General features: G+C 36.3%; 4 protein-coding genes and 1 pseudogene across 4 annotated transcripts; 4 read left to right on the top strand and 1 right to left on the bottom strand.

The window, feature by feature from the left end:
* Nucleotides 1-5,231: 5,231 nt before the first annotated feature.
* LOC101680799 (olfactory receptor 4C46-like) lies at nucleotides 5,232-6,056 on the top strand. Its single transcript, XM_004782171.2, has one exon. The coding sequence runs from the start codon at nucleotides 5,232-5,234 to the stop codon at nucleotides 6,054-6,056; it is 825 nt and encodes a 274-aa protein (XP_004782228.2).
* A 16,994-nt stretch (nucleotides 6,057-23,050) lies between these two features.
* On the bottom strand, nucleotides 23,051-23,979 carry LOC123388477 (annotated as a pseudogene).
* A 12,343-nt stretch (nucleotides 23,980-36,322) lies between these two features.
* LOC101683092 (olfactory receptor 4P4-like) lies at nucleotides 36,323-37,261 on the top strand. Its single transcript, XM_004782178.1, has one exon. It carries the CDS (start codon nucleotides 36,323-36,325, stop codon nucleotides 37,259-37,261), a length of 939 nt encoding a protein of 312 aa, XP_004782235.1.
* Nucleotides 37,262-48,999: 11,738 nt separating this feature from the next.
* LOC101683388 (olfactory receptor 4P4-like) lies at nucleotides 49,000-49,935 on the top strand. The gene has a single exon (XM_004782179.2). The coding sequence runs from the start codon at nucleotides 49,000-49,002 to the stop codon at nucleotides 49,933-49,935; it is 936 nt and encodes a 311-aa protein (XP_004782236.2).
* An 11,373-nt stretch (nucleotides 49,936-61,308) lies between these two features.
* Nucleotides 61,309-62,247, top strand: LOC101683965 (olfactory receptor 4P4-like). The gene has a single exon (XM_004782180.1). It carries the CDS (start codon nucleotides 61,309-61,311, stop codon nucleotides 62,245-62,247), a length of 939 nt encoding a protein of 312 aa, XP_004782237.1.
* The last annotated feature ends 9,842 nt before the right edge of the window (nucleotides 62,248-72,089 follow it).

Below are 72,089 nucleotides of genomic sequence, written 5' to 3'. Positions count from 1 at the left end.
ACATTGACAGCTACTGTTGGGACACAATGAATTTGCAGAGCTTTGGTCAGAGATCTAGGGAATCTCAAGGACACCTCAATTTTTCCCTTGATCCATTTATGATACTGCATGATATAACTAGGAGAGAAATAGACTTTTTAAAAACAATACTTTTAAGAGGTGATACTATTTTCTTCCTTTACCGTAATGTTTTAGAAGTTTGTCACATTGTATTATTAATAGTTTGTTCCCTCTTAGACAGAATAGTATCCCATTGTATGGGTCTACCACATTTTTGTATACTTATTCACTAGCTGATGAACATTTGAATTGTGTCCATGTAAGGACCACAGTGAATTGTGCTCTGTGAACACTCATGTAATAGACATAGGGTGGACATAAATTATCATTTCTCTTGGGTTGATACCTAGAAGTGGAATTACTGTGTTATAAGTGTATGCTAGCATTTTAGGAAACTGAGAAAGGGTTTTCAAAAATAATGGTGCTATGTTACATTTCCACCATCAATGTATGATCCTATTTCTCTGCAACCTCAACAACAACTGACATTTCAGTCATTTTTAAAAAAATGTATTTATTATTTATTTATTATTTATTTATTTATAGGGAATGTTTTCAGCATTTTTAAAGTTAAGGCTTTTTTTTTCCCCAAGTTTTTTAATTAAATTCCAGTTAGTTAACATGCAGTATAATATTAGTTTCAGGTGGAGAATTTAATGATCTAATACTGATATTCGGTACCTCCTGCTCTGGCTAATCTCAAGTACAGTAACAATGAGGTGTAACGAATGTTCTATTGATATAATAATGTATTTTGTGTTTGAATACAACCTAAGGATTTACCTCTAAACATTGGCATGTTTTTTTTAATAAATAGTGTTTGTATTAACTTTATTTTTAACTATTCTCTAATTTCTATTTTGATTTCCTTTCACTTTTTATTAAAATGTTTCTAAAGTTGCATATATTTGCAATTGAAAGTTACCCTTTTATTATTGTTTCACACCTTATCTGCATTGTCATTAGATACATTGCTCTGAATGACTCAGATATTTTGACACTTGTTGAGAATATACATGTGGTATAAAATAGGATGAATTATTTTAAATAACTCATACTCCACAGCCAATGAATGTTCTGTTTTTTATGTATCTGGCCACTTCCAACACTACTGCATATTGGGTGCCTGGTGGCTCAGTTGGTTAAGGGTCTGCCTTCAGCTCAGGGCATGATCTCTTGGTCCTGGGATCAAGCCCAAGGTCCCAATCCCTGATCAAAGTGGAGTTGACTACTCTCTCTCTCCCTCTGCTCCTCCCCCACTCTCCAGTGTGCACTCTCAAATAAATAAAATCTTAAATAAATAAAACTCAGCATTGTAACTATCTTCCTTCTCATAAAATTCCACTATCCAGTCCCTTCTCTGTCACAATTGCTATGTTCTTAAAAGATCTATTTTACATGCTATAAAACAGCAAAAGGTCTTACACTAAAGTTGCAAGGTTTTAAAATATTATCTGTTTTCACTAGATGAACTTTTTCAGAAGACACTTCGTTTAGTTACAAGATGACTTCCTTTAGGTATTGTGCTACAGTGGATTTTTGTGATTAGTAAAATTTATTTTTTAAAACAGTTTTACTTTCATACACAATAGAGTGGAAACTACAGAGACCCCATATGCCCTCTCTTCCTTCACCGGGACAACCTCTCCCTCCAGAGTGCTACATGTGTAACATTCAAATGAAGCCACAGCAAAACACCGTGATCACCCAAAATTCAGTTTACATCAGGTTTCACCCTTAGTGTTGTACATTCTGAGGATTTTGACATGTATGACTTCACTCTCCAAAATTCGGGGACATGGAGAAGAGTTTCCCTACCCTAAAAATCTTCTGTGCCCGACCTATTCATCCTCCCTAATCCTTACCGTCCAGGGACTGATCTTTTTGCAGTTTCCATAGTTTTGTATTCTCCAGAATGTCATGTATAGATGGCCCTGCTCTCAAAATCCTTTGACTTGTACTTTTCCAACATCACGATACTGTAAAAGTGATACACATACCATACAAACTGTACTTTCAATTTTGAATTTGGGTCTTCCCCCAGGCTAGTGATAGGGAGTACAATCCTCTCCTGTGACACTGGGCAGGGCCAGCGAGGTGCAGCTCCCAGTCAGCCAAGCAATCACGAGGGTCCACGATCAATACACTTACAAACATGTGTACCCATGTAGCCTTTCGGATTTCCATGTGCCCTGGAGTATTTGATAAGTTGCTTGAGATAATCAATGTTTTCTTACAAAATAGGCCTCATAATTGATGACATTGCCCAACTGTAGGCTAAAAATGTAAGTGTTCTGAGCACACTTATGGTAGGCTAGGCTATATAGCTATACATCCATATAGCTCTAAGTCCATTTTAAATAAATCTATATAGTTGTGATATATAGATTAAAGTTTTCTCTGCTTTTTTTTTTGTTTTGTTTTGTGCAGTAAAGATGCTCAATATTTTTACCCTCATTTTTTGCAAAAAGTACTTTTTTCACCACTGAATTGACTGTAGACTTTTGCTGAGATTAGTGGACCATATATGTGTGGGTCTACTACTGGGCTCTGTAGTCTGCTTTGTTAGTCTTCTAAGGTATCTTTATGAGAATACCACATCATTTTGAACACAGCAGTTTGGTAACATCACTGGATGTCAGATCATGTAAGCTCTCCAAATTCTTTCTCTTTTAATGTTGTGGGAACTAATTTAGGGCCCTCGTATTTCCATATGACTTTTAAAGCTGTTTGGAAAAGTTTTGAATATGTTTCTATAATTATGCTTGAGAAGGTGTGAATCTGGAAATGCCTTTGGGGACAATTCACTTCTTAATAATGTTGAGACATCTGTCACAAACAGTATTTCTTCTCTATATTAAGGTGTTTATATTCTCTTAAGAAGCGTTTTGCTTTCAGAGTACATTTTCCTTTTATATTTTTACATTTATTCTTTTTATTAAGTATTTTTATTTACATAAGGTACTATTGGCCCCAGGAGTACCAGTCGGTGAATCGTCAGGCATACATTTTCACATCACTTACCATAGCACATACGCTCCCCAATGTCCATAACCCAACCACCCTCTCCATAAGCTACATTTATTGTTAATTATTTTAAAGTTTTAAGACATTACAAATGGATTTTTAAATTCAATTTTTGTTTGTTAGTTACTAGTAAAAACTATGAAATTGAACTGTGTATATATTGATGTTATGTCTTGAAATTATGCTAAACTCACATTACAAAGTAGGAGAACTAAAATTGTCTGTACTCACAGTCAAATGATTACCTACACAAAAATTCTTTTTTTTTATATAATTTTTTATTTTTTATAAACATATATTTTTATCCCCAGGGGTACAGGTCTGTGAATCACCAGGTTTACATACTTCACAGCACTCAACAAAGCACACACCCTCCCCAATGTCCATAATCCCACCCCCTTCTCCCCAAACCCCTCCCCCCAGCAACCCTCAGTTTGTTTTGTGAGATTAAGAGTCACTTATGGTTTGTCTCCCTCCCAATCCCATTTTCTTTCATTTATTCTTCTTATACCCACTTAAGCCCCCATGTTGCATCACCACTTCCTCATATCAGGGAGATCATATGATAGTTGTCTTTCTCTGCTTGACTTATTTCGCTAAGCATGATATGCTCTAGTTCCATCCATGTTGTCGCAAATGGCAAGATTTCATTTCTTTTGATGGCTGCATAGTATTCCATTGTGTATATATACCACATCTTCTTGATCCATTCATCTGTTGATGGACATCTAGGTTCTTTCCATAGTTTGGCTATTGTGGACATTGCTGCTATAAACATTCGGGTACACATGCCCCTTTGGATCACTACGTTTGTATCTTTAGGGTAAATACCTAATAGTGCAATTGCTGGGTCATAGGGCAGTTCTATTTTCAACATTTTGAGGAACCTCCATGCTGTTTTCCAGAGAGGTTGCACCAGCTTGCATTCCCACCAACAGCCTACACAAAAATTCTAATGTAATAGTGTTATATACACTTGCCTCCAAAGTAGTAATAAAACAATTTGTAATTTTATACTTATGTAAAAAAGAGATACTCGTTCAGTGTTGTAAATTGTAACAATATAGAGCATAGGTAAGAATCAAGGAAACTCATTAACTATTTTAACCCGAAGGAATCTTGGTTCTGCCCTTAATTAGCCTCTTGATCTTGCCAGGATGTTTAACTGCTCTTTGTATTGCATAATGTATCAAATAAGTATAAAAACAATAGCAGGAATTATCTTACAGGTTTGTGGTGGGGATTAAATCAGCAAATGTCTGTAAACACATTCAGAGCCACTAAATATTCCATTTAATAAATATAGTTATCATTATTATTATTACCATTAGCCTAAGTCTCTGACATTGTTTTCGCATCTCACAATGCATGGAATAATGCCAGCCACAAAGGATATTATCAATATTTAATGGGATCCTGTGCACAGAGCACTTGCTACTATGCCATGAATATAGCAATCAGTTATTAAAACATACATATCCATATATATAATAACATTATTGTATTTTTACAAATGCATTATGATTATTTATGGTCACTTTTACAGACCCACCACCGATGCTCTGTACGTCTTCTGTTAAGTATTATAAAGAGCAGCCTAACTGGGGTTTCTTTCTCTGGCTTTTGTGCCCTGCCTAAACCCACCCCACTTCATCCAAGACACAAGTAGACCCTTATTCCTGCTTCCTCATATTCTTCTTCACTTTTCCATTGATAGTCTCAATTTGTGCCATCATTCCCCTGTTCCTAAAAAAAAAGGGAAAATTCCTTAAGCTTGCATTCATAGATTCATCAGAAACTACACTCTTTTTTCATACTCACCTGCCATTATGTGTAGGATTCGCAATTCATGTTAGGGTTAGTCACCTCAGATGATGATTGTACACAGATGACCTGTTGCCTTTCTGTTTACAAAGTTCCCCTTGGCCACACTCAACAGAAACTTCATTGAGGAGATAAGTTTAGTAATCAGCAAAACTTATTTTCTGTCTCAAAAAACGTCATGAGGTTCCACAACTCACTAAAATCTAGTTTGTTTGTTTGGGTTTTTTTATTTACTAGATTAAGAAGCTTAATAAATTCAATGTCACATTAAACAAGTTTTTTTTTTTTTCAAGTAATACTATTAATCATGAGATGACATAATGGAGAATAAGAACAATGTGACAAAGTTTGTTCTACTGGGGCTCACAGAGAATCCAAAGATGCACAAAGTCATATTTGTTGTCTTTTTGGTCACTTACACCATCTCTCTGGTGGGAAATGTGCTCATTGTGGTCACTATCACTGCCAGTCCACTATTAGGGTCCCCCATGTATTTTTTCCTTACCAAACTCTCCTTCACTGATGCCTGTTATTCTTCTGTTAATACCCCTAAACTGATCACAGATTCACTCCATGTGAAGATGACTACATTCGATACATGTGTAACCCAAGTCTTTGGGGATTATTTCATCAGAGGTGCTGATGTCATCCTACTTACTGTGATGGCCTATGATCACTATGTGACAATTTCTAAGGCATTGCACTATAAAACCATCATGAATTGGCAGGTTTGTGGTCTTCTAATGGGAGTGGTGTGGGTGAGATGCTTTCTTCATGCAGCCATACAGATCCTCTTTATCATCCCTTTACCCTTCTGTGGCCCTAACATCATAGATCACTTTATGTGTGATCTGAACCCTTTGCTCAATCTTGCCTGCACTGATACCCACACTCTTGGGCTCTTTGTTGCTGCCAACAGTGGTTTCATCTGTCCGTTAAACTGTCTCCTCTTGATGGTCTCCTACCTGGTCATTCTGTGTTCCCTAGAGAACCACAACTTGGAGGCAAGGCACAGAGCCCTCTCCACCTGTGTCTCCCATATCACAGTGGTTGTCCTATTCTTTGTGCTCTGTGTATTTGTGTACATGAGACCTGCAGCTACTTTATCTATCGATAAAGCAGTTGCAGTGTTCTACACTATATAACACCAATCTTAAACCCCTTAATCTATACTCTGAGAAATGACCAGATGAAAAATGCTATTAGGAAATTGTGTAGTAGAAAAGTTATTTCAAGTGAAAAATAGATATGCCTGATGCTCAACATCGATGCAATGGAAACAAAGGCCAAAAGAACATTTTGGATGGACTTAACAAGGAATACTTACTGTATAAAGAAAATAGTAAGCTGCTGGGAATGATAGATTCTGCACTGAGTGGAACAGGAAAGTGTGGAAGAAAGAAAAATCTTAGTCACAGACTCTGCTACATTCTCTCTCCCTCACTCACTCTCTCTTTCTCTTACTCTCTCTCTCTCTCTTACACACACACACACACGTTCACTATCTATAGTTATACATCAGCCTTATACATCAAGATTGATGTAACATGTTGCCTATAAAATTATGGTATTAAAGGACAATAGGATTATAAAAACAAAGAGACATTTAACCTCTGAGGGGTAACAAAGGCTCTCCAAAGTTTTCAAATCTCCTTGTAGCCTGAGTGTCATTTTGTAATGCTCATGTCACCCATCTTAGGCTGCTAAACGTTCAGAAAAAAATGATGACTCAAATAAATGAACATCCTATTATTTAAGAGGAATTTCTATTCATAAAATAAAGTCACACTCCATAGAATACTTGGCTACCTGTTCAAAATATTTTCTACAAGGCACCATAATGTCTGGGGCATAAAGATATTGATTGAGTGAATAATGTTATAAAGGAAGAGAGTTATAGTCAGGAAAATGTAGAGAAAGGCAATAGTACTAGAGACCAGGGACTTATTTCTTACCTTTCACTAGTCTAGGCTCTGCCAATTCTAGCTAAATCTCTTTGAGAAAGTACAATTTTTTTAATTAATTTATTTTTTTCAGCATAACAGTATTCATAGTTTTTGCATCACACCCAGTGCTCCATGCAATCCATGCCCTCTCTAATAATCACCACCTGGTTCCCCCAACCTCCCACCCCTTCAAAACCCTCAGATCGTTTTCAGAGTCCATAGTCTCTCATGGTTCACCTCCCCTTCCAATTTTCCTCAACTCCCTTCTCCTCTCCATCTCCCCTTGTCCTCCATGCTATTTGTTATGCTCCACAAATAAGTGAAACCATATGATATTTGACTCTCTCTGCTTGCAATTGCACTACTGGGTATTTGCCCCAAAGATACAAATGTAATGAAAAGGAGGGCCATATGTACCCCAATGTTTATAGCAGCAATGGCCATGGTCGCCAAACTGTGGAAAGAAACAAGATGCCCTTCAATGGACGAATGGATAAAGAAGATGTGGTCCATATGCACTATGGAGTATTATGCCTCCATCAGAAAGGATGAATACCCATCTTTTGTAGCAACATGGACAAGGACTGGAAGAGATTATGCTGACTGAGAAAGTACAATTTTTTTAAATCTTACTTAAGCTGTGTAATAAGAAAAAAATTGAAACTGCGATCCTTAGTGTTGGAAAAAATAGCTTACATTGATACTCTCCCTGCTCTCAGCAAGATGTCATCATCATATAAATTTGAGCTGTTCATGTCATTTTTCTCTGTTAATGATTTACTTCTTGGTAACGTTTCATTATAAATTGTTGTTTTAAAAAATATGTGCTGCTAGTTACACACAAAACCACTTCAGGGTAAATATATGTCATTCATTTATATTTGATCATATATCTCTCATTCATTCACCAATAGAAATTTCTTGAGCCCAACAAATGTATCAGACACGTTCATGGTCGCTGGTCATCAGAGATGAGTACAGAGGAACTAGGGTCTTGCCTTCAGAGAGTTTCAGATCTACTGAGACACCCAGAGGCAACAGAAAATGATAAGATCATGTTTTAAATGGGCAGGTGGTGGCAGCACAGGGCGCAATGAAAGTCTGTTTGAGGGACACATGACAAAGACCAGGGGGTCAGAAAAATTTCATACATGAAAATATACCAGAAGGGGGCACAAAAATTGAGGGGAAATCATCAGAGTGAATAAGCATATGTTGGCTGAGAGGATTCCTAGGAGATGATGCATAACAAAAGCGAGGGGCTTAAAAGGAAACATCTAATCGTTTCAGTATGTTGTGGCTACTGGCTCATCTATTCATTCAATAATTATTATTGAGCTTCTACTGTGTGTCATGTTATAAGCCAGACACTGAGCTCCTAAAAGTCTAGTTAGTAAGACATGAAGCTAGAAAGTTAGTGACTGGGAAGATCAAGAAGTGTTTCATATCTGTGATGGCGCTGAATGCCAAGTACCATGAGGAACACTTTGGAAGGGTCTTCATACCTTTTCATGGTCTGTAGCTCATTTCTCTTTGCAATGAATAATATGCCACTGTCTGATGTTGCAGTTTATCTAGGCTCACCTACTGAAGGATGTCTTGGCTGCTTCCAATTGTACGAGCAATTGGGAATAAAGATGCTGTTAAACATGCATGTGCAGGATTTTTTATGGACATAAATGTAAAACTCCTTTGTGTAAAAATCAAGGAGTGGGATTGCTAAATTGTTTTAGTTCTGTAAAAGCTGACAAAGTGTCTTCCCAAATGACTGCACCATTTTGCTTTCCCATCAGCAATAAATGAGAATTCCTGTTATTCCACATCTTCACCAGCATCTGTTGGTGATAGGGTCCCATATTTTGGTCTTTCTAATGGTTGAGTTGTTAAAAAAAAAAATCCTTTGAGTCATCTACTTATCCAAAATGTGCAGATTAATTAATTCAAAAAGGCTCATGAATTTGAAGCCAATTGGTCCAAACCTCACAATTAAAATATGACAGGTTTGGCATCTATGCCATGTTTGACCTGTCATAGAGCTATTGAGTCCCATCCATCACTGTGAATTCTGAGATCAAAAAAGTGTGCTCTGGTCACTTATGATGAACTTTACTTACAAAAAAGTTCTTACACAACATTTGATTATTCCAAGGGCACAGGGTCACGACCCACAGGTTCTGAGGTATGAGCAATGGAGTCAGAATTGTCTGTTGGAAAGCTTTATCCTTTTTTCTTCAGTCCTGAGGACTCACATTTTGTAAGTATACCATTTACAGTTCAGAGAAACATGTGAATGCCAGTTTTGTGGGTGGGAAGAAGTGGCATAACAGACACGTGTTCCCACGTGATAAGGTAGCAAAGATGGAAAACAGAAAACCTTCTCCAAAGAGACTGGAAAGCTACTAAGGGAAGAAGAACAAGAAGGAATAAGTTTAAAAATGGGGTATAAACTCAGCTGAGGTGAGTGATAACTACATATGCTGTGAGAATTGTCACTCTTGGGTTCAGGATGGAACTGATGATCCAATTTTTATCACACTACAGGTGCTGCTGGGACATAATGAATCCACAGAGCTTTGGTCAGAGATTATGGAATCTCAAGGACACCCCAGTTTATCTCTTGATTCATTTGTGAAGCCACATACTTCACAATTTCCAAAAGAAAATATTATCTTTTTCTCTTACCGTACTGTTTTAGAGGTTTATCACATTGTATTATTGGCAGTTTATTTTTCTTTAGTAAGAATAGTGTGCCACTGTATGGTTCTACCATATATTGTATACTTATTCTAGCCAATGGGCATTGGAATTTTGTCCAGTTAATGGCCCTAGAGAATGATGAAGTGTGAACATTCATGTACAAGCCTTCTTGTGGACATAGATTATAATTTCTCTTCGATTGATACCTAAGAGTGGAATTGCTGACTTATACATTAAGTGTATTTTATTTTAATTTTTCCAAAAGATTTTATTTATTTATTTGACAGAGAGAGACAGAGCAAGACAGGAACACAAGCAGGAAGAGTGGTAGAGGGAGAAGCAGGCTTCCCACAGAGCGGAAGCCCAATGTGGGGCTTGATCCCAGGAGTCAGACCTGAGCCAAAGGCAGATGCTTAACCAACAGAACCATCCATGTGCCCCATGTTACGTGTATTTTAACATATCAAGAAATTGTGAAGTGTTTCCAAAGTGGTAGTGCTATGTTATATTTCCACCAGCAATGTGTGAGTTTCTGTTTCCCTACAACATCACCAAAAACTGGCATTGTCAGTCTTTTTAAATTTAGCATAGAGTTGTTCAAAATATGCTCTTATGAGTCATACTTTCTTTAGGGTCCATAAAATAGTATTTTAATGTATATAACTATGTATGTGTGTATGCATATATATATTATGCATATGTCATATATACAACACAGAATTATATAAATATATATATACACACACACCACACTTCAATCACTGATATGTTCATAACATAGTAGCAAGTGTTCTCTACACAGGATCCCATTGAATACTGATAACATCCTGTGTGGTTGGTATTATTCCATCCATTTTAAGATGACCTAGAGACATTTTTAGAGACTTAGGTTGATGGTAGTAATAACAATATATTTACTAAATTGAATATTTAGTGGTTCTGTATTTTTGCAGACATTTGCTGATTTAATCCCCACCATAAACCTGTAAGATAATTCCTGCTATTGATTTTATACTTAGTTTATACATGATGTAATAGAAACATAGGGAAGTTAAGGATCCTGCCAAGATCAAGATGTTAATTAAGGGCAGAACCAAGATTATTTCAGATTATAATAGTTAATGATTTTCCTTCAGATTCTTATCCATGCCCTATATTGCTATACTTAACAACACTGAGCTAGTAATCTATTTTTTATATAAACATAATAATTATAATTGCTTTAATACTACTTTGGATGCAAGTGTATATGACACTATTACATTAGCAGACTTGCACACACACACACACACACATCATTTGAATGTGAGTACAGACAATTGTAGTTCTCCTACTTTGTAATGTGAGTTTAGCATAATTTCAATATATAAGATCAACATATACATAGTTCAATTTCATAGTTTGTACTAGTAACTAACAAATAGAAATTGGATTTTAAAAATTCATTGAAGACACTGGCACCCAGACATTTGGGTCTAGTACCAAAAGTCATTTGCACAATTGAATTGCTATTCTTAGGGTCTTCTCTTCATTCCCCTGGGACTATCTGAGGGCCCTGTGAGGAGAGGTGACAAGATTGTGGAGAAGTAGGTGGCACTGTTTCAACTGGTCCCCTAAAGTGAGCTGATTATCTACCAAAGAACTCTGATCACCCATAAAATCAGCTTGAGATTAGAATTACACACTTCTCCAGTACACCAGCACACACTGGTACTCCTGGGGTTAATAGTACTTTATGTTAATAAAAATACTTAATAAAAAGAATGAATGTAGAAAGATAAAAGGAAAATGTACTCTGAAAGCAAAACGCTTCTTAAGAGAATATAAACACCTTAATATAGAGAAGAAATACTGTTTGTGATAGATGTCTCAACATTATTAAGAAGTGAATTGTCCCCAAAGGCATTTCCAGATTCACACCTTCTCAAGCATAATTATAGAAACATATTCAAAACTTTTCCAAACAGCTTTAAAACTCATATGGAAATATGAGGGCCCTAAATTAGGTCCCACAGCATTAAAAGAGAAAGAATTTGGAGAACTTACATGATCTCATTTCCAGTGATGTTACCAAACTGCTGTGTTCAAAATGATGTGGTATTTTCATCAAGATACCTGAGAAGACCAACAAAGCAGACTACAGAGCCCAGTAGTAGACCCACACATATATGGTCCACTAATCTCAGCAAAAGTCTACAGTCAATTCAGTGGTGAAAAAATATTTTTTGCAAAAAATGAGGGTGGAAATATTGAGCATCTTTACTGCACAAAACAAAACAAAATTAAAAAAGGAGAGAAAATTTTATTTTTTTTTTTTATTTTTTTTTTTTAAAGATTTTATTTATTTATTTGAGAGAGAGACAGTGAGAGAGAGCATGAGCGAGGAGAAGGTCAGAGGGAGAAGCAGACTCCCCATAAATTGGAGCTGGGAGCCTGATGCGGGACTCGATCCCGGGACTCCGGGATCATGACCTGAGCCGAAAGCAGTTGTCCAACCAACTGAGCCACCCAGGTGTCCCGAAAATTTTAATCTATATATCACAACTGTATAAATTTATTTAAAATGACTTAGAGCTACATGGACTTACAGTTACATATTTCGTGTGTGTGTGAGTGTGTGTGTGTGTGTGTGTGTGTGTATGAAATGTAAAAGTTAAAAAATGGTGTAAAACATGAGAAGATCTTCATGACCTTGGATTACAAGAAAAATTTTCTAAACACGTGGCACGAGTGTGTCCCAAAGAGGAATCCCTTGGTGGTGGGGAAGTTGGTTGAGCATTGGAATCCAGGGTTGGACTCAGGTGGTGACTTGCTGGACTCAGCACTCAGGGTGCAGTCAGCGATTTCTTTCCTTCTCCTTCTACCCTTCCACCATGCTCATTATCTCTCTCTCCTTCTAAAATAAATAAATATATCCAAAAAAAACAAAGTGTCCATAAAAAGTGATGATTTGCACTTCACCATAATTACAATTATGCAACAGAACTAGTATATAGAAAGGGATGAACGAAACAGTTGAGGATGTGAATTAACTGGTATCCTTCTCTAAGGGTTTTCCACATGTGTGTGTACAGGAGAAAGAGATATGACCATCTGTCTTCTGGCATGGATTGGTGCAGGCTAGCTCTGGAGCACAGCTTGGTCAACACTGGATATTACTCTGGTGTAGACAAGCTCTAAATCACTGGGTTATCATGTCCTTTAAGAAGATGTGCTAGAATCTCTCATTTCCTTAGGGTTATTAAACATTTAAAGCTCCAAACGAAGCAGGAAAATAGAATAAACATTTTCTTGCTCCAGTTGTTTACTGGCTATTTGAGCTAGTAATTCAACCTTTAAAACCTTCTGTGTTTTTATCTACATAGTAAAGCTAATAATATGTGTGTCAAGATATGCAGTATTATGAACATTAAGTAATACAATGAGCTTAATCTCACCAACAATCTCTCAGAGGATTTTTGTTATCCTTTGGCTGAGTAGATTGATCTGAAACAGATTAAATATTATAAAATTTGATTTCCTGACCTTTCTTGCATGCAAAAACATCACACGCATGGGTTGGCATGTGGAAGAGAGAGCCTGGAGTGGCTTCGGTGCAGGCAGATGAGGCTGAGTCTAAACCACCTGTGACTAGTCACTGAGCAGAGAAAGAATCAGATGGGAAACACATTAAAGGATTTGCTGTACTTGGCTCCTTTGTCTGATGTTTCCACATTCTTTGTGCATTTCCTCCCTCCCAAATTATGGAGAAGAGCTGTTTATATCTTTCTTTCTTTTTTCTTCTTCTTTTTTTGTCTTCCATCATCCCATTCATCAATGCTAACATCAAACCAATAAAATATCACAAATAATTGATTTCATTTATCTACCTGCCCTGCACACCAAAGATCTCGATAATTTCCTAAAAAAGGACTGAAACTAGTCCCTTTCAGGACTAGTTTGTCCTGCTTGTCCTGCTTCATCTCAGCTTTTCCTGCACTAACCTGATGCTATTATAGGCTACAATTTCCCTCCTATTCTTCAGAAAGCTGGAGCACAGGGAAATCACCCTCTATAGCCTTTTGAGGTCTTCAGGGAAAAGGGGCCAATTTTTCCCATAGAGGCAACTGCAGAAAGTTTATACTTAAGAGCACCAAGCACGATAATGTGACAATGGCTTTGCAACTTTTGGGCCAAGACCTGTCTAGAAATGTCTTTGGGGTTATAATTACATAAAGATTTCAAAGATCTATAGATTTTCACATTGTCCTATAAGTTTGTATTCTGTTCCTCTGAACCAAATTGTCTTCAGGCATATGCATAAAATAAAGGGAGGATTTTTAGGACCTATATACTCATATTAGGTTTTGCAGGAATTTAAAAACCCATTTTTTTTTGTTTGTTTGTTTGTTTGTTTTTCCCTTCTGAGTTATCATTAAGCAGCTAAATCAGCTTTCAAAATTCTCAGGCTGCTTTCCTGAGGGATGAAGATCCACTTCTTGCACCACTGAGTCTTGGTGACTATTGAAGCCACGTCCCTTATAAACTGTAGAAAGTTTAAGACATGTTGAATATATTTCCAGAGAATTCATCTAGATTTATTTCAATTCTAGGTTTCTCTCCACATATGACTCCAGAATTTGGTACTAAAGACAAACTGGCAGAGTGAGTATCTGAAGACAGAATGCTTCTTGATACAGCCCCAAATCTAACCAGACAGCCACTGAGTCCTTATGGATAGTGAATTAGTTTTGTCACCTTGGTTTGGGAAGGGTCCCACTACACATGTGCTAGGCTAATTATGTTGGTTTTAAAAAACACATTTATTTCATATAATTTCACTCTAAAGCATCTAACTTTTTTTGCTGCATATGAGAATTTGATTACTCTAAGAAAGTTTTAGCATACCTTAGTTTCAATGACACATTTGCTATAAACAAAATTCTGCCTTTTGTGGAGCAAAACAATAGAGTTAGATAAACAATCTTCAGGTAGGCAGTGAATTTTATTGTTTCCCCAACTCTTCAATATAAGCAGTCCTCCATATTCCTATTTTAAAAAGACCAGTTTGGGTGCCCGTGTGGCTCAGTTGATAAAGTGTCTGGCTTAAGCTCAGGTCATGGTACCAGGGTCCTAGGATCGAGTCCCGTATCAGACTCCCTGCTCTGCTGAGAGCCTGCTTCTCCCTCTCCCTCTGCTCCTCTCCTTCTTGTTCTCTCTCTCACTCTCTCTCTCTGTGTCAAATAAATAAATGAAATATTTTTAAAAGACCAGTTTATGCTTTAACATGTACAATAACAAAGATTTCTAATATTTCAAAACATCTGCCTTCCTAAAACAGTACTTTCATCTGAGTCAAACATGGTAAGTTTATAGCACCCTACCTTCTGTTACACTAAGGAAAGTTTGAATGTGTGAAAGAAACCTTGATTTAAATATGAAAGGTTCTTTTCCTTCATAAATAGCATAACCCAAAATGTACGCATAGTGTGTATTGAGAAATACCAAAAAGCAATCATTTGCATAACTTTCTGTAAGGAAAAAAAATAGACTAGTGATTAGTGTTAAGGAACAGTCTAAGGCCGGTTGATTAACATATTAACAGAGTTTCAGTAACAAATTGTTTGAATTGGAATTAATCATGATCATACTTGTTAAACCCATGTTATGAATGTTCTTTTTCATTTCCTTTATTTCTCCACTGATTGTGTGTGCACGCACATGACAATCTGTGGTCCTAAACTAATCACTCAGTGAGGAAAGACCATAAAACAAAAGTGACAGTTTCGAGCCATACATGTCACTAGCTATTTTGTATTACCTCATGTATTCCTCACTAAAATTATGAATTTTGTAATGATATCTTAGTTGTGAAATGAAGAAGAGGAAGTGTAAAGTGATGAAGCCATGTGCTCAAGGATCACACCAGTCAGTTGATTTGAGATGCCTCAGCGTTTCTGCCCCTTTCTGTGTTGCTGCCGTTTCAACCCCTTGCTCAGGGGTTGCCTCAAGTTCTTTATTTACCAATTGTGCCTTCAGTTTTTCTGTGGGAGGAGTCGTCAGCATCACTCTGTTGTCTGATGAAAGTAAATCTCCTCAACTGACTTTTCCCTCTTCCTTTTATCTTTCCTAACAGCCCTGATCATGGGTAACTTTCCTCAGAATATAGGCTGGTGTTTTGTGCTATTGGAGGTGAAACTCCAATGATGATCCAGAAAACACGCAGGAATCCTGATGAGGAATTTGCATTTTTGTAAAACTGAAAGCAAACCATTTCAAATGTTTTAGAATCAGCAAATCCTAGAATACATGTGTATATTAAATGTTCTGTACCTCTTTACTTACATGAATTCTCAAAAAGACAGGTAGAATGAATGCCAGTTAAAACCCATCGACTGGCATACTGTTTTTTGCTCAGGGTGAGAATCGACAGTTTTTCCATACCGTCCTTCATGACATCCCTATCAGTGCTCTCCCAGGAAAGACAGCCCCAGATTGAAACAGGATTTCTGTCTTTTTACATTTATAGTGTATTACTTTTCAGTTCTGAGAAATTACTTAAATTCTCTTGTTATGTCTCTTCTGCTTAGAATCAGAATTGAATTGGTCAAGTGATTTCCACATTTTTATTATTCGTAGTCTACTTAGATAATAGCTGCCTATAAATCAACTTGTTTTAGTAATTAGGTATATCTGAAACATTAATATTGTTTCTACCTCATAAACAAAGATTAGTATCTGTTGCAATAAGTAGAAGATTAGTCAATGATCCTCATACTCCTAAACACTACGTGATTATCATGAACAGGACAAGGTGCCATCTCCTAGTCTTAGCTGCTTGGGCTGGTGGGGTCATCCATGGCTTACCTCTGTTTTCTACTGCAATTGGTTTGCCCTTCTGTGGTCCTAATGAAATCCATCACTACTATTGTGATAGGTTTCCTTTGCTAAGGATGGATTGTACTGATCTTTACATCACAAGGGTCTTTGTGGTTGCCTTTTCAAGTATGGTTTCCTTAGTAACCTTTATTGTCTTTTTTGTTTCTTATGGGATAATATTGTTCACTTTAAGAAATCTTTTAGCTGAGGGAAGACGCAAAGCCCTCTCCACCTTTTGGTCTCATGTCACTGTGGTCATCTTATTTTTGGGGAAAGTAATCTTTGTCTACCTTTTGGCCACCAACTACTCTTCCCGAGGACAAAATATTTGCTCTATTTTACAACATCATTGCTCCTATGTTCGATCCCTTAATCTATACTCTGAGAAATTCAGAGGTGAAAAAAGCCATGAGAAAGGTGTGGTGGACATGATTAATATCAAAGGAGGTACACTGTTAATTTGAAGAAGTGTATTGGCTATTCAACTCTGAGAAAGAAAAGAGGGAGACATGAATGAATGTCAGGGACTAATCATGGAGTTTGTGGACCATCACTGTTATGAGGGGAATGAATGGATGCGATAGGACTATAGGATTAAAGTAACTGAGCAAATCCTTGTTCTTGCATACCAAAATTAACTGGAAGCTTTGTTAATTTTATGGGTTATTAAGATGGCATAGGTAGAGCGACAGGCATGAAAAACAATTGAGTGAAAGCAAATAAATCAGTGAATTATAAAGGGAAATAACTCAATGATAGTTTTCTTAATACATTGTACTTAGAGGCAAGACTGCACAATGACAGACATTCTCTGGTAGTTCAGAAGTTGTAATGTTAAAAAAACAATAATAATAATAATTTAAAATGAAAAGATTAATTTAAATTTCTGATAGAACATTGCTTGGTTCATACAGAAATCATTGTACAAATGAATAAGTATTTAGAGTAGAATCCATTTTTTTAAATATTTCATTTATTTATTTATTTATTTATTTATTATTTATTATTTTGAGAGTGAAAGAGAGCACATGTGTGAGCAGGAACAGGAGCAGGGGGTTAGAAGTGGCAGAGTATAGAGGGAGAAAGGGAAGCAGACTCCCCACTGATCAGGGATCCAGAGGCAGGGCTCCATCCTAGGAGTCTGGCATCACAACCTGAGCTCAGCAGGGAGCCTGCTTCCTTTCATCTCTCTGCTGCCTCTCTACCTATTTGTGATCTCTGTCTGCCAAATAAATAAATAAAATCTTAAAAAAAAAAGTCACAAATTATGAGTACACCTGAAGGCCTCTTCATACTTCTTTATAAAGACCACCTTTGGAAAGTAATCACTATCCTTATCTATAAAATGGATGAAGTTTTCCTAGAGTTTGAATTTGTAAAAAATAAGTAATGCAGATTTTACTCTTCAGTGTGTGTTTTCTCAGTATGTTCATGAGACTCTTTCTTTATGATTTATCTGTTTCCTGATTATTTTCATTGATCAGGGGCATCGCACTGCATGGATATGTGACAACTGACCCATTCCTTTATTGCTAGACATTCAGGGATTTCGTTTGCAAGGATATTGTCTGTACAGGGGCTTTGAATATTTTAAAACATGTCTTTTGTTGACTGTACATCATCTCTTGATATACGCTTTATACAAAACATACAGGTAACTCCTAGGGCATGAAAAAATTGTAACTGAAAGCATGAAAAAGATAGAATAGTCAAAATACAGTTGTATTTGTTTTATATTTTATATTTTATTTTTATTTTTAAAAGATTTATTTTATTTACTTATTTGAAGGAGAAAGGGAGAGACCACAAGAAGGGAAGTGGCAGGTAGAGGAAGCCTTCCTCTGCAGGCTTCCCGCAGAGCAGGGAGACCTATGACAGGCTGGATCCTAGGACCCTGGAAACATGACCTGAGCTGAACGCAGACACTTATCCAACTGAACCACCCAGACACTCAGTATGCAGTAGTGTAGGAAGCAGCCAGATACATAAAAAACAGTACATTCATCAGCTGTTGAGTATGAGTTATTTAAAATAATTTATTCTATTTTATTCCACATGTATATTCCCAACAAATGTCAAAATATCTGAGTCATTCAGAGCAATGTATCTAATGACAATGCAGATAAGGTGTGAAACAATAATAACAGGGTAACTTTCAATTGCAAATATATGCTAATTTAGAAACATTGTTAATAAAAAGTAAAAGAAAATCAAAATAGAAATTAGAGAATAATTAAAAATAAAGTTAATACAACCACTATTTATCAAAAAGATATGCCAATGTTAGGGGTAAATCCTTAGCTTGTTTTCAAACACCAAATACATTATTACATCAATAAAACATTTGTTACCATCTAATTGTTACTGCACTTCAGATTAGCCAGAGCAGGAGGTGTTGAATATCAGTGCTAGATCATTAAATTCTCCACCTGAACCTAATATTATGCTCATGTTAACTAACTGGAATTTTTTTTAATTTTTTATTTTTTATAAACATATCTTTTTATCCTCAGGGGTACAGGTCTGTGAATCACCAGGTTTACACACTTCACAGCACTCACCAAAGCACATACCCTCCCCAATGTCCATAATCCAACCCCCTTCTCTCAACCCTCCTCCCCCCAGCAACCCTCAGTTTGTTTTGTGAGATTAAGAGTCACTTATGGTTTGTCTCCTTCCCAATTCCATCTTGTTTCATTGATTCTTCTTCTACCCACTTAAGCCCCCATGTTGCATCACCACTTCCTCATATCAGGGAGATCATATGATAGTTGTCTTTCTCTGCTTGACTTATTTCGCTAAGCATGATACGCTCTAGTTCCATCCATGTTGTCGCAAATGGCAAGATTTCAATTCTTTTGATGGCTGCATAGTATTCCATTGTGTATATATACCACATCTTCTTGATCCATTCATCTGTTGATGGACATCTAGATTCTTTCCATAGTTTGGCTATTGTGGACATTGCTGCTATAAACATTTGGGTGCACGTGCCCCAACTAACTGGAATTTTAATAAAAACTTGAAAAAAAAACACCTTAATTTTAAAAATGCTGAAAATATTCCCTATATATAAATAAATAAATAAATAATACATTTTAAAAAAATGAATGAAATGTCAGTTGTTGTTGAGGTTGCAGAGAAATGGGATCATAATTGCTGGTGAAAATGTAACTTAGCAACATTATTTTTGAAAACCCCTTGTCAGTTTCCTAAAATGCTAGCATACAGTTATCTTCTAACACAGCAATCCCACTCTTAGGTATCAACCCAAGAGAAATGATAATTTATGTCTACCCTACATCTTCTACATGAGTGTTCACAGTAGGATAATTCACTATGGTCCTTAAGTGGACACAATTCAAATGTTCATCAGCTAGTGAGTAAGTATACAAAATGTAGTAGACCTATACAGTGGGATACTATTCTTTCTAAGGGGGAACAAACAACTAATAATACAATGTGATAAACCTCTAAAACAGTACAGTAAAGGAAGAAGATAGTATCATCTCTTAAAAATATTGTTTTTAAAAATCTATTTCTCTCCTGGTTATGTTATGTGGTATCATAAATGGATCAAGTGGGAAAATGAGGTGTCCTTGAGATTCCCTAGATCTCTGACCAAAACTCTGCAGATTCATTATGTACCAACAGTAGCTGTCAATGTGCATAAAACTTGGATCCTATGTTCCATTCTGTACTCAGAAATGAAAATTTTCATGTTAAATGTATTGATTTCCACTTACCTCAGCTGTTTACCCTCCATTTTTATTTTATTTATTTTTTTAAAAAATTATGTATTTACTTGTCAGTGAGAGAGACAGCAAGAGAGAGAACGCAAGCAGGGGAAGCCGGAGAGGAAGAAACAGGCTTCTGGCCAAGCAGGGAGCCCAATGCAGGGCTTGATCCCGGGATGCGGGAATCATGACTTGAGCCAAAGGCAAACCCTTAATGACTGAGTCACCCAGGTCCCCTTACCCAACATTTTAAATCTCATCCCCTCTACTTCTTCCCTTAGTAGCTGTCCAGTCTCTTCAGAGATGAATCTGTATTCCATCTTTGCTACCTTATCACATAGGAAGATGTGATTGTTATGTCACTCCTTCCCATCCAGAAAACTGGGATTCACATTTCTCTCCAAATGGTAATAGGTTTACTTGTGAATGTGAGTCCTTAGACTTGAAGAACAAAGGAAACAGTATTCTAACAGACAGTTATGATTCCATTGCTCACACCTCCGTAACTGTGGGTAATGACCCAGTGTTCTTGGAATCATCTAAATTTATGTAAGCATTTGTTGTATGTAGAATTCATCATAAGTTGACCAGAGCACAGTTTTTTGATCTTAGAATTCACAGTGATAAATGGGACTCCATATCTTTATGTCAGGTCAAACGTGCAAGCCATAAATTCTGAACCTGTCATATTTTGATTGTGTGGTTTACACCAATTGGTTTCAAGTCCATGGGCCTTCTTGAATTACTTAATCTGAACATTTTTAATAAGAAAATGACTCAAAGGAGGTTTTTTTTTTTTTAGCAATACATCCATTAGGATGGCCAAAATATGGGGCATCATCACCAACAGATGCTGGTGAGGATATGGAACAAGAACTCTTATTTATTGCTGATGGGAAAGCAAAATGGTGCTACCAGTTGGAAAGGCAATTTGCCATTTTGTTACAGAACTTAAAAAATTTAGCAATCCCACACCTTGGCATTTACCCAAAGGAGTTAAAAAGTTATATCTACAAAAAAACCCTGCACACACATGTTTAACAGCATCTTTATTCACAATTGTCCATACAACTGGAAGCAGCCAAGATGTCCTTCAGTAGGTGAGGATAAGTAAACTGCAACATCAGACAGTGGGGTATTATTCATTGCCAACAGAAATGAGCTACAGGCCATAAAAAGTTATGAAGACCCTTCCAATGTGTTCCTCATGGTACTTGGCATTCAACTCTTTCACATATATGAGACTTTTCTTGATCTTCACTGTCACTAACTTTCTGGTTTCATGTCTTACTAGACTTTTAGGAGCTCAGGGTTCAGCTTATAACCCCACACATAGAAGAAGCTCAATAATTAATTACTGAATGAATAGATGAGCCAATAGCCACAGCATATTGAAATGATTGTGTTTTCTGCATACTCTTTTTCACCTTTGGTCTTTGTTATGCAACAAAGGGAATATTCTCATCCTAACACATGTTTATTCACTCTCATGATTTCCTTTCCTCCTTTGTGCCCATTTTTGATGTTTTCATCTAGGAAATCTTCCTGACCCCCTGATCTTTGTTGTGTGTCCCTCAAACATGCTTTCATTGTCCCCCTGTGCTGCCACTCCCTTCCCATTTATAACATGGTCTTATCCTATTTTGCTCCCCACTGGGTATCTCTTATTAGATCTGAAGCTTTTTGATTGCAAGAACTTTGATCTACTTATTCACCACTGAAGGCCCAGCAACCATCAATGTGTCTGATATATTTTCTGTCTAGAAATAACTATTGATTAATGAATGGGGAATATTATACACACACACACACACACACACACACACAAACACAGATATATAAATGGAATATATTTTTCCTGAAGTTGTATAGATGGAACCACTTATTTTGTGTATAGATGGAACCACTTATTTTTTAAAACTTTTCATAATGAAATGTTACCTAGAAATAATTTAATTAACAGAGAAAGATGGCCTCACAGCTCATTCATATGATGATGAAATCTTGCTGAAAGCAGGGAAAATATCAATGTAAAATATTTGCTCCTTCATTGAGAATCTCAGCTTCAATATTTGTAAATATATAGTTTAATCAGGAGTTCAAAAAATTGTCATTTCTCAAAGAAATCTTGCTCCAAATATGAGTCTGAATCAGATAAAAGCAGGAAAAAAAGTCCCTTGTCTCCACTAATATTTCTTTGGTCTAAATTTTCTTGACATTATTCAGCTTCCTTCATGCCATTATTCACTCATTCAATATTTATTGTGCCCTAGACGTGCTGACTTGTAGAAATGATTCTTAACAAATACTCAAGTAATGTTTAAAGTGTGATTTTATTTAATAGAAATTCTCTCAGATAATAAGATGTTCATTAGAGTCATGATTCTTTGTAATGGGTTAGCAGCCTATGAAGGGTAACTTGAACAATACTATGTGACTCTGAAGTCTACAAAGGAATTTGGAAAGTTGGGGTAATCTTCATTACCCCTCATAGGTTAAAGGGCTCTCCACTTTTATAATGCTATAGTCATTTTATATCCTAATTTTATAGGAAGCATGTCATCATCAATGCTGTTATATAAAAATGAGCAGAATTCTTGATAAAATATGTTAGATTTTATAGATAGTGAATATTCATAGTGATTATGAATATATATATGCCAATACTACATGCTGTATATATACATATATATCTATATATATGCGTGTGTGTATGTATATATGTAAAAAGCTATGGTAATTTTTTTGTTCCTTGCACAGATTTCTGCTCCACTCAGTTCAGAAGTTATCATTCATACTAGTTTGTTATTTCTTTATTTGGTAGGTATTCCTTTCTGAGAACTTCCAAAATGTTCTTTTGACCTTTGTTTTCATTGAATCAGTGTTGAGCTCTAGGCATATTTATTTATTACTTGAAATAGCTTTTCTACTACACAATATCCTAATGGCATTTTTCATCTGATCATTTCTTAAGGTATAGATTAAGGGGTTTAACATTGGTGTTATCATAGTGTAGAATACTGTGACTGCTTTATCAATTGATAAAGTAGTCACAGGTCTCATGTACTCAAATATGCAGGGCACAAAGAATAGGATAACTACTGTGATGTGGGAGACACAGGTGGAGAGGGCTTTACGCTTTGCCTCCAAGCTGTGGTTCCTTAGGGAGTACAGAATGACCACATAGGAGATGACCAAGAGGAGGAAGAGGAAAACACAGATGAAACCACTGCTGGCAGCAACAAAGATCCCTAGGGTGTGGGTATCAGTGCAAGCAAGATTAAGCAAAGGGTTAAGATCACACATAAAGTGATCTATGACATTAGGGCCACAGAAGGGTAAAGGGATGATAAAGAGGATCTGTATGGCTGATGGAGAATGCCTCCCACCCACGCCACTCCCATTAACAGGCCACACACCCGCCAATTCATGATGGTCGTGTAGTGCAATGGTTTGCAGATGGCCACATAGTGGTCATAGGCCATCACAGTAAGTAGGATGATATCAGCACCTGCAAAGAAATGTCCTCCAAAGATTTGGATTATACAGGCATTGAATGTGGTGGTCTTCTTTTCACGGAGTGAATCTATGATCAGTTTAGGGGTAATAACAGAAGTATAACAGGCATCAATGAAAGAGAGATAGGCCAGGAAATAGTACATGGGAGACCCCAATAATGGGCTGGTAGTGATAGTGACCACGGTGAGCATATTTCCTACCTCAGAGATGATGTAAATCACCAAAAAGACAACAAATATGATTTTCTGCATCTTTGGATTCTCTGTGAGGCCCAGAAGAACAAACTCCGTCACGTTGTTTCTATTCTCCATTATTTCATATTATGAATAATTGCATTACCTGAAAAAAATTCCTTTTTATTAATGTAACCTTGAATGTATTAAGCTTTTTCATCTAGTAAGTAAAACATACCTAGATTCTATTGAATTGTGGATTCTCATATGGTTTTCTGAGATAGAAAACAAATTATGAATTCTTTATGATTATGTAAATTATTTACTCATTGAAATTTCTGTTGAGTATGGCCATAGGGAACTTTGTAAACACACAGGCAGGAGATCATTTGTGCACATTTCGTCATCTGAGGTAATTAGTCATGTAATAGGAATACATTAAGTAAGAAATTGAATACATTAAGTAAGAAAAGGGAGGTGGTTTATGATGTACAAGCTGTGAATGCAATGGTAGGAATTTTACCTTTATCCTTGGGAAATGGGAAACCATGAGAAGACAGTAAGAATATACAAGGAAAAGTGAAGAGGAATTTGAGGAAGAGATAATAAGGGATAAAATTTTAATAAAGATCTTCATGTGTCTTGGATGAAGTGGGGTAAGGTTCAGTAAGAGTTTGGAAGCCAGAGATAGAAACCCCAGTTAAGAGATTATTTATTATAGTTTACATAGTATTAACAGGGTGTTGATTGTCAGTACGTAAAGTATAAAAATCTACTATAAAATAATTAATAATGTTTATTTTTATATACAATAATATTATATTTGCTTATTATACATATATAGAGAGAGTTTAATAGTTGATTAATATGTTCATGTATGAAAGCAAATGTTGTATAGATAGGATCTCATTAAATACTGATAACATCCCATTTGTTTGGTGTTATTCCATCCATTTTGAGATGAGCAATCAGTGTCAGAGAATTAGGTTGATGGTAATAATAACAATAACAATATTCACTAAAAGTGAATATTTAGTGGCTGTCAGTGCTTTTTGAAGATGTTTATTGAATTAATCCCCACCACAAACCTGTAAGATAATTCCAGCTCTTGTTTTGGCAATTATTTTATATTTTAAGTAATAGAAACATAGAGGAGGTAAAGATTCTGCCAAGATCAAGATGCTAATTAAGAGCAAGAACTAAGATTAGTTCAGAATATACTTTTTCATGGTTTTCCTCCAAATTATTACCCATGCCCTATATTGTTATAATTAACAACATTGAACTAATTATATTTTTCTTATATGACCACAATAAATGTAATCGCTTTATTACTACTTTGGAGGCCAGTGTCTATAACACAATTTCATTAGGGTGCACACACACACACACACAAACACAGACACACAGAAATGCTTGAACTCCCAACTATCAAGTAAAAAAAAAAATAATAAAAATGAAAAAGTCAAATAAAAATTTAAAAATGTGGTACTATGTTTATTGAAAGCTCTTTTTGTCTTGACTTCTCCCTCAGACTTAGTTCTCCCTACTCTAATCCATCTGCAACGCAAACCATCTGATTTTTTGGGTTTTGGTTTTGAGTTTTGGGTTTTGGGGTGTTTATTTTTAGTTTTCTGTCAAGCTTTCAAACCATCTGTTAAATGTTGAAAAGGATTTCCACTGTGGTTAAGTGCTTTGGTTTGAAAATCAAAAAGACAAGATTAGAATTCGGATTTTTCCACTTGCATCTTCTTTTATCTGGAGTACCTTCCTAGCACATTACATCCTTGTTTTCTCATGTATAAAGCAGGATTAATCATATCCACATGAAATATTTTCATGAGAATTGTTTAAGGAAACCTCCTTGAACATATCACCACTGTGTTGTATGCACAGAGAACTTTCATCTATTTTGTAACTGTGTAGGCACCTAGGATATAGGAATTATTGACATTTTGAGTGATAATTATGCAATCACTTAACTGTGCAAGAAGTTCAGGAAGAATCCTCTCCATTTTACTTTTAAAGAAGGCACAAAGATTCAATTATCCATAGCCTTTGTTACAAAAAAGGATTCTCCATTCATGCTTGGATAGCACAGCTGATGCTATGTGTCCTTATTATTCATACTATGCCTCTTCTATGTGAGAAGTGTATTTCCATTGTGTTTTCACTCTCATGATTAGTCTAGATTATTAAACTAGTTGTCTCATTGCAAACGCATGCTGTTTAGTGACAAAGAGCAGGGTCCAATAATTGGCTTCAATTCCTTGAGTATCAATTTTTTTTTTCTGTCAGTTTAGGTGAATGATATTTACCAACTATCCTTTGAAGAAATGGGGTGAGGATGGAATACTTGAATACTATATTTAAAGGGACTGAAACAATGATTAATATATATGGGAGGCAAAAATATATAAGATGCATCAGCAATTTTGAACACTTACCTTACAGGCTTAGAAGATCTTAATGATGTTTGGAGGTGTTCAGAAATAATCCCATCTTCAAACTGACCTCCTCTCAGATAGGTAACTTTCAATATGAAAAATAAGACACACCCAGTAGGAGACTAGTCAAATAATTTGATATCAAATCAAGTTTTTAAGAATGTGTTTTTATCAATCAAACGCTTCCCTTCCTTCTATCCTAAAGACTCAAAAAAATTTTTACAGAACACTTGGGATTTCAATTTAGAATGGATTATTTTAGAAAAAAATATGGAGACGTCATCTACAGATGGCTCTTGTCCCATAGGCAAGAAGCAAGGTATATGGAGTAAGCACATTCAAATGGGTCATTCTGAGCGTGAGAATCTTGCTCTGTAAATGGAATCAACAAAAATCATATTCACCTTACATTGCATGCATATTTAAAGAGTTTTCCATAGGTTCAAGGACCTTGTCATGGTGTTGTTACTTTTTCTCCTAGGAATTAATTATTTCATCTGACAGAAATAATTTGTCTTATAAACCATGCTGAAGAGAGATGTTTAACAAACATCCAGGTTTGAATAAGGAGTTGCATGCCCCATACTTGGAATCCAAACACATAGGAATATCCTTTCTCTAAATGGACCTGAGCTTCTAAGAATGTAGAATGTTAGGCAAGTAGAAAAATGGCATAATTCCAGTGTGGTGACCTGTGATATAGCTAACCTATTGATTCCTGTCACAGAGAGAACTTCTGCCTCCTCAGCAATAATACAACTTCTCTGGAACCTGCTACGGATTGTTTGAGAGCTAGAGCACTGAGGGCATGAAATCAATGGCCCGCATTTTAAGGTTCTTGACTCCAAAAGCTGTTTTTGTTTGTTTGTTTTCACAATCACTAGGAGACAGGAAGTAAAAACTAACTCTAAGAAGCTCCCAACTGGTTATCTTTGGGATTCATGGTTTGTTCAGCATAGAATACTTGGCACCATTAAAATTGTGGAGGCAACCCATGGAATGGGAGAAGATATTTGCAAATGACAGTACAGACAAAAGGTTGATATCCAGGATCTATAAAGAACTCCTCAAACTCAGCACACACAAAACAGACAATCATATCAAAAAATGGGCAGAAGATATGAACAGACACTTCTTCAATGAATGCATACAAATGGGTATCAGATACATGAAAAAATGTTCATCATCACTAGCCATCAGGGAGATTCAAATTAAAACCACATTGAGATATCACCTTACACCAGTTCGAATGGCCAAAATTAGCAAGACAGGAAACAACATGTGTTGGAGGGGATGTGAAGAAAGGGGAACCCTCTTCCACTGTTGGTGGGAATGCAAGTTGGTGCAGCCTCTTTGGAGAACAGTGTGGAGATTCCTCAAGAAATTAAAAATAGAACTTCCCTATGACCCTGCCACTGCACTCCTGGGTATTTACCTCAAAGATACAGATGTCGTGAAAAGAAGGGCCATCTGTACCCCAATGTTTATAGCAGCAATGGCCATGGTCGCCAAACTGTGGAAAGAACCAAGATGCCTTTCAATGGACGAATGGATAAGGAAGATGTGATCCATATACACGATGGAGTATTATGCCTCCATCAGAAAGGACGATGAATACCCAACTTTTGTAGCAACATGGACAGGACTGGAAGAGATTATGCTGAGTGAAATAAGTCAAGCAGAGAGAGTCAATTATCATATGGTTTCACTTATTTTTGGAGCATAACAAATAGCATGGAGGACATGGGGAGATAGAGAGGAGAAGGGAGTTGGGGGAAATTGGAAGGGGAGGTGAACCATGAGAGACTATGGACTCTGAAAAACAATCTGAGGGTTTTGAAGAGGCAGGGGGTGGGAGGTCGGGGTACCAGGTGGTGGGTATTAGAGAGGGCACAGATTGCATGGAGCACTGGGTGTGGTACAAAAACAATGAATACTGTTATGCTGAAAATAAATTTATAAAAATTAAAAAAAAAAAACACAAGATGATTCCCAATTGTTCTACAACTTTGTCACTTAGTACTGTTGTTTCCTTTGGGTAACTCTAGGAGACCTGTGGTGATGTATTTTTGTGATTTTAATTTGCTTTCCCTGATGACTAATGGCGGTGAGATTTTGTTTTTCATCTTATTGTTAGACTTTTGTATGCTTTTGTTCAAGTCCTTTGCATAATTTAAACGTAAGATTTCTAGTTTTCTTATTACTAAGTTTTAAATGTTCTTTATATATAATACAGGTGTTTGTCATATAGATGTTATGTATATCTACAAAATGTTCACCTAATCCATAGATTGCCTCTTCATTTTTACTAATGGTGTTACCTGATAAGCACTGGATTTTAAAACTTTGACAAATTCCAATTTTAAATTTGTTCTTAAGGTTTATGATTATTTTGTATCTAATAAATATTGGTCTCCTCCCAAGATCAAAAGATTTCTTTGGCAGTTTTTATAGATTTAGCTTCAACATGTGACCTCACACTCATTTTGAGTTCATTTTTGTGTATGGTATGAGATGAGGTTGTGGTTTAGATTTTTTTTCCCCCTCATAGATCTGGTAGAATTTGTGGAATAGTCTACATTTTCCCCCATCTGAATTACCTGACCTCTCTGTAAAAATTCATGTAATTAGGCCTATTTCTGTGCATTCTATTGGTTTCAAATCTCAGTGTTTAACTTTGGGCCAATACCACACAGCATTGATTATGGGTGCTTAATAGCAATTCTTGAATTTCGATAGAGTAAGCATCCGAACTACATTGTGTGTGTGTGTGTGTGTGTGTGTGTGTGTGAATCTTCGAGATTCCTTTGAATTTGAATCTTCGAATGATTCCTTTAAAAAATACTATTGGGTGGCTCAGTGGGTATCATTTCTCAGGTATAAATCAGAATGCTTCCTCCTCTCTCTCTGCCTGCCTCTCTGCCTACTTGTGATCTCTCTCTGTCAAATAAATAAATAAAATCTTAAAATAAATAAATAAATAAATAAATAAAAAATACTATTGAGATTGTTACTGGAATTGTATTGAAAACATAGAATGACATGGTAAAAGTGGAATACTTTTTTTTATTTCATAATTTATTAAAGTCTTTAAATCACAACTATCAATTGAAATTTATCAAATAATTTTACATTAATCCAAATAGCCTTGTGATACTCCTTCATTCTCTTAACTTAGTGAATTACACTGATTTTTAAATGCTCAATCAGTCCTTTATTACTGGAATAAATTCCACATCACCATAACCAGTTATTTTGTAAGAAACATTGATGGGTTTTTTGTTTACTTGTATTCTGTGTAACGTCTTTGGGTGTGGATTCAAAAGGGATATTTGTCATATATGTATATATATATACATGTATATATACGTACATATATGTATATATACATGTACATGTATATATGTATATACATGTATATATGTATATGCATGTATATATGTATATGTATATATGTATTGCCTAAATGCCAAGTCACATTATATGCAGGACTTCTTTATTCTCAGCTTCTTTATTCTCTGTCATTTGTTCTTCTATATCGCTAATTCTTTCTTCTGCCTCATTTATCCTAGCAGTCAGAGCCTCCATTTTTTATTGCACCTCATTAAAGCTTTTTTGTTTTTGACTTGGTTAGATTTTAGTTCTTTTATTTCTCCAGAAAGGGTTTTTATATCTCCCAAGTGGGTTTCTCTAATATCTTCCATGCCTTTTTCGAGCCCGGCTGGAACCTTGAGAATGGTCATTCTGAACTCTAGATCTGACATATTACCAATGTCTGTATTGATTAAGTCCCTAGCCTTCAGTACTGCCTCTTGTTCTTTTTTTTCTGGTGAATTTTTCCGTCTTGTCATTTTGTCCAGATAAGAGTATATGAAGGAGCAAGTAAAATGCTAAAAGGGTGGCAAAGACCCCAGGAAAATATGCTTTAACCAAATCAGAAGAGATCCCAAATCGTGAAGGGGGAGAAAGGGAATAAAAAGAGGTTCAGAAAGAAAAAAAAAAAAAGAAAAGAAACAATTAAAAAAGTAAAATGAATAAAGAAAAAATATAAAAAATATATATATATATATATATATATATATATATATATAAGATAAACTTTCAGAAAGTGGTTGATTTTCTGTTTCTAGAATTGCTGTTCTTCTTCTCTTTGATCTCCCATTGGATTTGTAGGTGTTTGCAATCTTTAGATAAGCTATCTAGCTGATCTCCTGCTACCTGAAGTAGTCTTAGCCTGCTACTTCTCTGTCATCTTGACTTCTCCTTTTTTTTTTTTCCTTTTAATTTCCAGTTTGGTGGACATGTTCATCAAGTTTCTAATAATAAACTATTAAAGGATATCTGGAATAAAACTTGGTAATGGAATGTTAATTTTATGCAAAATTAAATTAATTTAATTTTTTTTTAAAGATTTTATTTATTTATTTTACAGAGAGAAATCACAAGTAGATGGAGAGGCAGGCAGAGACAGAGAGAGAGAGGGAAGCAGGCTCCCTGCTGAGCAGAGAGCCCGATGCGGGGCTCGATCCCAGGACCCTGAGATCATGACCTGAGCCGAAGGCAGCGGCTTAACCCACTGAGCCACCCAGGCGCCCCTTTTTAATATTTTGTTAAAACTTTCTAGAGTCAATTTCAGAGAGGGTAGTTTCAGTGATTAATTATATTTCCTTGTAATAATAGTCTTACAAAATGAATTAATGATAGTTTGATTTTTACTCCTCTATGAGAAATTATAAAAGACTGGGAGAGTCTATTTTGGAAAACTTTGGTAAGATGTTTCGAAACCTCAGGTGTCTGGGTGGCTCAGTTGGTTAAATGTCTGTCTTCAGCTCAGGTCATGATCCCAGGGTCCTAAGATCAAGCCCCACACATTTGGCTTCTTGCTAGGCAGGGGACAGACTCCCTGCTTTTCCCTCTCTCTTTACCCCTCCCCCAGCTTGTGTTTTGCTCACTCTCTCTTTCTCTCAAATAAATATACAAAATCTTTTAAAAAATGTTATAATTCCATTTGAAGCTCATATTTCTTTTACAGTATTATTTTTAATTAATTCTAATTTTACTAGGTATAGACTACTTTTGTAATTTTTCTGGAGTTGTGTATAGTATTTTGTAGAAACATCTTTTTTAGCTTATATATTCAAAATTATTGGCATTTAGTTGTTGATAATATTTTATATTTTTCCTCTCCCTTTTCATCATTAGTTATATTATTATTCACTAATATTGCCTAATTACCTTTTATTTCTTTTGTATTCACTCATATTGTTTAAACTTTGACTATTTTGAAAGGTTTCTCAAAGATCCAATGTGAAAATTTGTTGCTCTTTCTTTTTTTAGTTTTTGCTTCTTTTTAATTTTCACTTTGATTAACCTTATGTTTTCTCATATTACTTTTTGATCTGCTTCTGTCTTATAAAAATAAAATCCTTTTCAGATTTTCTTTTTTTCTAGTGAAAATATTAATGTTATCATTTTCTTTAAAAGTATCAGTCTCCCTATATTCTACAAACTCTGACAGGTAGTATGTTCCTTATATTTCAAGTATATGTAGATTTTTAAATTTCTAGTATGATTTCTTAATGAATTAACTGTGTTTAATAGAATAATTTTAATTTTTAATAATGTATCTGTGCATGTATTTATATTCATATCTACCTAGATCTAGATGTAGATCTACTTATAACTTTTTTTTTAAAGATTTTATTTATTTATTTGACAGACAGAGATCACAAGTAGGCAGAGAGGCAGGCAGAGAGAGAGAGGAGGAAGCAGGCTCCCTGCGGAGCAGAGAGCCCAATGCTGGACTGGATCCCAGGACCCTGAGATCATGACCTGAGCTGAAGGCAGCAGCTTAACCCACTGAGCCACCCAGGCGCCCTAGATCTACTTATAACTTTTATTGAGCTCAGATTTCTGTATAATGTCACTTTTTTAAAAACATGGTGATGCTTTTTAAAATAATTTTTAGTTAATTTTATGTATACTCCTTCCATACATACAAAAATATGTATTCCTTGTTAGATGTATGCTTTTATACAAACCTCCATAAACTTTTAATTTCTGTTGTTCAGATCTTTTATACCCTCTGGATTTAATGCCTTCTTAGGCATCCATCATAGAAAAAGAAACATTGAAATCTTCCACTTTGAAGGTGGATTCATATTTTTCTTCATGTGGATTTATCTAAACTTGCTTTATGCATTTGGAGACTAGACTGCTAAGTGTATGCCTGAGGCAGGGTCATGCAGCAAGAAGACAGAGTCAAACATCATACTTTACAGATAGTATTGTAAGAGGGTTGTAAGATGTGGACAGTTGTAGGATAATCACAAGGAATCTGTAATATCCTGGGGCTAGTGGAACTGAGTACAATTGAGTAGAGTGGGTGCACTGTAGTGGGAAGCAGAAGTAGAAATGAGCAATGCAGGAAAAAAAAAAAGTAAAATTAGACTTACATGGACTTAGCATGGACTCAGGAGGATTGCTGCTATGAACGGAGGACTCCAATTTACTCAACCTGATTCACTCAAAGTAAAAAAAAAAAAAAAAAAAAACACTAAAATAAGGAAAATAACTAATTATGCATTGTGGCATTTCCTAATTCTGAGACCCTTATATTCGATGTTACCTAGTGACATAAAACAATGTATATGACTTCTAAGATTCCAATGGTTGTAATTAGCCATTGAGAATTATTTCAAAATCTTCATGCTAATGACAATGACTCTATGTTGATGAGTAAATATTAATATTTTTCTATACTTCCTTTACATATTTAGCTCTTTACATAATGTGAGGAATTAAAAATATATGTGTGTATATAATATACATCTCCAGTTTTGGAAGAAATTATTCTAGGAGAAGATGGAGAGAATAATACATATTCACCTTACATCAGTGCTAGAAGAATACAACAGAATTGAATCATTCAGCTAATCACCCTTAAGAGATACATCAAACGGAGACTGGGTGGCTCAGTCAGTTAAGCATCCAACTCTGAATTTCAGCTTATGTCATGCTATCTAGGTCCTGGGATCCAGCTGGAGTTGGATTCTGTGCTCAGCAGGGAGTCTGCTTCAGGATTCCCTTTCTGCTTCTGACTCTCCTCATGCTATTCCCGTCTCTCTCAGATAAATCAATCAGCAAACAAACAAACAAATATATAAATCTTTAAAAATTATATAAATCAAATAAGCCTCAAGGCTGCCTATATTACCACTATAATAATACGGGCTTTATTTTTCAAATTATAATCACACACACATTGGCTGATGGAAAATGCCTGTGGGAGGTTTCCCCTGAGGACATGCACATGCTTTAATACATGTTATTCCCAAAAACGTTTTTCTGAAAGGTTCTTTGGATGAAAGATAAAAAGGAGGGTAAGAGGTGCTCCATGTCTGTTTGCTATTACATAGTACAGATACAAAAAGTAAAAGAAACCAACTGAAGGATCACCTTGATATAATATATACAAAAACATTTTATATATGTATGGATATATAGGATAAAGAGAAAATAATTGAAATTTTTATAGGTTTTCATTTTATACAGAATTTGATCCCCTAATTTAAATTTTTAAGTTCCTCTGTAATAATTGTGTTGGCAGATATTTTTAAGAGAAGGCATTCAGGAATATTGGGAATGCAATTGAGGAAGGTTTTATGCCTTTATTTGTATTTGGGAAAAGGTATCTAAGGACAATGAAAAAAGAAGTATGAACTTCCAAATCGTATGGAATAAACTGGTGATTTAGATGTAGACCTTCCTCTTAGTACTTGTGCAGCTTTGGATTCAAGATTCCTTATTTGCAAAACAAGGACAATAATACAATAGTCCCTTTTGTCCATGTTTCGAGTTTCATGGTTTCAGTTACCTGTTTTCAGCCATGGTGCAGAAGCAGAAGATCCCCATTTGATGTGTTTGGAGATGGTCAACAGCAGCCTAAAGCTATTTCCCGATGCCTGCCTCATTCACCTCACTTCATCTCATCATGTAGGCATTTTATCATCTCACATCATCATCAGAAGAAGTGTGAGTACAATAAGGGTTGCTACGCTGTGATATATTGAAAGAGAGAGGGGGGAGGGAAAGCAAGGAAAAGGGAAAGAAAGAGGAAAAGGGAGGTTTTATAGATTCCGTCCCCCACCCAAGGGGATTCCTAGAAGAAAGTTCATAGGAGCTGCTATAGATCCTTTTCCTATATCAATTTATATTTTCACAGCTTGTTTTTAAGCACTGTGGGTTGAATAGCAACCTTTAGCAACCTACCTTACCACTAAGTGGTAAGAGATGTTCAGGTTTGCACCAGTGTTCAGAACACACTCTAAACCAAGAGTTGCATTTCCTACTGTTTTGATTCTCTAGTTTTTGTTCTCTGACTTTACTGAAAAGCTACCCTGGGATTTATATATGTCCTTTAACTGATCCTATTCTTCCACATGAAATTTAGGCTTGGATCTTCCCAACTTATACATAAAGAAGTATTTTGCCAAGCTCTATGTTGAAACCAGAACAAATTTATACCAATGCCAATGTTTTTTCCTTATCCTGAATGTATGTCTAGCATAAAATCCTCAACCCACCCCATATGGTGGAATACAAAGTCAATAGGTAAAGCTGATTAGTTGATGAAGAACATCTTGTTTTCTATTTTCTTATACAACTGTGTGTTCCTCTCCACACATTTTATGGACTTGACAAGTTAGAACCATGAGACCTTGCATTGTGTATTCCCCAATGAACTCCATTTTGCTCTCAGAACAAGAAAAATAGATCCAATATTTTTACTTCCACTTATCAAACCAGGGAGGGAGGATGAAAGACAATGAATTTCTCGGTGTTAACAAGAAAAAGGTAACAAGACATAGGACCCTGGATGCTCCACTTTATGAGCAGTAGATGAGAGATCTGTTCTCCTCAACACACTCTTCCCCTCTGGTACCGTGAAAATAATGAGTTGGCATTAACAGTTTTTTAGGAAAATCATAATTTTGCTGTGGTAGACACTTGGTAATGGGTAAAATGTGATGGCTCAACATATTCTTTCTCTTCTCCTAGATCGACTGCATCTAAGTGGCTATGCTGCTTAACTGCATGGTTAAACATGCAGGATGTTCTTTCATCACTAGGGTTCTTCAACATGTCAACAGAAAACAATTGGCTCTCTGCAGTGTTCTAACATTTTAAACAGCAACCTCTAAAATGTGTCTTCAGAATGATTTGGGAAAATGGAAGGCTTTTATATAAAAGCAGCACCATGTTCCTGTATTCAGATGCTCAGATTGTACCTCTGTTTTTCCATTTCCTGCCTCTCCTGAATCGTGACAAAATCTGGTTAAAACTGAACCTCGACAAAACTACCAAGAAGGCGAGTCTCTGAATTTGTGATCAACTAATTCAGTTTATTTATTTGCTATGATTAAGAATCTTGATTGTGATTTTATATCTTGAACAAATATTTACTTCTCCTGAATGTATAGAATATGGTGTTGGATTGGGGCTTTGTAAGTTATTGTCAGTAGCATATGGAAGGGAGGAGAATTGCATAGGTTTATCTGAGTGTTAATGGCAGAGACAGGAGGTAGAAACCAGACCAAAGTCCTTTTGGTCAGTGGATAATGTAGCATAACTCTCAAGAGCACAGAATTTGGCATTTGATACAGGTCCATACCTTATGTTACTTTTTACTATCTGAATGAATTGGTGTTATTGTTGGAACACATCCAGTTGCATTCCCCCATGTATAAAAATCAGCAGAGTCACTCCTGGGTTATTATGAGTTAAATGCATTCAATATGTTCATTAAATTCCCAGGATTTAGTATGCTCTCACTAAACATCATTTGAATAATGATATCTGTCTTACACCATAAAGACTTTAAACATTAAGTACAAAAATTCCTCTGTGATCTACGTATTTTTTCATGTAAAAATACTCCAAATATTTACAGTGCTACAAAAAAAATGTCATATGTTCCATATCATTTCAGGTGAAGTAAGTTTCTGTTGTGTCTCTGGACTCACCTCAGCCTCATGGAAAATCAGAATAACGTCACAGAATTTGTTTTCATGGGACTATGGGAAAATAAGCAATTAGAGTTACTGTTCTTTTTCTTGTTCCTGCTGTGCTACCTGGCTGTCTTAATGGGAAATTTCATCATCTTACTCACCATCACTTGCAGCCATCTAATTGAACAACCAATGTACTATTTTCTCTGTCACCTTTCCCTCATGGATCTCTGCTACACCTCCACTGTGGTCCCCAGGCTAATCAGGGACTTAGGTGCAGCAAGAAAAAACATTTCTTATAACAGCTGTATGACCCAGCTCTTCACTGCCCACTTGCTGGCAGGTGTGGAGATATTCATCTTGGTGTCCATGGCTTTAGACCGCTACGTTGCCATTGTCAAGCCCCTGCACTACATGGTCCTCATGAACCGGCGGAGGTGTAACACGTTGGTCTTCATGGCCTGGGGTGTGGGGTTTTGGCACTCTGTGGCTCTACTGCTCATGGTACTCGACTTACCTTTCTGTGGTCCTAATCAGATCGATCACTACATATGTGATGTGAAGCCTCTTTTGAAACTGGTGTGCAAAGACATTCATGTTGTTAGTATCTTAGTGATTGCAAATTCAGGAATGGTGGTGGTTGTCATTTTTCTTGTCCTGGTGGCTTCTTACATTCTCATATTATGGAATCTTAGGACATACTCCTCCATAGGGAGACGCAAGGCTCTCTCCACCTGCAGCTCTCACATAATGGTGGTGGTTTTATTCTTTGTGCCCTGTATCTATACTTATGTTCTACCTGCCGGGAGTGAGAACAAGGATAAGGAAGTCTCTGTGTTTTACACTGTGATTGCCCCCATGCTGAATCCTCTCATCTATACCCTGAGAAACATGGAGATGAAAATCGCCATGGGCAAGGTGTGGTCTAAAATGGCACATTCAGAATTCAAGTCAAGAGGTTGATTTTCATTGTGCTTTCATTCAATCCGTTGTCCCCAGACAGTTGATCATTTGTGATGTTATAAAAGCATCTGAGTTCTCTTTGGGGAGCTGGATTAAAGAACCTCTGAAGTTAGTATGAGCCAAAGAAGCAAGTCATTGTAATTCAGATTGCAATCTGCACTTTAAAGAGTCCATTTACTTCCAGGTGTGAGCACTTGGATTTGAGGAAATCAAGAAATAACCTTCCACAGCTCATCTCTGATCAAATCACTCATCTCCCTGCTAAAATTCTATATGGTTCCCTGTTTTTCTTGGAACAAAATCCAACACTTTCATTTGTTTATCATAAACGTCCCTAAATTGGTTCAGCTCTAACTGGTACTATCAGAGGTCATCACACTGGAAGAAGGTATGGTGTTATAATGACCGGCTTTGGGGTCAGGGTTAGCTGGTTGACATAAGTTTTTATTTTTGGGTTTTGGCAATTTGATTTAATTATGCATGTGTCTATGAAATGGGGTAATATTATACCTCATGAAGATATACTACCACTAGGACTAACACATGTGAAGTTTTAACACAGCATAAGGCACATTGAAAAGTCAAGTTATGTAATTCCCTCTTTCCCTGTCTTAGCTCCTGTGTGTCCCTTCTCCTGGATGCTTTCACTCAGCTTCGCTGGGTCAGTATGCGTTCTCCAAACACACTCTACTGTCAGCTTTATGGTTGTGTTTCAGCTATCTCCTCTGCTCAGGATTCCCCACCCATGCTTGAGGGCCCATGTCTTAACTCTAATTCACACTGCTCATGTTTTCCTATTCAGGAAGACTTGGCTCCAACATACTAGAAGTCATTCTGATTCCTGCCCTGTTCTTTTGTTGCTATTCAGCAGTATGTTTCCTCCACTTGAAATAACTCTATGTTCTATGTAAGTGCTTCTTCTTATGAACTGTGCTTTCACTAGTTTGTCTGAGAAGGAGGAGTATGTGGTATAGCTTTATTTTTCTTATCTTTCTTTTTTTCTAAAAATAAACTTGGCCCAAATTAAGATGTAAACAAATAGTAGCTGAATTAAATTCTATGATAATACTTTCTTTTTTTATGTGACTATATGCATTGTTCTTACATATCTAGAACTTGTCCTTGTGTCATGAACAATCATGCATTAACCATAAGATAAGTGATGTCAAAAAGGCTAAGAATTTAATGTATAATCCCATGTTCCTATAAAGGATGTAATAAAATTAGCAGACCACCAGATGCTTAGGATAGTTTTATTTTATTTTATTTTATTTTATTTTGAATTATTAATTTTTTATTTTTTATAAACATATATTTTTATTTTCTGCATTTAGGCGACACTACTCACTTAATCATTGGTTACCTCTTTGTCCATGGATTCACAATACCCAATCTCAGCTCTGGGCTCCATTTATATTCATTTTCACATTTGTCTCTGCCTAGAAATTTGTCTTTTCTCTGCAAAATGATTACATTGCTTCCACACAAATTTGGCTTGATTCAGTTACTTCTATCCCCAGAGCCTATGTCATGGATGTAGTAGTGGTTGCCTAGTGCCTGATACCACTCATTTAATGTTTCAGCTCTTAGAATCTTTCACATTGGGGCACATGTGTGTCTCAGATGGTTGAGTGTCTGCCTTCAGCTCAGGTCATGATCCTAGGGGTCCTGGGATCAAGTCCCATATCGGTCTCTGTGCTCAAGGGGAGCCTGCTTCTCCCTCTGCCTCTCTCTGTCTCTCATGAATAAATAAATAAAATCTTTTAAAAAAAGAAACTTTCATATATGTAACTAATATTTTCTGTTTTCTCTAGATTCATGCAAGCTTCCAGAGTGTGATGGGAAAACATTTTGACTGTACAAAGGACATAGTTAGACAAGTTATTCAGAGTTCTGTTTGGTGGCTTAATAGAGACTCTTTCCAAAATGTTCTGGATATTTTTTTAAGTATATAAAGTCCATGTACCCTTGTCTTTGTATGTAGTGGGTTGTCTGAGCATGTATTGTTTGGGGACTTTTGGGACTCCTGGAGTTTTTCAGGAAAAATCAGGAAAAGTCCCACCATATTGGAAAGAAGGCCTGTAATGAAATTTATAAAAATCATTTACTCTCATATTTTCTTTTTCCAAGGGATCACAATTTTTTATTGGTAAAATTAGATGACATTGTATGAAAAGCTGACAAATAAAATATAACAAACTAAATTACTTATCAATTTGTTGGTAGATTCAGGCCATCTATATAGGAATTTATTTTTTTAAGGATTTTATTTATTTATTTATTTATTTTAGAGAGAAGAACACAAGCAGAGGGACCAACAGGCAGGAGCAGGTTACATGCTGAGCAAGAAGCCTGATGCAGGACTAATCCTCAGGACCCTGGGATCATGACCTGAGCTGAAGGCAGATGCTTAACAAGCGGAGCCCCAGGTGTCCCACTCTATCTAGGAATTTATTGCTAATTTAAAATCTCATTTTTAATTAAAGGAATACCTCTTATCTGCTAAGAAATCTGTTACACCATTTCTTTCTTTATGCCCCAGAGCTATCAGAAAACACTAGGCTGGAAGAAGCTTAGATATCTTGCCAGGGCCCTAAAGGGAAGACCAGAGGTCCAAACTAGATGTGGCTGTAAGAGTTTTAAGTGACTCCCTGCCCCAGCCCCCTCTCCTAATCCTTCAACTGTGCTCAACCCTATATTGGTCTGCAGGCATCCATTGTGAGGGCTGATTCAGATATGGACCCTAAATCATCCACCAAGAGATATTAGTAAAATCAAAATGCTCTCAAGAAGTTGACAATTTAGGTACAGAGTGAAGACTGAAGTATTTAGAATTGATTGCTTTGAAATACCTACTTTATGTGACACCATAATCATGGGGGTCTCTGGTGATGATGAGAAAATCAGAAGAGATGAAATCAGCCCTCAGGATGGGCTGTCAGAGCGGAATGGAAGGCCTGTCTTCAACTTGACCTCCTCATTACTGTGTAGTTCATATAATGGAGACTCCATGGTTAGAGTAAGTTCTCACATGCAGGTAATTCTGAGGGGATATGGTATGCCAGGTGCATTATGGTGGTCAAGAACTTAAGGTCTCAGGAAGTCTTGATTAGGACCAGCTAGCTGTGTGATTTTGAGCATAGCTGACATGCATTCCTAGTTGAATTCTTGGTTATGGTAAATATCCTATAAGTGATTGAAACAGTTATCTTTGTGCCCTGGCTCCCCCAACTCCACCACCTCCTCCCCTCCAAAACCCTCAGTTTGTGTCTCAGAGTCCACAGTCTCTCATGGTTTGTCCCCCCACTCTGATTTCTCTCAAATCACTTTTGAGATACCACCTTACACCGGTTAGAATGGCCAAAATTAACAAGACAGGAAACAACATGTGTTGGAGGGGATGTGGAGAAAGGGGAACCCTCCTACACTGTTGGTGGGAATGCAAGTTTGTGCAGCCTCTTTGGAGACCAGTGTGGAGATTCCTTAAGAAATTAAAAATAGAGCTTCCCTATGACCCTGCAATTGCACTACTGGGTATTTACCCCAAAGATACGGATGTAGTGAAAAGAAGGGCCATCTGTACCCCAATGTTCATAGCAGCATGACCACAATGGCCAAACTGTGGAAAGAACTAAGATGCCCTCCAGTGGATGAATGGATAAGGAAGATATGGTCTGTATATACAATGGAGTATTATGCCTCCATCAGAAAGAATGAATCAACATGGACAGGATTGGTTTCATTTTGTTTCTATTTTAATTTAGTTTTAGTTTCTGGATGTTGATGCCTTATATGCTTAAAACTCATTGATTACTGCACATAGCTGCTTTCAATAATAGAAGTTATATCACTACACATTCTACAGATTTTTAAAATAAAAATAAAAGATAGAGTGTTCATATTAGGGCCAATAAATCCAACACTTTAGACTGAATGAAAAATTCTTCAAATGATATAAATTACCCAAGCTCCTGAAATTTTAAGATACATATTCTCAACGGCAATTTATGGCATCTTAAAGTGATTTAATTTATTGCCTTGTCCTCATATCCCTTGTGCAGCTAGATTTGGTGTGAATTCTACCCAACAACAGAGAAAATTTTTTTCTATTCTACACAAATGCTCACAAAAATAAAACAGAAGTGAACACATCTATAAAGTACTAAAAAGTACTTTGGTACTAAAAAGTACCAAAGAAACCATTTTGGTACTTTTAAATTATGTTAGGTTTTCTAACATTCCCTAGAATTTTCTTTACAGACAATTGTGCCTTGGTGAAAACTGCTGGTTCTACCAAACTCTTATTCAATATGAGAGACTTTCTTTTTTTATGTGAGTTTAGCATGATATATAATATCAGTTGCATACTTTGTACTGGAAACTACAAAACAGAAAGTGGATTTTACAATTCCATTTCCAATAGCATCAAATACACAATATACTTAAGGAAAAATATGACAAGATAGGGGCAAGGCATACACTGAAAATGTTATAAAAACTCTGTTGAGAATATATGAAGAACTTAGTAAATAGAAACAAATATTGTGCTCCTGGGCCAGATAACTCAATACTCTTTGGATGTGAATTGTCCCCAAATATGTTTTAGATTCAGGCAATCCCATAAAAATATGAATGGGGACAAGTTTATTATTTTCCAAAGTGATCTAAAATGTATACAGCAATGTAAAGAAACTCCATTAGGTCACACAACTTTAAAAAGAACAAGAATTTACATTATCTCATTTCAAGGTCTATTATAAAGCTGCTGTATTCAAAACAGTGTGTTGTTCTCATGCAGCTGGACAAGCAGATCAATGGGCCAGCCTAGAGAGTCAGAAACAGACTGCGTGCATTGGTCAACTAATTCTCAACAGGGGTCTGTAGGCTATTTAGTGAAGAAAACATTGTCTTCACAACAAAGGGCAGTAGAAGGGTTACACATTGGTATGAACCAACAGCAACACCACAAAAACCCATTCATCACAACTTGTACAAATTCAATCCCAAATGGAACATAGACCAATATGTAAAAAAGGAAATGCATAATCCATTTAGAATAAAACAAGACAGTATCTTTGTGACCTTGGATTAGAAAAATAATTTTAAACATAATAACAATGGTGTGGCCCATATTAAAAGTAAAGGTAAAATGCACTTCATTAAAATTAAAACGTTTTCAGCAGAACACGTTTATGAAGAGGGGCTAAGTCAAGATTTGAAGATGTTGATGGGACACCTGTATATGTCTCTAAGGGGAGTCCTAGAGTGTCTGTCAGGGGAGGATACACAAGATATGACTGGCTCTCTTCTCTGTGGATTGATACAGGCTAGATTGGGTAAAGCTTGGTCAACATTGGGTATGGTATTGAAATGGACAAACTGTAAAATCATCAAGCTTTGATATCCTCTGTGTCAAAGGGCTATGTAGGGGAGGAAAGCTTTTCCCTTTTTCCTTTTTCTGTTCTTTGGCTCACCTAACAAATTGACATAAGACAGGTTAACAGAAGGAAAAACAAACAAACAAACAAACAAACAAAAAACCTTCAATTTCATATGTATGGGAACCCCAAAGAAATGAAACTCCCTGATAATCAGGCAACTGAAGTGTATATTCTCTCCTGAGCTAAAGAGAAGAAGTTAGGGATTCTATGGGTGCAACAGGGAATTTGAACAAGCAAGCCCTTTGAGACAAGCAAGCCCACCCCACACTCTGCAGAGAGAGACCCAGAGAGAGTGACAGGCAGACATGAGGCAGGCAGGCACAGAAGCTCTGCCGAGCAGGAGCCCGATTTCGATCTCGCTGGTGAGCCGAAGGCAGCTGCTTAACCCACTGAGCCACCTCTTTCTTGAACAAGGCCTTCAATCCCAATTTTTTAGGCAGTTAGTGGGAAAGATAAAAACTCTTCTTGAATCCATTGGTCTGATTGTTTTCAGCTCAGAACAATCCACATGTCAAAGTCGCACGTGGGACAGCCTGCCCTGAACCCCATCGGTTAGAATCCTTCATTTACTCAAGGGATACTAAATGTTCAAAGCCTGGAATCAAGCTTTAAATTTAGAAATATACATTTTCTTGCTTAATGGCTACTTTTTATAGAGTCAAATTTAAATTTTATTTATTTATCTTATTTATATGTTCAAGTAGCCAACATATATTAAATCGTTATTTTTGGTGTAGTTTTCAAAGAGTGATTAGTTGCTTATAACACCCAGTGCTCATCACATCAGCTGACCTCCTTAATACCCATCACCCAGTTACCTCATGCCCCATCCTCATCTCTTCAGTAACACCTATTTGAGCTGGTTATTTAACTCCTGGAAACTCCTGTGTTCTTACGTCCACAATCGAGGAAATAATACTTATAGCAAAATATGCATTCTTGTTAAATAATTTAATGAATTTAATTAAGATTTTATGTATTTATCTAAGAGAAGGAAAGAACGAGTGGAGCAGAGGGCATAGGGAGAGGGAGAAGGAGCCTCACTGCTGTTTTGGAGTTTGATCCTAGGACCCCAAGATCATCCAAGGACCCTGAGATCAGAGATCTGACCCAAGCCAAAGTGAGATGTTTAACTGATTGAGGCACCCACGTTTCCACTTTTCTCTGAATTTTTTTTCATCTGCTTTACTTTTCTTAACTCCCAAATTCACACAGAAAGAATGTTTATTGTTTCATCATTCCTTTTCTTTTTCCCCTATCCCCCAAACATCCGTCCCAACAATGCTGGTCCCAAACTATGGATAGTTTTGCAATGGTTCTCATATTGCACGTCATTGGTTGTATTGATTTGTTGACTCTACACACATCACATCTTGGTACTGGGGCATACTTGGATTATAAATGCTTGTGTGTCGCTCTCTTGGTTCTATCTCACCTCACATTTTCCTGATAGCTAACCAAACACTATTACAGACTGCACTGGTTTTCCTCTCATTCTTCAGAAAGCTGGATGAATCTACAGAACAGTCAAAATATCCTGAACCACTCTGACCGTGACCTTTTTGGGTCTCTAAAGAAATAAATAGTTCCTGAGGCAAACTAATCCAAGATAGAAAGCAACACCCTGGGCAACCAGAGACATCACTCTGGACAGTGGTTTAGCAACATTTGGCCAGGATCTCTCTAGAAATGCCTTTGGGAATGTAATTATCTACAGCTTTCAAAGAATTACTAATTTCTGTGTTGTCACCTAAGTTTATATTCCGTTGATCCCAACCAAATTCTCTTCAGGAATAGGCAGAATCTCAGCAATTTCCAGAACCTAAATACTCTCGTTACCTTTTGCAGGAATTAAGAAATACTTTTATTTATTTTTATTTTTAGTGAGCTAGCATTCAGACCTTAAGTCAGCATTTGAAATTCCTAGCTTACTTTCCTGAGGCATAACAATGCCTTTCTTCATCTCTGGTAGGTTTAGTAAATATTTGAAGTCCACTTCCTTGTAGACCTGTAGAAGGTGTAAGTCACACTGAGATTTCCAAACCATTTATAAAGAATTAATATGGAAGCATGTGAATTACTGACTTATAATTCTCTTCATTTTATTCCAGATTTTGATGCTGGGGATGATTTGGCACAGTGAGTATCTGAGGGATGGAATTCTACCTGATGTAGCATAAAACTAACCTGACAAACACTCAGATATTATGCTTAGTGAATTATCCTTGTCACCTTAGTTTGGGAAGGGTCCCACCAAGCATGAGCTTGACTAATTATATGGTCTTATTCTATATAACTTAATCTAAATACTATAAATTCTTTTGCAATATATGGTAATTCCATTCCTATAAAAATGTTTTACAGGGGCACCTGGGTGGCTCAGTGGGTTAAAGCCTCTGCCTTTGGCTTGGGTCATGATTGGGATCAAGCCCCGCATCAGGCTCTCTGTTCAGTGAGGAGCCTGCTTCCTCCTCTCTCTCTCCCTGCCTCTCTGCCTACTTGTAGATCTCTGTCTGTCAAATAAATAAAATCTTTAAAAAAATGTTTTACATGTGTTAGTTTTAATCATTATTTGTAAGCAAATTTCCAGTTAATAGCAATAAAATTTAAGCATTTTCTAGTTGGCAGTGAATTTCATTGGGCCCCATTCCTGTACTTATGCACAAACCTCCATGTTACTGTTAAAAAATAGCCCTTTTTCTGCTATTCAATATATACAAATATGAATAATTTCCTGTATTTCAGAGTAGTTGCCATTGTAGAATAGATTAGTTTCATCTGAGTCAACTAAGATAAGTTTATAACATGCCATTCTGTTATACTAAGAGATATTGGAAACGTGTGGTGGAAATTTTATATATATATATATATATATATATATATATATATATATATTTGAGAGAGAGAGAGTGTGTGGGGAAAGGCACAGGGAAAGGGCGAAGCAGACCTCTGCTGCGTAGAGAGTAGGATGCAGGGCTTGATTCCAGCACCCTGAGATCCTAACCTGAGCACAGGGCAGCCACTTAACTGACTGAGTCACCCAGGCACCCATGATGGAAGCTTTGATTTTTTTTTTTAAGATTTTATTTATTTTTTTACAGAGATCATGGGTAGGCAGAGAAGCAGGCAGAGAGAAAGGGAGGAAGCAGGCTTCCTGCTGAGCAGAGAGCCTGATGTGGGGCTCAATCCCAGGACCCTGGGATCATGACCTGAGCCGAAGGCAGTGGACCAACCCACTGCACCACCCAGGTGTCCCCTCCCTTTTTTTTTTAAGATTTTATTTATTTTTTTGACGGACATAGATCACAAGTAGGCAGAGAGGAAGCTTTGATTTAAACACATAAGATCCTCTATTCTTATACTGGTAGTTCAACCAAAAGTACACTTTTTATTTATTTTTATCAAGGAAGTAATCATTTGGGAATATTTTTATAGTGATAAGATATATATATATCACTCTAAGGATTAGGGGTAAGCATTCCCTAAGAGAACCAACCGGCCATGCAACTCACCTAAATGTTTTCCTCAATATTTGTTGAAACTGAAGTTTACCTGATCACTTATGAAATGCATGCTATGAATTTTTTTTTCTTTAATTGCCACTGGCCTTGGTTGTGTGTGGGTGCATGACACTTTCTATAGTTCTAAACTAATCCACTTTGAACCACACCTGTTTATGGGATGTTTCATATTACCTCATGTATTCCTCATTAAAATTCTGAATTTCATAATGATTTCTTCATTGTAAAAGGAGTAAAATGAAGTTTAGAGAGATGAAGGATTTCACTCAAGGACTGTACTGGTCGGTTTCCTTAAAACTCCTCAATGTTTCTCCCTCTTCCTGTGTTGTGCTCTTCTAACCACTGGTTCAGTGGTTTCCTGATGTTCTTTATGTGTCAACTGTGATTTCAGTTTCTACCTAAGAGAGGTCCATAATATCTCTGCCTTCAAAGTGTTATTTCTCTGACAGTAATTCTCCTCCCTTTTCCATTTTACATCTGGTCTCTGCAACGATCATGTGTAATGACCCTCAGGTTACAGGGGTGAGATAAATGGGAAACACTATTGTGGATTCAATCCCAATCATAGTCTAGATACAAGGAAGAATCCTGATTTAAACAATTTACATGTTGGGAAAACTGAAGGAAAATTATTTAAAGTGTTTTAGAATGAGAAAAGTCCAGACAACATTAATGTTCAATAGTCCATATAACTTTATTTCCATAAATACTCAGGAAGACAGACTGGGTGTCTAGTCACCGATCATCTTGCATCTTCTTTTCTATTCAGTTATGGATTCAGGATAGGTTTTCCATGCCTTCCTCCTGACAACCATCACCATACCCCTCAGCTCTCCTCCATAAAATTAGTCCCAAATTGAGGGGAAATGAGGATTTCTGTCTCCCAACATTCACAGAGTATTACTTCCCCAACCTGAGAAAAGATTCGATTCTCTTGATCTGAGTTTCTTCTTTTTAAAATCAGAGATTTAGATTAGTCAGGTGAGTTCTGCTTTTAAATTGTTTGCCGACTTCTTATATAGTAATTCTTCTTAAACCAAATTGTTTCAGGTAAAATATTGTATTTGAAAAACTAACATTATTTCTAGCTTGTTAACCAAGAATCAGCATCACTCGCAATAAAAAGAAAACAGGTCAATGAATTCTACCTCCTTAAAACTTTCTAGTGCTCTTTAAGTAAGGTTAACTTCTGAATACTCTGTAACTCATCATTGTCAAAAAAAAAAAAAAAAAAAGTAGGAACACACTAAAAAATCACTCCTTTGTGAAGTTAGAATTTGAATAAAATTTAAAGCAGAATTGTTATCCTACAGTATGGACCATTTTCTAAATGTCTCTCTCTTAACTCTCTCTCTCTCTCTATATATATATATAGATGGATAGTGTGCATGTGTGTGTGTGTGTGTGTGTGTATACATAAATAGAGAGAGATATATCCTACATGTATGTGTATACTTGTATGTATTTACATACAATAGTCTCTGGGACTTTAATACATATATATTAATTTTCAGTAGATCTGATGGTTTCTATATAACTTGGTATTACAGCATTTTGTGTGTGTGTGTGTGTTTAAACAGACATCTGGAAACTTAGATATGACTGTCCCAGCAGGTCCAGAGAAATGTAGGAAGTGCACTAGCTGTTCAAACCCACTGGGGACAGATAATTCCTCATCATTGAGGAATAAAACTCCATGAAATGCATTCTCTCTATTTTTAACTTATTTTTTATCAAATAAATAATGTCTTAAAGTTACACATCAGGTACAAAAGATGCAAATACATGAATGTTGCATTTATTTTGTTTCAATAAATATCGCTGAGTGCAACCTAACCACTAAGTTTGACTAATGCCACCTTCCATACACCCCCTTTTTTGACATTAGTTCTTTAGATTGTATATAAAACTCATGAAATTTGGGGGAAGAACAATGATATATGCATGATTCAAACATACTTGATCAATTTAATAATTTTATCTATTCTGAAGGACGGTCATCGCAATCTTCAATGACAGTATTTACATTTAAAAAATTCTCTTTAACACATGAAATGTAAATAGGAGAAATGAATGAAAGTGCTAATTTATTTCCACATTTTGGTCATGAATTGATATTCTTTATTTTCTGTATACATTTTCACCGTTCCTTGCTTTTTTAAAGAACAGCAATTCCACTGGATTAGCATGCATGACCCATTGACAACGTTTGGTCACATAGCAAAAAAAGAGGTGGTTATGGTACTATGTACAAATTAACCTTTAACAGTTCAGACTGTACATTTGCATTTCCTGAGGAAATAATTCACAGAATTTGAACAGAAAATGTTGAAAATAAGAAATTTGTCCTCATGTATTAGCCACACGCATTCAAGAGATATACAGAAAATAATTTTTGGACTCAGGAAAATTTAAAAAAAATTTTAGTTCTTATCAAAATAATATAACTGATAATAATGAATAGTTTTTTATTTTAAAAACTTCATTTAAATATTTAGAGATCTTTACCAGTAAAACTGAGTAACATACATAATCATTCCCATTATTCCAATTATAAAATTATTTCCCAATACTTCTTCAGAATCAAAGACAATAAAACAAGAGAAAGAAGTTAATTTAAGAAGACAAGAATAATAAATGTTAATATAATATTCATGTCAATCCACTCAGTAAATTTTATATCTATGTGTTCATACTATTAAGGTTTCACCAAATTTCTGTTTATTTCCTTCAGATACATACTCATTTGTGTGTAATGTACAGCAGACTCAAGTATATGGAGAAGCAGAGAAACATCTCAGAATTCATACTTCTAGGACTTTCGTATGACCAGAATATGCAAATATTTTGCTTTGTGCTCTTCTTATTCTGTTATGCTGCCCTGTTGGCAGGAAACCTTCTGATCCTTGTCTCCATTCGATGCAGTCCTCTTTTTCACCAACCCATGTACTACTTCCTCAGCCACTTATCCTCTATGGACATCTGCTATACTTCTACCGTCACACCCAAATTCATTGGTGACCTCCTAGGGGGGACAAAAACCATCTCCTATGATAATTGCATGTTACAAGTCTTTGCCATGCATTTCTTTGGGAGTACTGAAGTCTTTATTCTCACAGTCATGGCCTTGGATCGCTATGTTGCCATCTGCAAACCTCTCCACTATGTGATTATCATGGACAGGAGAAGGTGCCATCTCCTAGTCTTGGCTGCGTGGGCTGGTGGGGCTCTCCATTCTTTTCCTCAATTATTGATGGCAATCCAGTTGCCCTTTTGTGGTCCTAATGAAATCGATCACTACTTTTGTGATATCTTCCCTCTGCTGAAAGTTGCCTGCACTGATACTTACATCACTGGTGTCCTTGTGGTTGCCAATTCAGGTATGGTCGCCTTAGTTACCTTTGTTGTCTTGTTTGTTTCTTATGTCATTATTTTGTTTAGTCTAAGACATCACTCAGCTGAGGGAAGACGCAAAGCCCTCTCCACCTGTGGGTCTCATATCACTGTGGTCATCTTATTTTTTGGGCCATCAATCTTTGCCTACCTTCGACCTCCAACCACTTTCCCTGAGGACAAAATATTTGCTCTATTTTACACCATTGTTGCTCCTATGTTCAATCCCTTAATCTATACATTGAGGAATACAGAGATGAAAAGTTCCATGAGGAAAGTTTTGTGTCAAACATTATTTTCAAAGGAAGTACCCAATTAACTTGAGCAACATATACCTAAGTAACTTTATTTTAAAAAATGAGCTTGAAAAAAAAAATGAGCTTGATGCGACTAAATGAGCTAAGAAATATTTGATTATCTTTATATTCAGTGTCTATTGTGAATGGAATCCATGAAAGAAAGAGGAATTATAAAGAAATTTAAAGAGATAGCTTAATGAATCCTAATTCTCACATACCAGAATTAATTGAAAACTTAGTTTTATGGAGTATTAAGGAGGTGTGATTAGGGTCACCTATAGAAAAAACTGCCAAATCAAATAAAGCAACACTATTTGGTCAGTGAATTATAAAGCCAAAACAATTTTAATGATAATTCTATTACAACTCCTGCACTTATATGCCAGTTCTCATAGTGACACACATTCTACACTAGTGACCAAGTTGAAATCTAAAATTAAAATAATGACTTTAAATCATCACAAGTATCTTTATGATAGAACATTCATTTCTGGGTCTGGGGCACCTGGGTGGCTCAGTGGGTTAAAGCCTCTGACTTTGGCTCAGGTCATGATCCCAGGGTCCTGGGATCGAGCCCTGCATCAGGCTCTCTGCTCAACAGGGAGCCTGCTTCCTCCTCTCTCTCTGCCTGCCTCTCTGCCTATGTGTGATTTCTGTCTGTCAAATTAATAAATAAAATCTTAAAAAAAAAAACATTCATTTCTACTTCCTCTAGTGGCATTCAGAAATCAGCTGTACAATGAAGAAATCTGTATAAGAGAACTTGTTTTAAATCAGCTTCTGGTGATCAATCAGTTCTCCTGAATCCATATTAAAAATAATAGTAATACGTAGTTAAGACAGAGCAAGAGTCAATAATTCAGGATGTTAAAAACAAAATTACTTGTTTTTTCACCATTTACCAGAATGTAAAACATTTTTCATAAAACCTAAGGGACTGAATAATAAATTGTAAATGTCAACAAATCCCTACCTGCCTATAGTTGGTAAGTGGAAAGTTAATGGATCCAGAACTGAAGACTTTCTCTGCTATAAAGAGATATAGAGGAAAAAAAAAAAATAAAGCCTAGCAAAAGACAGATTAAGATACGGTCAACCAACCAAAGCAAATTAAAGTACATTTTGCAAGCATATTTTGGCTGCATTATAGATGTTTATAACTGCTTTATTTATAATTGTCAAACCTCAGAAGCAACCAAGACCCCCCTCTACTGGTGAATAGATAAATAAAATGTGATTTCTCTGGACAATCGAATATTATTCAGAGTTAAAAAGAAATGACTTATCAAGCCACAAGATGATATGCAGGAAACTTAAATGTGTATTACTAAGCAAAAGAAGCCAATATGAAAAGGCTACCTATTATGTGATTGCAACTATATGAATCCTGGAAAGGGTAAAACAATGGAGACCTTGACACCTTTAGTGTTTGCCAAGGGTCAGTGTAGAGGATAGAATGAATAGAGCTCAGAAGATTTTTAGAGCAGGAAGCATGTCTGTATGTTAGTACAGTTGTGGATACATGTCCTTATGCATATCAAAACTCATAAAATGTACTTCATGAAGTATGAAGCCTAATGAAAAGAATATTTGGGGAGATAATCATGTGTGAATGTAAGTTCCTTTGATAGTAACAAATGTATCACTGTGGTAAGGGAGGTTGTGTATGAGGACAGGGAATTATGGGAAATCTTTGTACTTTCTGCTCAGTTTTGCTGTGAAGCTAAAGCTGCTTTAAAAAATAAAGTTTATTGATTAAAAATATACACTATAGCATGACAGATATATCAAAGCTTGTAGTGGAAGGAAAGAGACATCCTGAAAAAGATCTTCTACAGAAAAATAAAAATGTAAGAAAGGCCTTTTTGCGTGCTTGATCGGATTCGAAGAAAGGTTATTCAAGAAACATAGCAAATGTTATTACAGAGAAGATGTTAGATAGCAGGAGTTTAATAAAAAGAAGATGGTAAAACAAGGAAAGTGTTTTAGAATATGTAAGCAAAATGCAAGAGTTGCAATCAGTCTGGAGGCACAGTCCAAACAGGTATAAAGAGCAGAAAAAAATAATGAGGAAGGTGAAACTCACCAGAGCTGTTAGAGCAAAGAGGGAGTGGACAGATTGTCTCAGCAGTTATACACAAGGAAACAAAACTATCGCCAGATTAAACATTTTCTCCTAAGCATTTTTTTAAAAAGATTTTATTTATTTATTTGACAGACAGAGATCACAAGTAGGCAGAGAGGCAGGCAGAGAGAGATGGGGGAGGGAGGCTCCCCGCTGAGCAAGGAGCCAGATGCAGGGCTTGATCCTAGGACCCTGGAATCATGACCTGAGCTGAAGGCAGAGGCTTTAACCCAGGGAGCCACCCAGGCTTCCCCTCCTGTTTCATTACTTAGCTGGACCAAAACAAGCTATCTCTGAAATGCAATAGAAATTCAGATATTTTAAGAGCAAATTCATTTTAAAGGACTCTTTTAAACAGTTGTTATCATTTGTTTTCATTATCATGCTGTCTTCATAATGTAACTTTGTCTTTCAGAACATTATTAATAATCAAAATTATTATTTGTACACAATATTTGACCTAGGGCTAATGACGTTTTCTGCCACAAATCTAGACACACATTCCAAGTTAATGAGACTTTAGCATTCTATAAAATCAACAACTTTCACAGAAATGACTTCGGACTTTTTACTGTGGCTTTCATGTTTATTAAGTTGAGAACATAGTCTTTTTCTTAATTGAGACAGAAGTGATGTACGATGTTATATTCGTGTCTCCTATTTAACATAAGGTATTGAGAAACAACCACTGCAATCAGTGTAGCTAACATCCGTCACCACACATAATTGCAAATTATTTTCTTGTGACAAGAACTTTTTGGATACCAGACTTTCTCATTTTTATTGCACAAAATCCTGCCTAGGGATTTGAAGACATAGATTATAAAATTACTCCATATCAGAATCTAGGACACTTCTAAATATTTTAATAAGGAAACCTAGCATATTTTGCTATTATTTGAGACTTAAACTATTTCCAAAATATTTCCACTTTTGTGTTTATTGATGTGAAGATTTTGACAAGGGTTGCATGTTATAAGATAGAAAATATAAATGGAAAAGAAAAATAGAAAAATATATCAACTTAAAATTATTAAAGACTATCCTAAAAAGAGTATGGAAGTTTTCCTTCTGCTTCAATTTTTTGAAACAGCTTCGGGAGAATAGATATTATTTCTTTCTTAAATGTTTGGTAGAATTCCCCAGGGAATCCTTCAGGTCCTGGGATCTTGTTTTTTGGGAGGTTTTGATCACTGCTTCAATCTTGTTACTAGATATTGGTCTATTCAGGTTGTCAATTTCTTCCTAATTCAGTTTTGGAAGCTTATAGTTTTCCAGGAATGCATCCATTTCATCTAGGTTGCTTATCTTATTGGCATATAAGTGTTAATAGTAATTTCTGATGATTGTTTCTATTTTCTTGGTGTGAATTGTGATCTCTCCCTTTCCATTCATAATTTGATTAATTTAGGTCCTCTCTTCTGTTGGTTTGGCCAGTGGTTTATAAATCTTATTGATTGTTTCAAAAAAACAGCTTCTAGTTTCATTGATGAGTTCTACTGTATCTCTAGGTTCTATCTCATTGATATCTGCTCTAATCTTGATTATTTCCGTTCTTGTGTGTGGGGTTGCCTTAATTTGTTGTTGATTTTCCAGTTCTTTAAGGTAAGAAGAGAGCTGATGTATTCTGGATTTTTTCATTTTTTTGAGTGAGGCTTGGATGGTTATGTATTTCCCCTTTAGGACTGCCTTTCCCATATCCCTTAGGTTTTAGACTGATGTGTCTTTATTCTCATTAATTTCCATGAATTGTTTTAGTTCTTCTTTGATTTCCTGGTTGATCCAAACATTTTTAAGCATTTAGCTTCCAAGTATTTGAATTACATATAGAGAGAGCTTCTATTCCTTTATGAACAGCATAATCCAAAAGGTACACATAAATTTATTCAATAATGCCAAAAGTAAGTAATCATTTGAGTGCCTTTTGTAGAGAAGAAATTATTAGACTAGTGATCAATGTTAAGAAACATGGTAAGATAACCAATTGATGACAACACTAATAGAGTTTCAGTAACAGATTTTAAATTGGAGTTTCCCATGATCACATTTGTTAAATCCCTCTTATGAATGTTCTTTCTTATTTCCTTTATTCCCCCATTGATTATGGGTGTGTGCACGCATGACAGTCTGTGGTCCTAAAGGAATCACTCAGAAAGGAAAGACTGTAAAAGAAAAATGACAGTTTTGAACCACACACCACTGGCTATTTCACATTAGCTCATGTATTCCTCACTAAAATTCTGAATTTTGGATTGATATCTTAGTTGTGAAATGAGAAATAGGAAGCCTAAAGAGATGAAGCCATGTGCTCAAGGATCACACTGGTCAGTTGATTTGAGATGCCTCAGCGTTTCTATCCCTTTCTGTGTTGCTGCTGTTTCAACCACTTGTTCAGTGGTTGCCTCAAGTTCTTTATTTACCAATTGTACCTTTAGTTTTTCCAGGGAGGGGTCCTCAGTATCACCATATTGCTTCATGAGAGTAAGTCTCCTAAACTGACTTTTCCCTCTTCCCTTTTAGCTCTACTAATAAAACTGATCATAAATAAACTTTCCTCTGAATACAGGCTGGGGTTTTGAGTTATTGGAGGTGAAATTCCAATGATGATGCGGAAAACAAGCAGCAATCCTGGTGAGGAATTGCATTTTTTTAAAACTGAACATAAATTATTTCAAGTGTTTTAGAATCAGCAAATTCTAGATTACATGTGTATATTAAATATTCTGTACCTCTTTACTTACATAAACACCCAAAGAGACAGAGGAGGTGTCAGTCAACCCATCATCTTGCATGTTCTTTTCTGTTCAGAGAAGGAATCAAAACAGTTTTTCCATACCGTCCTTCATGACATCCTGAAGTTCTCGCCCATGAAAGACAGCCCCAGATTGAGGAAGAAACAGAATTTTTGTTTTTTAACATTTACAGCATGTTACTTTTCATTTCTGAGAAATTATTTAAATTCTCTTAATATATTTCTTCTCTTTAGAATCAGAGATTTGCATTTGTCAAGTGATTCCACATGCATAATGTTCACATTCTACTTAGATAAAAGCTGCCTCTAAATCGATTTGTTTTAGAAATTAGATATATCTAAAAATTATTATTGTTTCTACCTCATTAACAAAGATTAGTATCAGTTGTAATAAGTAGAAGATAAGTCAATGATCCTCACACTCCTAAAGCTTTTCAGTGCTCCTTATTTACAGTTAACTGCTGAACACTTTGTGACATAATTATTTTATTTTGTTATATAAAGGAGTCTAGGGAGCCTTGTTAATGATCCTGTAAGCAAAGCAACAAATCAGAAGGTTATAATTTTATGAGATTATAATTTTGTATAGTATTTTAAAACAGAATTGAGGGGCATCTGGGTGGCTCAGTCAATTGGGCATCTACCTTCAACTCAGGTCATGATCCCAGGGTCCGGGGATGGAGCCCTGCATTGGGCTCCCTGCTCAGAGGAAAGCCTGCTTCTCCGGATCCCTCTGCCTGCTGCTCTGCCTACATGTGTCTCTATCTCTCTGTCAAATAAATAAATAAATAATCTTAAAAAAAAATAGAACTGATGTCTTTTGGTGCAGACCATTCTAAAACTGCCATCGGTGTTAACATATTGCCATCTAAACACTTCTTGAAAACTTTCAATAACATAAAACTTGTGAATCTCTTTAGATGATGGTTACTAAATAATAATTTTTTTAAAAAAATTTTGTATTATGTAAAGAGTATCCCTGGGCCCAAATAGGTCTGTCACTTGAGATTCAGACTAAGATAGAAAGTGTGCTAGTTTTTGCAAACACACTAAAATTAGGTACTTCTTTCTTAGTGGGTAAAATATGTCTTAGAAGTACTTTCTCTGTATCCTACACTCATTTTGAACTGACTAACTGATACCTTCACATATACATCAGAAGGACACCTGGGTGGCTCAGTTGATTAAGGATCTGCCTTCCACTCAGGTCATGATCTGAGGATCCTGGGATCCAGTCCTTCATTTGGGTCCTTGTTCAATGGGAAGCCTGCTTCTCCTCAAGCCTTCTTCTGTTTGTCCTCTCAGTCTGATAAATAAATAAATAAATAAATAAATCTTTAAAAATGATGTGTTAGATACAAAGATGCAAATTCCTGAATCTTTCATTTATTCACTTAGGCAAAAGATTTCATAGAATACTTTCTCACCACAAAATTGTCTTCAAATTACTTTCAGTATCGTCTCCTTTTTTTGGCACTTGATCTTTAGATTGTATCTAACATATAAAATTTTCAACAAAAGCCATGGCATATGCATATTTCCAGTATGCTTAGGCAAATGCAACAATCTTATGTTTCTTCTATAAATTTCTATTACGAGCATCAGACAGCATATATATTTTTAATTTTTTTAACTCATGAATATAAAAATGACAAATGAATAAGCGTCCTGAATATTATTTCAAGACTTAAGTCATTAATTGATATTCTTTCTTTTGATGTATTATTTTAACCAGTCTTTTCTTTTTAATGTCACAGCAATTCCATTGGTTTAATGTGACCCATTGACAATGTCTGACTGGAAAGGAAATATAGTATGCTCTAACCCAAATTATATTTCAGTAGTCCAAACAAATGTGTGTTTCTTCAGGATTCATTCCCAGAAAATTAAGGGAACTTATTCAGATAATTTTAAAAGAAGGAAAGTAGATTTTACATGTGACTAAAAGAATTGGGAAATAAGGAAAAAATCTTCCCTTGTTTTAGACTAAATAATATAATCAACCATCTCTTAAATATATAATAGTAGTAAAATACATTTTAGAATAATATTTAAGTATTTTAAATAATTACTAGTACTTTTGAGGATATATGTAATTATAAAGTTAAATCATGATAGAATTATAAAAGACAATAAAAAGCAGCTTAATATAATAAATCAAGCATAATTATTCTTAACTATGTCAACGTGCATTTTAATAAATTTTATATTATTGTGTTCATACAGTTAATTTTCACCTAGAAGTATGTTTTATTCTTTCAGAAATATAAGTTCTTTGGAAGCTTACACCAATGCCAAATATATGAAAAGCCAGAGAACTATCTCATAATTAATACTTCTAGGACTTTTGTATGACCAGATAAGCAGATATTTTCTTTGCACTCTTCTTAGTCTGTTATGTTGCCCTTTTGACAGGAAACCTTCTGATACTTGTCGCCGTTCAATGCAGTCCTCTTTTTCAACAACCCAGGTACTACTTCCTCAGCCACATATCCTTTACAGACATTTGCTACACCGTAAGGTTACACCCAAGCTAATTACAGACCTGCTAGTGGAAAGAAAAGCCATCTCCTATGGTAATTGCGTGTTATGGGTCTTAACAATGAACATTTTGGAGGCACTGAGATCTTCTTTCTTACCACCATGACCTTTGATCACTATGCTGCCATCCGCAAACCTCTCCACTATGTGATTATCATGAAAATAACAAGGTGCCATCTCTTAGTCTTAGCTGCTTGGGCTGGTGGGGCCATCCATGCCTTTCCTCCTTTTCTACTGTAATCAGTTCGCCCTTCTGTGGTCCTAATGAGATTGATCACTACTATTGTGAAGTATTTCCTTTGCTGAAGTTGGCCTGTGCTGATATGTACATCACTGGTATTCCTGTGAGTGCTTTTTCAGGTATGGTTTGCTTCGTAGCCTTCATTGTCTTTATTTGTTTTTTAAGGGATACTATTGCTCACTTTAAGAAATCTCTCTCCGCTGAGGGAAGACACAAATCTCTCTCCATCTGTTAATCTCATATCAGTGTGATCTTCTTATTTTTAGAACTGCAATCTTTATTTACCTTAAATAACCTACTACTTTTCCTGAGGACAAAAAAAATTGCTCTATTTTATACCATCATTGCTCCTATGTTCAGTCCCCTAATCTATACTCCGAGAAATTCAGAGATGAAAATTAAACATGAGAAAATTATGTTACCCACCATTATTGTCAAAGGGAACACATTGTTAATTTGAAGAAGTTTATTGGCAAAGCAAATCTTTCTCCCAGAAATTATTCTAGGAGGAGATGGAGAGAATAATACATATTCTCTCACAATACATTACATCAGTGCTAGAAGAATACAAAAGTATTGAATAATTCAGCTAATCACCCTCAAGAGATACATCAAGGGGTGCCTAGGTGGCTCAGTCTGTTAAGCATCCAACTCTGAATTTCAGCTTAGGTCATGCTATCTGGGTCCTGCAATCAAGCTGGAGTTGGATTCTGTGCTCAGCAGGGAGTCTGCTTCAGGATTCTCTTTCTGTCTCTGACTCACCTAGGCTATTCCTGTCCGTCTCAGATAAATCAATAAGCAAACAAACAAATATATAAATCTTCCAAAAAAGATATAAATCAAATAAACCTCAAGGCCATCAATATGATCACTATAATAATATGAGCTTTATTTTTCAAATTTTAATCACACACATGTTGGCTGATGTAAAATGCCTGTGGAAGGTTTCTCCTGAGGACATGCACATACTTTAATTCATGTTACTCCCAACAATGTTTCCTGAAAGGCTCTTTGGATGAAAGATAAACAGGAGGGTCAGAGGTACTCTATATCTGTTTGCTATTACATAGCAGAGATACAAAAAGTAAGAGGTACCACTTGAAGGATCACTTTGAGACATATATATATATATATATATATATATATATATGATATAAACACACACACACATATATATATATACACACACCATATCCTATATATGAATATATAGGATAGAGAGAAAATAATTGTAATTTCCAGTCTTCGTTTTATACAGAATTTGATCTCCTAATTTAAATTTTTAATTTCCTATGTAATAATTGTGTTGGTAGATATTTTTAAGAGAAGGTATTCAGGAATATATGGAGTGCAACTGATAAAAGTTTTGTGCCTTCATTTGTATTTGGGAGAAGGCATCTAAGCACAATGAAAAAAAGTATGAGCTTCCAAATCATATGGTATAAACTGGTGATTTAGATGTAGACCCCCCCCCTCTTAGTACTTGAGCAACCTTGAATTCAAGATTTCTTATTTGAAAAACAAGGACAACAATACAGTAGTCCTTTTTATCCATGTTTCAAGTTGCATGGTTTCACTTACCTGCTGTCAACCATGGTGCAAAAGCAGATGACCTTACTTGATGTGCTGTGAGAAGGTCAGTAGCAGCCTAAGGCTGCTATATATATATATATGCCTGCCTCATTCACCTCACTTCATCTCATCATGTAGGTATTTTATCATCTCACATCATCAGAAGAAGAAGGGTGAGTACAATAAGGGTTGCTACACTGTGATATATTGAAAGAGAGAGAGGGAGAGAAAGATGAAGGAAAAGGGAAAGAAAGGAAAGACGCAAAGGCAGGTTCTGTGGATTTCTCCCCCCTCCCAGGGGATTACCAGCAGTAAGTTTATAAAAGCTGCTACACATCTTTTTCTATAAATTTGTATTTTCACAACTTATTTTTAAGCGCTGTAGGTTGAGCAGCACTGGACTTAGTGGGAAGAGATGTTCAGGTTTGCACCAGTGTTCAGAACACACTCTAAACCAAGAGTTGCATTTCCTACTGTTTAGATTCTCTAGTTTTTGTTCTCTGATTTTACTGAAAAGCTACCCTGGGATTTATATATGTCCTTTAACTGATCCTATTCTTCCACATAAAGTTTAGGCTTGGATCTTCTCACCTGAAACATAAGGAAGGACATGCCAAGTTCTATATTGAAACCAGAACAAATTTATACCAATGCCAATGTTTTTTCCTTATCCTAAATGTATGTCTAGCATAAAATCTTCAACCCACACCATTATGGAAGAATACAAAGCCAATAGGTAAAACCGATTAATTGATGAAGATCATCCTATTTTCTATTTTCTTATACAACTGTGTGTTCCTCTCCACACAGTTTTGGGAGTACTCATCTATGGACTTAACAAGTTAGAACCATGAGACCATTCACTGTATATTCCCAATGAACTCCATTTTGCTCTCAGAACAAGACAAATAGATCCAGTGTTTTTACTTCCACTTACCAACCAGGGAGGGAGGATATAAGACAATGAATTTCTCAGTCTTAACAAGGAAAAGGTAACAAGACATAGGACCCTGGATGCTCCACTTTATGAGCAGTAGATGAGAGATCTGTTCTCCTCAACACACTCTTCCCCTCTGGTACCATGAAAATAATGAATTGGCATTAACCGTCTTTTAGGAAAATCATGATTTTGCTGTGCTAGACACTTGGTAATGGGTAAAATGTGATGGCTCAACATATTCTTTCTCTTCTCCTAGATCGACTGCATCTAAGTGGCTATGCTGCTTAACTGCATGGTTAAACATGCAGGATGTTCTTTCATCACTAGGGTTCTTCAACATGTCAACAGAAAACAACTGGCTCTCTGCAGTGTTCTAACATTTTAAACAGCAACCTCTAAAATGTGTCTTCAGAATGATTTGGGAAAATGGAAGGCTTTTATATAAAAGCAGCACCATGTTCCTATATCCAGATGCCCAGATTGTGCCCCTGGTTTTCCATTTCCTGCCTCTCCTGAATTATGACAAAATCTGGTTCAAACTGAACCTCAACAAAACTACCAAGAAGGTGAGTCACTGAATTTGTGGTCAACTAATTCAGTTTATTTATCTGCTATGATTAAGCATCTTGATTGTGATTTTATATCTTGAATAAATATTTACTTCTGAATGTATAGAATATGATGTTGGATTGGGGCTTTGTAAGTTATTGTCAGTAGCATATGGAATGGAGGAGAATTGCTTAAGTTTATCTGAGTGTTAATGGCAGAGACAGGAGGTGGAAAACAGAACAAAATCCTTTTGGTCAGTGGATAATGTGACATAACTCTCAAGAGCACAGAATTTGGCATTTGATACAGGTCCATACCTTAGGTTACTGTTTACTATCTGAATGAATTGGTGTTATTGTTGGAAGCCATCCAGTTGCGTTCCCCCATGTATAAAAATCAGCAGAGTCACTCCTGGGTCATTATGAGTTAAATGCATTCAAAATGTTCATTAAATTCCCAGGATTTAGTATGCTCTCACAAACATCATTTGAATAATGATATGTCTTACACCAGAAAAACTGTAAACATTAAGTGCAAAAATTCCTCTGTGATCTACATATTTTTTCATACAAAAATACTCCAAATATTTACAGTGCTACAAAAAATGTCATATGTTCCATATCATTTCAGGTGAAGTAAGTTTCTGTTGTGTCTCTGGACTCACCTCAGCCTCATGGAAAATCAGAACAATGTCACAGAATTTGTTTTCATGGGACTATGGGAAAATAAGCAACTAGAGCTACTGTTCTTTCTCTTGTTCCTGCTGTGCTACCTGGCTGTCTTAATGGGAAATTTCATCATCTTACTCACCATCACTTGCAGCCATCTAATTGAACAACCAATGTACTATTTTCTCTGTCACCTTTCTCTCATGGATCTCTGCTACACCTCCACTGTGGTCCCCAGGCTAATCAGGGACTTAGACACAGCAAGAAAAAACATTTCTTATAACAGCTGTATGACCCAGCTCTTCACTGCCCACTTGCTGGCAGGTGTGGAGATATTCATCTTGGTGTCCATGGCTTTAGACCGCTACGTTGCCATTGTCAAGCCCCTGCACTACATGGTCCTCATGAACCGGCGGAGGTGTAACACGTTGGTCTTCATGGCCTGGGGTGTGGGGTTTTGGCACTCTGTCACTCAATTGCTCATGTTACTCGACTTACCTTTTTGTGGTCCTAATCAGATCGATCACTACATAGGTGATGTGAAGCCTCTTTTGAAACTGGTGTGCAAAGACATTCATGCTGTTAGTATCTTAGTGATTGCAAATTCAGGAATGGTGGTGGTTGTCATTTTTCTTGTCCTGGTGGTTTCTTACATTCTCATATTATGGAATCTTAGGACATACTCCTCCATAGGGAGACGCAAGGCTCTCTCCACCTGCAGCTCTCACATAATGGTGGTGGTTTTATTCTTTGTGCCCTGTATCTATACTTATGTTCTACCTGCCGGGAGTGAGAACAAGGATAAGGAAGTCTCTGTGTTTTACACTGTGATTGCCCCCATGCTGAATCCTCTCATCTACACCCTGAGAAACATGGAGATGAAAATCGCCATGGGGAAAGTGTGGTCTAAAATGGCACATTCAGAATTCAAGTCAAGAGGTTGATTTTCATTGTGCTTTCATTCAATCCATTGTCCCCAGACAGTTGATCACTTGTGATGTTATAAAAGCATCTGAGTTCTCTTTGGGGAGCTGGGCTAAAGAGCCTCTGAAGTTAGTATGAGCCAAAGAAGCAAGTAATTCTAATTCAGATTGTAATCCACACTTGAAAGAGTCCAGTTAGTTCCAGGTGTGAGCACTTGGATTTGAGGAAATCAAGAAATAACCTTCCACAGCTCATCTCTGATCAAATCAATTGCCTCTCAAAAAAACATCTATATGGATCCCTGGTTTCCTTACAACAAAATCCAACCTTCTCATTTGTTTATCATAAATGTCCCCACATTGGTTCAGGGTTCAGCTCTAACTGGTACTATCAGAGGTCATCACACTGGAAGAAAGTATGGTGTTACAGTGACAGGCTTTGGGGTCAAGGAAAGTTGGGTGACATAGTGACTCTAAGTTTTTATCTTTGGGTTTTGGCAATTTGATTTATTTGTGTATTGCTATGAAATGGGGTAATATTATAGCTCATGAAGATATACTATCACTTGGACAAACACATGTGAAATATTTAAACAGCATAAGACACATTGAAAAGCCAAGTTATGTAATTTTCTCCTTCCCTGTCTTTCCTCCTGTGTGTCCCATTTCCTGGTTACTTTTTTTTTTTTTTTAATTTATTTATTTATGTGACAGACAGAGGTCACCAGCAGGCAGAAAGGCAGGCAGAGAGAGAGGAGGAAGCAGGCTCCCGGTCAAGCAGAAAACCTGATGCGGGGCTCAGTCCCAGGATCCCAAGATCATGACTGGAGCCGAAGGCAGGGGCCCAACCCATTGAGCCACCCAGGCGCCCCTCTGAGATACTTTCATCCAGCTACACTGGGTCCATCTACATTCTCCAAACACACCCTACAATCTATCAACTTAATGGTTGTATAACAGCTATCTCCTCTGCTTAGGAGTCCCCATGCCATGCTTGAGGGTCCATGTCTTAACTCTAATTCACACTGCTCATGTTTTCCTATTCAGGAAGACTTGGCAGATCCAACAGACTAGAAGTCATTCTGATTCCAGCCCTGTTCTTTTGTTGCTCTTCAGCAGTATGTTTTCTCCACATAACCCTATGTCCTAAGTGCTGCTTCTTATGAACTGTGCTTTCACTAGTTTGTCTGAGAAGGAGGAGTATGTGGTATAGCTTTATTTTTCTTTTTATCTTTCTATCAATAAACTGAGGACAAATTAAGATGTAAACAAATAGTAGCTGAATTAAATTCTATGATAATACTTTATTTTTTATGTGACTATATGCATTGTTCTTACATATCTAGAATTTGTCCTTGTGTCATAAACAATCATGCATTAACCATAAGATAAGTGATGTCAAAGGCTAAGAATTTATCATATAATCCCATGTGCCTATAAAGGATATAATGAAATTAGCAGACCACCAGATGCTTAGAATAGTTTTATTTTTATTTTTTTTTCTACATTAAGGCGACACTACTCCCTCAATTATTGGTTACCTCTTTGTCCATTGATCTTGTAACCTAATCTCAGCTCTATGCTTCCAATCATTTCCAGTTTCTCTCAGCCCAGAATTTGTCTTTTCTCAGCAGAATGATTACATTGCTTCCATACAAACTTAGCTTGATTCAGTTACTTCTTCCCCAGAGTCAAGGCAAAAATCAAAGATAAGTCATGGAGGTAGTAGGTATTATCTTAGTGTCTGGCACCAGTTTTTGGATGTTTCAAATCTTAGGAACTTTTACATATATAACTAATATTTTATTTCTTCCTACTAGAGCCATGCAAGCCTCCACAATATGATGGGAAAATATTTTGTCTGTCCCATAGGAAATTGGTTTTGACAGCTTATTCATCTATCTGTTTGATGGCTTAATGTAGACTGTGTCAAAAGTGTTTTGGAATTTTTTTTAAGTATATAAATGCCATGTGCCTGTGTATGTGTGTGTGTGTGTGTGTGTGTGTGTGTATGTGTTGTTTGGGATTCTTGGGGCTCTTGGAATATTTTAGCACAGGTCAGGGAAATTCCTATCCCATCAAAAAGAATGTTATGCAAAAAAATTTAAATTTATTTCTATTCTTTTCCCAAGGATCCAAAGGTTTTATTGGCAAAAACGGAGTACACTGTATAAAAAACTGACAAATAAAATATAACAAATTAAATTATGTATCAATTTATTAATAGATTCTATTCATCTACATAAGAAATTACTGCTTATTTAAAATCTCATTTTTAATTAAAGGAATATCTGTCATCAACTAAGAAATCTATTACACAGCTTTTTTCTTTATGCCCCAGAGTTATCAGAAAACACCAGGCTGGAAGAAGCTTAGATACCTTGTCAGGGGCCTAAGCGGAAGACCGGAGGCCTAAACTAGCTGTGGCTGTAAGAATTTTATATGACTCCCTGCCCAGCCCCCTCTCCTAATCCTTCACCTTGTGCTCAACCCTATATTTGTCCGAAGGCATCCATCGTGAGGACTGATTCAGATACTGTACCTAAATCATCCACTAAGAGATATTTAGTAAAATTGAAATGGTCTCAAAAGGCTGATGGTTTAGGTAGAGTGGAAGATGAAGTATTTAGAATTAATTGCTTTGAAATATCTATTTTATGTGACACCATAATCATGGGGCTCTCTGGTGATGACGAGAATACCGGAAGAGCTGAAATCAACCTTCAGGGCTGCCGGAGAAGGATGGAAGGCCTGTCTTCAACTCTGGCCCTACCCATTTCTGTGTAGTTCATATAATAGAGCCTCCATGGTTTGAGTAAATTCTCACATGCAGGTGATTCTGAGGGGATATGGTGTGCCAGATGCATTATGGTGGCCAGGAATGTGTGGTCTCAGTTAGGAAATCTTTGTTAGAACCCATAAGCTGTGTGATTTTGAACATAGTTGGCATGACATTCAGGATTTTAGAATTTAAAGACTTTGTTTAGAGGGGTTAAATAGTATGGCCAGTAAGAGGTTATATCCAGGCTCTCTGAGTTTGAACTCTCAAGTTTCAAAAACTGTGTTCCTTACCTGTCTATTAACAGCAGCAAAAATTCTAATTCGTTATGTTAGTTAAAAAAGCACTGATGCTTCTTGGTTCCTTCTATCTGAGGCTACCCACTGATGAGGAAGGGAGGTGGTGATGCTGGTGTCTGTGTGGGTAACTATTCACTTGACTAGAACTTGTTTCCTGGAGAGCAAGGGTGGCCCCTCACTGTACTTTTTCCTTTGAAGGAAGGAAAAACCTTGGAAGCTTTTGAATGGCCTGCCTCTATTTACTAAACATCCTCAAAGACAGCCATTGGTCTCTTTCTGCTGCTGCAAGGTTTTCTGATTGGATTCTCAAGCACCGTTAACATATTACGCTCCTCAAATTCTTTATCTTTAGCATTTTGCTTTCAGTATTATTTAGTTCTGTCCACCCCTATTATAAATTCTATGATAAACTTGTGGGAGAATATTCGTATAATGCTTTCACTGTACCTTTTACATATCATATGGTTTACTGAAACCTGTTTTTTTTTTCTTTCAACTGAGTAAGTTTGCTTATTATTTTGAGACTATCTTTAGAGCTCCTTCTTTGCTTATAATTCTTCATCAACTTGCTTCTTATTCCTCATGCAAATATGCTTTCCGTGGGCTCTTCATTCAGCGCACCCAAATAAGCAAACTGTAATGGATTCCGCTCTGAATCTAACTGAAAATGTCTCACACAATAACCATCAGGGCAATTAAAAGTAGGCTTCTGTCCCTTAAGACTCCCAGAATGCTAGTTCTGCCCATTTTGCTGAGATTCCTGCCCTATCTGTCCCATCCAAGTAGGTACATGTTGTAAGAATTCTGGCCTCAGAGTTTTTGGTTTTTGATTCTGAAATGCTCTGTAATCTCAATTTAAGTGAAAGTAACATTTAGTTTTGCCTATGTAAGCTTGGAGTAGGGAGGTGCAGAGGTGCAGGGAGGGAAGCAGAGGCAAAGAGCAAAGCCTGATGTGGGGCTCGATCCCACCACCCTGAGATCATGACCGAGCTGAAACCAAGAGTGGGATGCTCAACCAAATGAGCCACCCAGGTTCCCCTAGAAAATAGCTCATGATTAGCTTGAATAGATATCATCAGCTGTATTTCAAATATTTTGTAAAACCGAACATTAATTTTCATCAACACATGAGTTCCATTCCTTCTATTAGTAATTTGCAGGTTTTTTTTTCTTTCTCTTTTCTCTTAATTGATCTCAATGACATTTTTGGAATTTTCTTAATTCTTCTGGAGGATCAACCTTTCTCTATTTAAGAATGTTAGTTATCTTTTTTTTTTTATTTTATTTTTAAAAGATTTTATTTATTTGACAGAGAGAGAAAGAAAGAGAGAACAAACCAGGGGGACCAGCAGGCAGAGGGTGATGGAGAAGCAGGCTTCTTGCTGAGCAAGGAGCCAGACATGGGGCTCCATCCCAGGACCCTGAGATCATGACCTGAGCCGAAGACAGACACTTAACCAACTGAGACACCCAGGCACCCAGGTGCCACCCCAAGAATGTTAGTTATGTCAGCCATTTCGTTCCTTAGTTTGTTACATCATTACCTCTATTTTGTTTGGATTTTACTTTGGTTTAGTTTCTGGGATTTTGATTCCTGAGATACATATAACTCATTCATTACTAAACATTGCTGTTTTTAATAATAGATGTGATAATACTATACATTCTACACATGTTTAAAATAATAACAAAATATATAGTGTTCATACTAAGGCCAATAAATTCAACACCTTAGACTGGACAAAAAAGTCTTTTAATGATATAAACTACACAAGCTCCTGAAAGTTAAAGATACATATTCTCAGTGGTCTTTATTTACATCTTAAAGTAATTGAATTTATTACATTGTCTTCACACCCCCTGTCTGGATAGCTCTGGTAGTGAATTTTACCCAACATTAGAGAAAAAATAATTTCTATTCTATACAAAACTCAAAATAATAAAACAGAAGTGAATTCATCTTAACTCATTTCATTGGTCCAGCATTTCTTTGAATCTTCTAAATAGTGTGACGTTTTCTATACATTCCTTAGAATTTTCTCTACAATTGTGTCATGGTGAAAACTGCCGATTCCGCCAAATTCTTGTTCAAGATGAGAGACTTTTTTTTTTTTTTTATGTGAGTTTAGAATAGTTGTGCCATACAAGAACAATATATAATATCAGTTGCATAGTTTGTATTGGAGACTACAAAACAGAAATTGGATTTTTAAAATCCATTTCTAATAGCATCAAATACACAATATACCTAAGGAAAAATATGACAAGATAGGGACAAGACATACATTGAAAATGTTATGAAAACTCTGTTGAGAATATATGAAGAACTTAATAAATAGAAACAAATATTGTGCTCCTGAGCCAGATGAGTCAATACTCTTTGGATGTGAATTATCCTCAAATATGTGTTTAGATTTAAGGAATCCCATAAAAATATGAATAGGCACAAGTTTATTATTTTCCAAAGTGATCTAAAATGTATAGAGCAGGGCACCTGGGTGTCTCAGTGGGTTAAAGCCTCTGCCTTTGGCTTGGGTCATGGTCCCAGGGTCCTGAGATCGAGCCCTGCATTGGGCTCTCTGCTCAGCAGGGAGCCTGCTTCCTCCTCTCTCTCTGCCTGCTGCTCTGCCTACTTATGATCTCTGTCTGTCAAATAAATAAATAAAATCTTTTAAAAAATAAAAAAAAAATGTGTAAAGCAATGTAAAGAAACCCCATTAGGTCACACAACTTTAAAAAGAACAAAGCTGGGAACTTACATTATCTCATTTCAAGGTCTATTACAAAGCTGCTGTGTTCAAAACAGTGTGTTGTTCTCATGAAGCTGGACAAACAGATCAATGGGCCAGCCTAGAGAGTCCAGAAACAGACCTGCGTGCATTGGTCAACTAATTCTCAACAGGGGTCTGTAGGCAATTTAGTGGAGAAAACATCGTTTTCACAATGAATGACAGTAGGAATGTTAGATATTGATATGTACCGACAGCAAGAACACCACAAATATCCATTCATCACAGCTTGTACGAATTCAATTCCAAATGTAACGTAGACCAATATATAAAATGGAGATGCATAAACCATTTAGAATAAAACAGAGGGAAAATCTTTGTGACCTTGGATTAGAAAAATAATTTTAAACATAATAACAATGGTGTGGTCCATATAAAAAAAAAAAAGATAAAATGCACTTCATTAAGATTAAAACTTTTTCAGCAGAACAAGTTTATGATGAGGGGCAAAGTCAAGATTTGAAGATGTTGTTGGGACACCTGTATATGTCTCTGAGGGGAGTCCTAAAGTGTCTGTCAGGGGAGGATACACAAGGTATGACTGGCTCTCTTTGTGGATTGATACAGGCTAGATTGGGTAAAGCTTGGTCAACATTGGGCATGGTATTAAAATGGACAAATGTAAAATCATCAAGCTTTGATATCCTCTGTGCCGAAGGGCTATGTAGGGGAGGAAAGCTTTTCCCTTTTTCTGCTCTTTGGCTCACCTAACAATTAAATTCACATAAGACCGATTAACCAAGGGAAATAAAACAAAAATAAAAACAAAAAAACAGAAAAACTTTGATTTCATATATATGGGAACCCCAAAGAAATGAAACTCCCTAATAATCAGGCAACTGTGTATATGTTCTCCTGAGCTAAGGAGAAGGGGGTAGGGATTCAATGGACACAGAGGGGCATTTGAACAAGCAAGCCCTGCAGAGACCCCCAAGTTTGCCATGCCTACCGCACACTCTTTGTAGTTTTCCTGGTGGTATCTCTCTTCCTAGACCAGGCCCTCTGTCTAAACTCTTTTAGGTAGATACTGGGGAAGAAAAAAACTCCTCTTGAACTCTTTGGGCCTGATTGTTTTCAGCTCAAAACAATCCACATATCTAAGTGGCACATTGAGACAGCCTGCCCTGAACTCCATCAGATAGACTCCTTCATTTACTCAGGGTTACAAAACTTTCAAAGCCTGGAAACAGCATTAGATTTAGAAATACCACTTTCTTACTTTTGCCTATGCAAATTAGTTATTTAAACTCTAAAACTTTTTATGTTCTTCTATGCATAATAGAGGTAATAATACTTATGTCAAAATATGCAAAATTTTAAGTTTTAAATCATCTAATGAATTTTCATAAGATTTTATTTATTTATCTTAGAGAGAGAGAGAAGCAGTGGGGCATAAGGGCAGAGGGAGAAGGAGAAGCAGACTCCCTGATGATGGACTCCATCATTCCTGGGCACTGAGATCTGACCTAAGCCAAAGTTAGAGCTTTCAAAGATTGATCCATCAAGGTGCGTACTTCCTCTTAAAGTTTTCATCTTTTTTATTTATCCTACCTTCCATGTTCATGGGGAAAGAGTGTTTAATGTTTTATCGTTCCTTTTCTTTTTCTCCTATCCTGCAACCATCCCTTCCAGCGAAGTTTGTCCCGAACCATGGATAGTTCTGCACCCATTCTCATATTGCAGATTGTTGACTGTATTGATTCATCGACTCTACACACATCACATCTTAGTAATGGGGCATACTTGGACTGTCAGTGCTCATGTGTGGTTCTCTTTGTTCTATCTCATCTCGCATTTTCCTCGTGGCTAACCGGGTACTATTACAGACTACACTGCTTTCCCTCTCATTCTTCAGAAAGCTGGATGAACTTACAGAACAGTCAAAATTTCTTGACCTGCTCTGACTATGGCCTTTCTGGGTCTCCAGAGAAGTAGTGCCTGAGGCACGCTAATGCAAAGGAGGAAAGCACCACCCAGGGCAAAGAGAGACATATTCTGGGCAGTGGTTTAGCACGTTGGCCAGGGTCTCTCTAGAAATGCCTTTGGGAATGTAATTACTTACAACTTTCAAAGAACTATTAATTACTGTAGTGTCTCCTAAAGTTTATATTTCATTAGTCCCAACCAAATTTTCTTCAGGAGTAGGCAGAAGCTCGATGATTTCCAGGACCTAAGTACTCATTACCTTTTGCAGAAAATAAAAAAAAATACTTTTATTTTTTTAGTGGTCTAGCATTCAGATCTTAAATCAGCATTTGAAATTCCTAGTCTACTTTCCTGGGTCAGAACAACACCTTTCTTCATCTTTGATAGATTCAGTAAATATTTGAAGTCCACGTCCCTTGTGAAACTGTAGAAGGAGTAAGTCATATTGAAATTTTCAAAATATTTGTAGAGAATTAATCTGGAAGTATGTGAATTACTGATTTATAATTCTCTTCATTTTATTGCAGATTTTGATGCTGGGGATGATTTGGCACAGTGAGTATCTGGGAGATGGAATATAGCCTACAACTAACCTGCCAGACTCTCAGATCTTATGCTTAGTGAATTATCCTTGTCATCTTGGTTTGGGAAGGGTTCCACCAAGCACAATCTAGACGAATTATCTGGTCTTATTCCATATAAATTCATTCCAATACTATAAGTTCTCTTGAAATATATGCTAATTCCATTCCTATAAAAATGCTTTATAAATGTTAGTTTTAATTGTGTATTATTCATTGAATTTCACTGAGTGAATTTCATTGTGTCCCATTCTTGTACTTATGTACAAACCTCTGTTTGTACATAATTGCTGTTAAGAAATAGCCTTGTATGCTTGAATATGTACAGTGATAAGAAATTCCAATATTTTAAGCACTTGTCATCCTAGAATAGTTTCATCTGAGTCAACTAATTTAAATTTATAACATGCTATTCTGCTACACTAAGGGAAAACATGAACATGTGATGGAAATATATATATATATACACATATACACATACACTTGAGAGGTGGGGAGAGAACATGAGTGAGGGTTGAGCACGGAGTGGGGAGAGACACAGGGAGAGAGAGAAGCAGACTCTCTGCTGAGTAGGTAACAGGATTCGAGGCTTGATTCCAGGACCCTGAGATCAGGACCTGAGTCAAGGACAGCAGCTTAACTGACTCAACCTCCCAGGCACCCATGATGGAAGCTTTAATTTAAACATAAAAGCTTCTATTCTTATATGATAGTTTAACTAAAAGCACACTCAAAATTTTTATTTAGAATAACCAAGGAAGTGAAGTAATCAGTTAGCTATATTTTTATAGTGCAAAGAAATCACTCTAAGCATTAAGGTTAAGCATTCCCTCAGAGGACCAATGAGGCATCCAACTAACCTAAATGTTTTCCCCAACAGATTGTTGAAGCTGAAGTTTACCTGAATGGTTATGAAGTCCATGTTATGATATTCTTTTTCCTTTATTTTTCTACTGGCCTTGGTTGTGTGGAGGTGCATGATGCTTTCTGTGGTTCTAAACTAATCTGATTTGAGCCAAAGTGTCATGGGCTATTTCTTATTAGCTCATGTAATTCCTCATTAAAATTCTGAATATCGTAATGATATCTTCATTGTAAAAGGAGTAAGATGCAGTTTAGAGAGATGAAGGAATTCACTCAAGGACTGCACTGGTCGGTTTCCTTAAGACGCCTCAGTGTTTCTCCCTCTTCCTGTGTTGTGCTCTTCTAACCACTTGTTCGGTGGTTGTCTGACATTTTTTACACATCAACTATAACTTCAGTTTTTAACCTAAGAGGTATCTATAATATCTCAGCCATCAAAATGTTATTTTTATGGCAATAAATCTCCTCCCTTTTTTCCCTTTTACATCTGCTGTCTGCAGTGATCATGTGCAATGCCCCTCAGGTTACAGGGTGAGATGGGTAAGTAGTCTATTGTGGATTCAGTGCCAATGATGGTCGAGAAACAAGGAAGAATCCTGATTAAACAATCTGTATGTTCGTAAAA

This window comes from Mustela putorius, unplaced genomic scaffold, assembly GCF_011764305.1.
Source record: "Mustela putorius furo isolate JIRA1106 unplaced genomic scaffold, ASM1176430v1.1 tig00000127_pilon_pilon_pilon, whole genome shotgun sequence".
NCBI lineage: Eukaryota > Metazoa > Chordata > Mammalia > Carnivora > Mustelidae > Mustela > Mustela putorius.
The sequence above is the reverse complement of the archived record's forward strand: the minus strand, read 5'-3'. Positions and strand labels throughout refer to the sequence as shown.

Bases quoted from the DNA above. Each gene is read 5' to 3' on its own strand.
- LOC101680799 (XM_004782171.2), top strand. From the start codon at position 5,232: ATGGAGAATAAGAACAATGTGACAAAGTTTGTTCTACTGGGGCTCACA.
- LOC101683092 (XM_004782178.1), top strand. From the start codon at position 36,323: ATGGAAAATCAGAATAACGTCACAGAATTTGTTTTCATGGGACTATGG.
- LOC101683388 (XM_004782179.2), top strand. From the start codon at position 49,000: ATGGAGAAGCAGAGAAACATCTCAGAATTCATACTTCTAGGACTTTCG.
- LOC101683965 (XM_004782180.1), top strand. From the start codon at position 61,309: ATGGAAAATCAGAACAATGTCACAGAATTTGTTTTCATGGGACTATGG.